The sequence below is a fragment of the Strix uralensis genome, chromosome Z (assembly GCF_047716275.1).
Source record: "Strix uralensis isolate ZFMK-TIS-50842 chromosome Z, bStrUra1, whole genome shotgun sequence".
NCBI classification, from domain to species: domain Eukaryota; kingdom Metazoa; phylum Chordata; class Aves; order Strigiformes; family Strigidae; genus Strix; species Strix uralensis.
Genome location: NC_134012.1, coordinates 89,714,267 through 89,785,207, shown reverse-complemented (window position 1 = coordinate 89,785,207; position 70,941 = coordinate 89,714,267). Strand labels below are relative to the sequence as shown.

Below are 70,941 nucleotides of genomic sequence, written 5' to 3'. Positions count from 1 at the left end.
CTGTCTGCCATTTCCCCTGAAAATTGTCTGATGGAGCACTTGCAGGAGAAGATAATGCAAGAATTTTTTGTCCTCTTGTATTTGGAGACCATTCCTAGTGCTGTGGAGTATGATGGAGATTGCTTGGAGTAAGAAATTGAATTCGGAAAATCGATGGTTATGGACTGTACCGAAGGAATGACTCAGAAATGCATTTCTTGCTTCTAATTGTGTTATGTAGGAAATTCCTCCATGTGCCACGTCATGCCACGGTGTGGAGGACTCCGCTCACAGAGAAGATGGAGGAACAGTTTGGTGACTGTAATGTGCAAATCACTACTTCTTCTGGTAAGAGAATCAGGAAGGATTTTTTTTTGGTGCTAATTATTTTTAAAATATCATAAATGATGAAATGTAACTTTTCATTGGATAGGTATTATGTAAATTTATCCGGAGTCTGCTGTTACAGGCACAGAAAAGACTATTATCAGGGAAAAAATATCAGTGATATCTATAGGGAAAAAATGCTCTTCAGAAATTGGAATTCCATTATTACAAAAATATCTGAAATAAACCACATTCTCAGACTTTAAATTCTGAAATGTGCACTAAAATGAACCATAATAGTTTTTTGTTAGGGGAAAGAAGTTACCACAAAAGTCTTTTGGATTCTGGAAAATTCCATATATGGGCAAAAAAGTTTTATGTAGTAGAATAGCTTGGTGATGTTCAGTTATATTAAAGCTGCTCTTAAGGACAGTTAAGGACATGTGATTTTAATTTTTTCAGTTTATCACCCCTCCTCCTCAGTGTATGAAATTGTTAACATTCTATTTGCCTTTTTAAGTTACTGCTGCTTCACTGTTTTACCTTAACCAAAGAAGGCAGGAGGTCTGAATCCCCATCTCACAGCTCAGTCGCAAGACTAAGAGTTGAGACCAGAGTGGGAGTCACAGATCCACGCTACCGCAAACAGCAAATCTTTTTCTGAGACCAGCATCCAAAAAAGATTTTAAATTAAAAACAAACAATGGTTTTATGTTTTTAAGTGCAAATCTTACTGAAAAATAGGAGTAATCTACTGCAACACTGTGAAAGGGGGACAGATTATCCTAAAGGCAATGGTTTGGAAAATATCTTAATCCTAGATATGTCACTTGGGTTAATAAATGACATTTATTAACCCCCAAAATGACATATATGAGCTCTGTGAAAAGAACACAGGAAAGATCCAAATTTAATCGAATGTATGCACACCTACCACTTTTCATGATGTGAGATAACAAAATATGGTTGACAGCTATAAGTATGCTAAAACTTTTCATCCAAGAGAAGTAGGGGTAAATCTGAGATGCAGATGAAATATGAGACATGAGTTATCATTGGTATGTTTGTTCCAAAGAAGCAGAAAGCCCAATCTAGTTTTATTAGAGAAAAAAGGGAGAAAAAAATCACCCAGCATCTCACTTCTTTAGAAGGCCCAAGGATTCCTAGTAGGAGTCTGATGGTCATCTGATGTCAAGGCGTGAACATTGGTTTTAAGTTTTACCTAGAATTTGTAACCTGGGATACCAGCATCTGTAACTATGAGCATTGAAACTGGATGTCTCCTACATTTGACCAAATACAACCTGACTGTGTTTTACTCAAAAAACCTGCCTGGTAGTAGAGAACAAACTGAACCTGATTAATTTGAATACATTATCTCCACAGTTGCGGGTATGAAGAAATGGTGGCAAGAGGGGCACTTGGAGAGGACCTGCACCCTGGGACATGGGTGGGACAAGGCTGTCACTGTGCAGTGTGCTTCCAATCTACAAAAGGCCAGTAGGATTTCTGCTGTGAGTAAAGATTTTCTCATAGCAAACATGCATCTCTTCTGGAAGAAGCAGAAAAATACCTCGTAGATATGGGAAGAGCTCTTGGCACCATGAAGACTACTGGACTACATACTGTAGCGGCTGTACATGGAGCCATCATGGATATAGAAACAAGCCAAAACTGGTCTCCTTCTTTACATGAAATATCAGCCATTTTTCTTACCCTTCTAAAAAGATAACTATTTAAATAATAAGGCCACAAAAGTAGAAAAAATATCAAAAGCCAAGGCTTAGATTCAGTTTTCCTGCCATGTTCCAATTTGAATCAGTACTTCAGTTTTTTCACAGGTATTCTAATTTAATGTCAACTTTATTTTTTTATTTAACTTCACACATTAAATTTCTGAATATACATTTCTAAGCTTGCTTTACTGGACTGCTAAGAAGTCTACTGCTTTGGTGTATCAGTCCAGATAAAATTAATACAGCAGAAAACTGCACAAAAAAATTTTAATTCTCAAAGCTGAGATTCCTATATTTGCATGATTTTGTAACGAGAGCTGATAGCTCTTCACTTAATGTGGTCCTATGGAAATCTATTAGGCCTTGAATTCAAATGATATATTTTGAACCCTGGATGTAAATGGGTGGCTTTCATACAATTTGATTTTCAAATTAGTTGGGAGTTTGCAAAGTTAGTAAATACTCTACAGTGACTAGAGTTGATTTAATGTACACTAAATATAAACAAACCCAGACATTTTACAGAAAGGCCAGTGCTGTATCACAAGTTAGATGGGTTTTCCTAGAGCAGCTGGTACAAGTAAATGGTGTAGATGTGTTACAGGTTGTGAAATATTTTTCTTAAAATATCATCTCTTTCTCCTTCCCCAGTTCTTGTATTTTCATTTACCTTTTGTTTCTCACTCTTTTTTACTCTCTTCTCCTTTTAAAAATTCTGATTAGCTTTTTCTTAGATTTTATTTTCTTAAATTTTGATTTTTTTTAATTTTGGTTTTCATTTTGATTTCATTTTGATTTCATTTTGATTTTTAGTTTTCCTAAGTGAAATATAAGCCAAATGACACTGCAATTCCAGTTGAACTTTCCGACCACATTTTTTTCCAACAAACTCCAAATGAAGCAGAAACATCCATGCATTCACCTGGTGATAATCATTAAAGCACACTGAAATCAATTTACACTGGCTTAGAGTCCGGTTGAGTTCAGTCACACATCTTTAATTACGCTGCATAAGAGTGAAGCCAGTAAAACAGTCATTTAGTTTTGTATTTTACGCCGTAAATCCTGTTATCTAAACCAAGAAGTGTGAGCAGGGTATCTGCAGAATCAGTTTCTCCTCAGCACAGCGTGTTTCGCTGCTGCCATCTTCTGGCAAAAGGGACAATTCTTCTATAGTTTTGACTGCTTTCGAAATAATTAATCTTTTCTCTTTAACGGTAGCAGTACAGGTTTTTGTTCATTTTGGCGTTAGATAATTTATCTGTAAGTTTTGCGATGTGCTGTCTCTTAGCCAGTTGTAATTCGTCCACAGAAAAAGATTTTAGAAGATATTGCAAATCTAAAATTTAGTATTTAAGAACAAATATCCTTTGTATTCCTGAACATTGTATTGCTACACAACATCATACATATACTATTAAATCTGGCTGTTCAAGAAATGTTTTTGCCAATATTGATGCTGCTCATATTTTACTTTTAGACAGCAAATAAATTACTCATGTCTAGGCCTGATTCTGTCTTTAAGTTCATATTTACTACACCTTCCCGTTTTAATATTTAAAAAAATATAAAAATATTTGCATCATTTTTTAAGCTCCTACATTTGTGGTCAAATAATGTGATGATGTTCTCTCAACCATCCTTCACCCCTACATAACCAGTATTTGAAAGCTATACAAAACTGCCTATTTTTCCTGAACTTTTTTTGTTATAGCACTTAAGCCCGTGGAGTTTGAGGTGCTCTGATGTCATATGAGTACATTTCAGCTGACTGAAACACTCTAAAATCCCATATAATTGCTGCAGATGAAGAGGAAGTGGCTATTACAGGAAGCAGAAGTGCTGGGTGCTCTGCAGGCAGCAGAGGTCCAAGCCAAGCCATAGCTCTGACCCCCTTTTTAGACTCTTCAGAGTAAGGATGCTATGCCAAGATTTCCTGAAAACATGAGATCTTGTAATAAGCACCCTTCTTAAACTAGGCTACAGAGTGACTTCACCAAACATACCTAAGGCCTTGGGGACTGACTGCTCTGAGAGTCCATGGCCACCATGAGAATGTGCTAAGAGAAAGTAACCTTCCTAAATGAAAATATCATTATTATATAAAAACAACAGCAGGGAGAGAAGGGGAGGAAGGTTAAAAATCAAAAAGCCATGTCTGAATATCAGCTGTTAATAGCCTCCAACCCCTGACGCTAAGCCTCCTGACAGGGCTAAGCAAAGCAGCCGGACTCCCTGAGGTCCAGATGTTACATCTTAATTAATAAAATGACCAAAAGAGTGTTGTGAAATAATGTCAGGAATTGTTAAAGGAAGTGGTGAAGCTGACAGAATGAATCTAAAGAAGAAACACTGCAATTAAAACATGGAAAAACCAAGGTAAGTGCAAGGGATGACACCACAGAACCATCAAGCAGGGAAATACCAAGATAAGCGCACAGGAACAAAAGCTGCTAATTGAACAAAGGAGAGAAATACTTGAACTGTGAGTGAGCTTTCCTCAGCAACATAGTAAAAACAGGCCCTTGAGCAGGAAAAAGCTCCCTACCAAGAAAAGCCCCTTCCTCACTTAACTAGTACAGTTAAAACAGGGGATAGAGGCATGTTGTTAACCCATGAGGAACAAAGTGGTAAGAAACTAACCAGTGGTCATTGCATTAGAAGATGTATTCGTGTAGTCTGAAGTGAGTAAGTATGTCATTTGCCTGTGTGGCGTGCTAGCTTTGTGGAATTACCGCCTAGCACCCGTCTCTGCGCAGATATGGATTAAACAGATCTCTCAACTCTGTGCTTTTCGGCTCATTCCACACCAGGTAAAAGAGCCCCGACTTTTGGGACAACACTGGTCTGACAGAACCTCCTTGGAATCTCTTCCAGTTTTTTTCTCCTGGGAAATCAGACACTGGTCAATCTGATTTTTGTTTTATTTTAGAATCCTTTGTGAACAGTGCTCCCGTGAGCTGATCCCTGACTGAATCTCTGCCTCAGGACAATGGTAGCTAGGTCTCCCTAAGTGCCACCCCGTCCCTCAGCCTCTCGTGGGGCCCTACGGCCCCGCCGGCGAGGACAGGCTGGTTATGTTTCTCCCCGCAAGAGCGAAGGAAGCAGAGGTGAGGGGACACGGCCCCCGCGGCCCCGGGTCCCGCCCCCACGGGCGCTGCCAGGGGCTCCGTCATCTTCAACTGCTGGGGCCCCTCGCAGACCGCCCCCAACCCCGCCGTGCCACCGCCCCGGCCACACACCCCAGGGCGGTGCGGCTCGGCCCAGCCCAGCCCGGGCCAGCGGGGCCGGCAGGGCGCATGCACAGACGCGGAAGGGGTGCGGCGTGACGCCGCGGCCGCCATGGGGAGTGTGGGCATTGCCAGTTCAGGGGCGGGGCCAGGAGAGCGCATGCGCAGGACGCGGAGGGGGGGGGGGGGGGTGTTGTGGAGCGACGCCGCGGCCGCCATGGCGGGTGAGGGCAGCCCGTTCGGGGGCGGGGCCGGCGCGGCGTGACGGTCTCAGGGCGGGAAGGCGCTTTCTTCCCCTCAGCCGCCGCCGCCGCCGCTGCTATTTTGGAGGCGGCGCCGGTCGGGCGGGCGCTGCTGCCTCCTCTTCCTCCTCCTCTTCCTCCTCCCCTCCCCACCCTCCTCCCCGCCGGCCCCTGAGGAAGGCAGGGGCTCCCCGCTGAGCGCCCCCTCCCCGCGGCACCCCCCGCGCTGGGGACGGGAGTCCCCGAGTTCTCCCTGGTACCCCCGGACCCTCACGCACCCCCGTTCCCCCTCCCCGGGGACCCCCCTGACAGGGTGGGGAGAGGAACCCCCCCGCCCACTGGGATCCCCCCCACCAGAGGGTTTTTGGGGGCAGGACCCCTCGGGGACCCCAGGTGAGGGGTGCGCCCCCATTAGTGCCACTGCTGCCCCGTTAACTCGTTATTTTCGCTGGGGAGTACTGGGAGGCACTGGAATGTACTGGGGGGCACTGGGAGGGCTCTGACTCTCCCCCTGCCCCCCCCCCCCCCCCAGAACCAGCACCCAAACCCCCAGTTCTTCACTGACATCCTAGGGGGGGGGGTGAGGTGAGCGGGGACTGGTGGGAACTGGGAGGGACTGGGGGAAGCACACAGCTATACTGAGAGGGACTGGGGGGAGCACATGACTATACTGGGAGGGACTGGGAGGAGGTTTGGCTGCACTGGGAGGGGTGGGCGGGGAACTGGGCTATACTGGGGGTCCCCAGGGATGTGCAGGGAGGGTGGAGTGGGGGTGTCACTGGTTCATGCTGGTGTGAACTGGGAGTGGCTCCTCTTCCTGCTCCCAGGGGCTGCTGGTGGCAGATTCCCTACCAAGAACGGATGGGGACGGCCCAGCAGGTACAGGACTGGGGGGCTCTATAGGGGCTGGGGGGGCTGTAGAGGGGCTCTATAGGGTCTGTGGGTGCTCTATGGGGCATCTATAGGGGGGCTCTAGGGGTGCTATGGGGGGGCTCTAGGGGCTGGAGGGGCTGTAGAGGGGCTGTAGGGCCTGGGGGGGGGCTCCTGGGGTCACATGTGGGTCTGTAGGGCCCCTATACAGCCCCTATAGATCCTGAGAGTGTCCCCCCGCCCCCTCCCTCCTCCAGGTGGAACCCCCCAGCCAGCCGCCGTGGGGGGACCCCAGGGTACAGCCCCCTCAACCCCCCCCAATCCCCTATGGGGAATTACGGGGATCTGTAGGGTCCCTCACCCTCTTTTTTTCCTCTCCAGCGCTATAGGGGGGGCCCCCCTGACTCTGGGGCTGCCCCCCAATGCCAGCAACAAGGTGGGGGGCTGTGCCTGCGCCTCCTGCACCTTCCTGAACCCCGGCCCCAGCGTCCTCTGCAGGGTCTGCGAGTGCCTCCACCTTGCCCGACGGCCCCCCCCAACCCCCCAGGTCAGTTTAGGGGGGTCCCTGCCCTTCCTGGGGGGGTCCCTGATTTTTGGGGGTGATCCCAAGCCCTGACCCCCCACACCTTTTTTTTATCTCAGAGCTGGCAGTGCCCCCATTGCACCTTCCTCAGCCAGGGCTCAGGGTGTGTCTGTGACATCTGTCATCACTCTGGCGGGGGTTCCCTGACCCTTGAAACCCCCATGTCCCCCCAACACCCCCCAGCCTTTGGGGGGGTGACCGATCCTCCCCTCTGTCCTCACCCCTTCCCAGGAGGCCGATGGGCGGCAGCAGGAGCGGCTGCAGGAGGAGGGGCAGCGCATGGTCACCCTGGTCAGGGTGAGCTTGGGGCAGGGCCTGGGGGCAGTCTAGAGGTGCCAGGGAGTTCGGGGGCGGGGAGGGTGTCTGGGGGTACCATGGGGGGTCTGGGGGGCTCTGGGGATCCTCAGGGGGTGCTGGGGGGGTCCTCGAGGGGTCTGGGGTTGATGGCGGGGGTCTGGGGGGGCTCTAGGGATACTGGGAGTGTTCTGGGGGTGCCAGGAGGGGTCCTAGGGGGGGTCTGGGAGTTCTGGGTGAGGTGTGGAGGGGTCTGGACGGTCTGGGGGTCCTGGGGGAGTCTGGGGGTGTGGGGGTGCCAGGACACATTTGAAATTTCTGAATTTTGAAATTTGAAAACCTCAGAACTTTAGATTTGAATTTTCCAAATTCCAAATTTGAAATGTCTGGGGTTATGGAATGTTGGAATTTTGAATTTGAAAATGACAAATTTTGAAATGTCCACATCTTGAACTGGACATTTCTGAAATTTGAAATTTCTGACTTTCAAAATTTGGAAATCTCTGAACTTTAGATTTGATTTTTCTGAATTCTAAATCTGAAATGTCCGGGTTTTGGAATGTCGGCAGTTTGAATTTGAAAGTGCTGTATTTTGAGATATCAGAATGTCGAATTAAAAATATCTGAAATTTGAAATTTCCAAATTTCAAAATTTGGAAACCTCCAAACTGTAAATTTGAATTTTCCAAATTTTAAATTTCATATGTGGCATCACTGGAGAACAACGAACATGTTGTGAGCGATCCAGACCAAGGGGCCTCACTGTAACAGCAAGCTGCAGCTGTGTTCAAGGACATAAACAAGGCCGAGACGGCCTGAGAAACTACATTCCTGCCCAAGAGATAAAGATGTTGGAATGTCGAAAACAGGGGGTCTACCTGGGGGGAGAGCAGCGCGTGGACACCACACCGGGACCAATCATAGAGGGCAGAAGGGCGCGTGAACAGGTAGCTTTAGCCTATTAGCAATAAGATAGCGGCGCGTGAAGCCTGTGATAGAGTGTAAATTGCTGTGTAGCCTTTAATAAAGTGGCATCAACTTGATCACACTGGTCGTCTAACTTGTGTCCGAGACTTCCGTGTCAGCATTCATATGCCCAGGTTTTGGAATGTTGGAATTTTGAATTGAAAATGCCAAATTTTGAACTGTCTGCATCTTGAATTTGAAATGTTTGAAACTTTTGAATTTTGAGATTTGGAAACCTCAGAACTGTAGATTTGAATTTTCCAAATTCCAGATTTCAAATGTCCAGGTTTTGGAATGTGGGAGTTTTGAATGTGAAATTGCTGGATTTTGAAATGTCCACATTTTGAATTTGAAATGTATGAAATTTCAGAAATTTGAAATTTCCAAATTTTGGAAACCTCCAAACTGTAAATTTGAATTTTCTGAATGTTAAACTTGAAATGTGTGGGGTTTGGAATGTTGGAATTCCAAAGTAACTCTAAAATTCCCTTGGTATTCCTGAAGCCCAGCCTGGGGCCCCTTGGGCTGGGTGTGCAGCAGTGGCTCTGTTGCTCTGGGCAGACGCAGGGGCTGACACCGGGCCAGCGCCCGCTGGGCCAGAGTGCTTCCGGCTGCACTTCCCCGTCCCACCCAGGAGCACACGGCCTGGGCCCTCGGCTGTGCCACCTGCGCCCGCCCCGACCCAGCCGACGAGGCCCAGCGCCTCTGCTGCTGCTGCACTCTCAGCACCCAGGGGGGTGCCCCCTCCCCTGCCCCAGGGGGGAGTGTGTAGGACTCAGTGCCCGCCTCCCCACAGGGAGCTGGAACGTGGGTGGCTGGGGATCCTCGAGAAGAGACCTCCAGAGACAGGCCTGACTCTTCTCTGGTTTCCTTGCCCAGGGACAGTCTCCAGCCTTCCTTGTCACCCACCCCTCGCCTCCCTGGGGAGACTTCAGCTGGGCATGTGCATCTTCGCCGTGTACATACTACATGTTTCTGCTGTGGACGGGGATGGGGAGGAAGGGGATGGCTGAGGGCCAGTGCGAGCCACAGGGAGATCAGGGGGTGTTCCCCAGCCAGCAGCCCGGGGCTCCCCCTTGGGCATTGAAGCCGGGTGCTGCTCATGCTGTGGCCGTTCTCAGGGAGAAGCTCGAGCCAAGCCCCTCAGCAGCTTCGCTCCCGCGCGTTTGCCAGAGGCCCAAACTTTGGCTGCGGTAGGACAAAGTGCCGTGTAGCCAGACGCTGGGGCGCAGAGCCGTGCCTCCGCAGGGGAAGGGGTTTCCCCAGCTCGGGCAAGAGACCGCGCAGCTCCTGGAGGGCTCTGGGAGGACCCACAGACAAGGCTCCTGCCCTTCCCAGCCGTGTGGAGAGACACCCCAACGAGGGAGCTGTGTGATCACAAGCGAGAACAGCCCTGCTTTCTCAGTAAGAGAGAGCAAGGTCCACGCCAGAAAGGCTGCTGAAAAGCAGTCTTCATTTACTCCACCTCTTTACTTCCGGGATTATTTTCGTTCCCTTCCAGGAGGTGCTCCTGGAGCCCTCCCTCTGGGGAAGAGCTGCTGGCAGTGTTGAACAGTGTGGATGGAAATTGTGTTTCTCCTGGGCACTGCTCTATCAGCTCTCTGTCAGCAGCAGGCTTCCAAAACAGAGGCTTTTCAGCCTGAAAACAGAAATCCACCGGTGAAGGGCTTTGCTCAAGATTTGGCTCGTGGACAGACACAGGACTCCCTCTTTTTCAGGCAAAAGATGGCCTTGCAGAAGAAGAGGGGGTGTCAGCTTTCTGCTGGCCAGCTTTCCTTCCAGGCCAGTATGTGTGGAAACTCCCATGGCCCAAATGCTTCCTGAGTATGTCCTTGACCGGGACTTGCTTTTGGACTACCAGTAAGACTGGAAGTCTCCAGCCATGCTGCTGCTCTGGCCACTGGTGCAAATGTCTTGCTCAGTCTGCAAGCCTGCAAGAGAAGGGTGTAGGTATTTCCAAGCCTGAACTGGGGGCTCCCAGAGGGGCCGTGCAGGGGACTGGTGGAGAGGTGCCTCTCCTAGTCCGTGCAGCCTGGTCTCGGTGCTCACCGAAGCAGCAAGGGGAAATGGGGAGCAGCTCTGGGGCACTGAGCACACCTGAAGAGCATGGCTGTGCAGTCCCCTCAAGCCTGGGGGATGGCTCCCGGTCGGAGGCCTGTCCTCTCTCTGCACCCCATGTTACCCCACCAGGTGCCCCAGCCCCAAGGCAACAGGGAGGAGACAAGGTGACTACAGACATCGCCAGCAGCCCCAGAAAATAACTGTCTCTTGGTGATGTGAATTGCAGCTGGTGCTTACTGCTGGACCTCACTGCCAGTGTGGAGCACATGCACAAAGGGACTGGTGGAGGTCAGTGACTCTGGTGGGACAGGGACCTCCTGCAAGGGAGTGTAGCTGACAGTGGCTGGATAAATTACAGCCTCTCCCACTTCCCTGCAGGGTGACCAACAGAAGCAACAGCTTTTGCCGGCTCTTCCTGGGGAAGCCTCTCCTGGGAAGCCCCGGCAGCTCTGGTAGCAGATACTCTAACGAAGTGTTATTCCCCTTCAGGAGCCGATACGTGTGTCTCTAGCACACCTGGAGACCCTGCGGTAAGAGACGTGTCCTGAGCTGGAATTGGGTCTGTGCGGAAGCATCGGCTGCCCTCGTGCTCCCTGCACACATTTTCCTAACAGCTGGGTGCCTGTACCTCCCTCCTGCCTTTACACGTGCAGAGGAGGGAAAGCACATGTGTCTCCTCTCTGTTGAGCTCAGACGCTCCCCACACGGGATGGGCCACTCTGACAAGAACGGCTCTTCTCTTCCTGCAGCAATCCGTCCACTTTGTGGATCAAGGAAACCCAAAACTTGCAGCTTCTGCTGGAGGAGGTGGCTCAGCTGAGGGCGGAGATCAGCAGCATGCAGAAGGTGACCCTGCACTAACCAACCCCAATATATTCCAACATGCTTAAGTACCTACACAGCCATATTTTATAAAATATGTTCAGCTTCCTGAACAGAGTCTGAACTGACAGTGCAAAAATCACCCCCCTTGCTTTTTTTACCCTTTCATCAGGGTCTGATGATGTTATAGTAGGTCTGTAAGTTGACTAAAAAGGCATGTCCTCAGCTTCTTGGTCTCATCCCACACCTCTCCTTCTCAACACTGACTGCGGATCCCTCCTCTCCCAAATCCTCCTGTGCATATGAGGGGTGAGTTGCATTTGCCACTAACCAGTCACAAGGGACAGCTGGCATGTGAATTGTGTATCTCTAAATAAAACTTGTGAGGACACAGGAGTGAGGAGATGGGCAAACTCCATGTGAGGTGGGTTCTTCTGCTCTGTTTTTTCACCCAGAGGAGACCAACACTGTAACAAACTCTGATTTTGTTCGTCTCTGAAGATTGGGCAGCATCCCCATACCACCCTCACGAATTAGAGAAAGAATGGATTAGTATTTAAGTAGCAGGTAGAACCACATCTCTGCCTAAGAAAAGACACTTTCCAGTGGCTTAGCCTTGCTTGCTAAGCTTATCTGCCAGGCTGCACTGTCTGCCAGAGCAGGCAACGTGACTTCTAACAATGAGCTCCAGTCATGCAGTGAAGAGATTAATTCACATCAGTTATCATACCTATTGAAGCAACTCATTAAATCAGCCAGGTTGTGCCATCCAGCATACCTGATGGTCTTAATCTAATGTCTCACCCTGGCCCTGGGGTCATCAGTGGGCAGCTGTAACTATAAGTGATGGAAAAGACATTTTCCCAGGAGAGTGTCTGTTTCCTGGAACTCAGGCATCACTGATTCTTTTCCCTGTGTTGCCCATTCCAATCTTTCCTTTCCAATCTTCTTATCCCCTAGAGGGCCTATGCAGCTTTTTAGTGACTTGAAATCAAGGTATGAAATCAGCAATATTCTGATTACAGGCAAGTTCTGGAGGTAACACCTGTGGGCTTATGATGACACCATGCTAGCACTGTATCGATCTATGGATCTGCTATTGTCTCTGCAAAGGTAGGAGCCGATTCATCTAAGAGGTCAGATTTTGTTTCCTTATTCCTGCAAAGCCTTGAAGTGTGTTACACTTGGAAGACATAAGGACTTTCAGGAATGCCAAAGCAATTGTACGTGTTTTTCAGAAATTATAGACTTCTTTAAACATGAGTCTTTTCAAAGAAAATTGACGCACCAGGTACACATCTCTCAGCTAACAGAAAGCACGTGGCGTACACCACATTTTAAGACTCCCATTTGGCTAGTTGGGCCATTCCTGCTGAGAAGCACCTTGGAGCATGAGTCACACGCTGACCTGCAAAGGACCGGTGAGTTTACTCACTGAGATGAGGAGTCTTTCCAGGCAGAGCACGCCACATGTGCATCTCCCATCTCTGTTCTTAGCACTCAGCCAAGGGTGCCCACAGGGTACCAACCTGCAGGACAAATTAGAGGGGCTTATTTTTTTTGGCTTTCCTCCGGTTTCCCTTCAGCTTCAAGGACTGGACTTGTACCACCATCTCATTTTGACGTGAGCTGCAGGCAGCTGTCAGATGGCAACACTGCTCACTAATACGTGAATGGGAATTGAGTCAGCAACTTGGGAAGCAAAGGTTTAGCTTCTGTAACTGTTCCTTTAAACCACCCAGTCCCTAGAACCCAGTGAGCTATTTTACCTTTAAAAATAATCATGTTCTGGGAAGGAAGAACACACACATCATCCCCTCCAGCAAGACAAACTTGTCTGATGCCAGCGCTTCACACCATTTCAAACACTGTGGTCAAGAGGCAGCACCCTGCTTCAAACAGCAGAAGTCACTTACTAACATACTCAGAGAGGAGCACAACAAAGAACAGACTGACCAGGTCATTGATTCCCTGCACACAGCCGCTGGCTGGGTGTCGAATGGCCCAGATAAACAGGATTCTTTCAAAGATCTAGGGAAGAATGAGGGAAAGCAGGTACCTGCCTTAGCCGTGCACAAAGGAAAGGCAGAAAAGCATAACTGCTAAGCTCAGGAAGCGGAGATCATGCACTGACAGGCTTTTCTGCAGCAATATGGGTGAGATAAGAAGCATGCAAGTCCTAGGAGAGACTCTGGTATGATCCACAGATCCCCCACACAGGCCAGCCCACACTTCACCGAACAAAGCAGCCCAGGCTCCTCAAAGCCTCTGTTTGAAGAAGTGCAGATCCAGCTTTTCAAGATCCAGGTGGCTTAAGACCCTTCCACCCCTCGGGCAGGGCTGCCCATTAGCAGAGCAGCACACCTTGCTGAGTGTCAGGTAAAAGCCAAGGCTGTTATCTGTTATCAGCACAGTTCTCCTGGCAAAACATCATGGGTCAGGATAGTTCCCAACAGAGCACCCTCCCCCCACAACCAGTGTGTTATTTCCAGACTGCCCCAGCCCCAGGACACCATGCTCTGACATATACACACACACACTGAGCTCGTTTCTAAAGAGGACAGATGCTCCTCACACCTCCTGGCCACCTCTCAAACCCCTCCCTGCCCATGTTTCTCACATCCTGCTTCACTGGAAAGAGGTTTCATAGCAAAACACAACTGATCTCCTCTGATTCAAACACCTTGAATTTGTCTCAAAACAAAAGTTTCAGGTCTTTTACCAGTTCTCAGCTACATCTCACCACAGAAGAGCTGATCTCATCACTCCTGAGTTCCAAGTCTGATTTCAGAAACGTGGGAAAAAGTTTCAGCAGGTATTCACATCAGGAGCTGTCAGCCAGGGAAGCTTCCCTGCAAGACCAACTCACTCATGGCAGTGCTGGTCTAACCCCACACACACCCCACGGCAAATGTGGGGCAGGAGCTTCGCTTCCCCTCTTACCTCCTGGATGAGCGGCTGCTGGAAGAGGGGGATGAGCAGGTTGGTCCTTGGAATGTCGATGTGGATCTGGAAGAGAGGGTGGGTTACACACACCAGCTGTGCTTTCTAGGGGCACAGTAACTTCTCACAGGCTAACAGAGGGGAATCCACCCCTCAGTGTCCCCCCAGGCAAGAGCTGCACTTGCTGACAAGCGCAGTGAGGGCTGCAGATGATGGCTGCACTGAGAAAATCATCTACAGTTTAATCTCCAGTCTCCTCTGCTCAGGCGTGGACAGGTGCCCTGAACTGGGAAAGAGGTGGGGTCTGAATTCTAGTTATTAGGTCAATTTAGGGAAGGCTTAAACTACTGCCTGTAAGAAGACAGACAGAAGCATGGTGTCCTGTCCCCAAGGAGAAGACTCCTGATAGCTACAGCTAGAGGAAGTCCTTGCATGACCTCAACTGCACGGACAAGCGGCAGCAAGAGAGAGGAAAGGGACGTAACCAAGGCAGAAAACCAGGCAACGGGCAGCGGGCTCGTACCTGTCGGTAAGTGTCTTGATGGTGCTTCTTGTTCTGGGAATCGTAATCCTGCTGGATGAAGCTGAAGCACTCCTCCCGCTTGCGCTGTAAGGTCAGCTTTCACTGCTCCATGTCTGTGAGGAGCTAACCCTGTGGGAGGAAAAGCTGTGTCAGGGCAGAGCCTCTTCCCTCACCACAAACCATCCCCTGAAATCCTGCCGGTCAGCTGTGCACCTGGAAGCATCAGGCACAGAGACTCAGGAGCTGGGGAAAGAGCTTTCATGGGATTTGGCTTTCCCAGCCCCTGATGCCTTCACTGATCTTGGAGCAACCCACCTTCATGAGATTCAGTTTCCCAAAACAAGAGGGAACCACACATTCCCAGTATCAGTCTGGGCTTTGTGCTCAAAGAGGATGTAGCAATTAGACTCCCCGACCAAAAAAACCCCTACAGCTCACCCGTACGCTGGGCACAGACACAAAGTGAGCAAACCTGGTTACAGGACACAACGAAGGTCTAGCAGCACATGTCCCTGGCTCGGCACAGTCCCCCCAGACTCCTGCATCACAGCTCCGAGTACTCACTGAGAGGAGACGCCATGTCACAGGCCAGACCTCTCTGGGCACACCGGGCCAGCTGCATTTCCTCAGCTCATCTGCAAACGGACAGTGGTGGTAGTGGGTTAGATCCTAGGCATGTCCAGGCACCACTACACCCAGAAGAAGAGGCAAGCCCAGTCTGCTCCTGCAGGCTCTGGAGACACTCAAGCCTCCAGGAAGGCTCCACATTAGCAATGACAGGGGATGTGTGTCTGCAGCAAGGGGAGTAGAGACGTTTCCAGCTCAGTCTGGGCACAGGACTGGTGGCTGCAGGGGCTCCAATCCTCCAAAGCCTCAGTTCTCATGCAGAGCCCAACAGCCCTTAGTGATCACAACCATCATTTGTGAGATGGAGAAAGACTGGAAATGGACAGGCAGCTGGTGGAGGACATAACCATCTGCCAACAGAGCAGTTTATGCAACTATCCCACTTGGAGCAACTGCAGGTAGTCATTTCATCCACGCCAGAGAAGACCTGACTGCAACCTGAAGCAGGCAGCAGGCCCCCTCTGCCTTCCCCTTCCCACCCACAGGCACCCCCGTTTTGCCACACTCACCCAGGTCTGTGTTGTGTCTGGAAAGGAGCTGCCAAAACTTCTCCGGGCGGGTTTTCTCCCTCAGCGTCATGGGGGCAGCACCCAAAGCGTTTTGGTCAGAGATTCGGGTGACGAGTGGAATGACGGGCCGAAGGGGAAGGGATTGCTGCTTCTGAAGGGGGGTCCGCACACAGGCCTCCTCTTCAAGGAGCAGATGCTGCGGTGAGGTGGGGATGGAGTCTGCACCTCTCCAACCCCACCTCACTCTTCTGGCCACTGTCAGAGACCTGCCGCTGCAGATTCCACCCCTCTCTTCCCCAGTCCCAGCAAACAGAGCACCACTGGCCCACTCTGATGGATCAGCTGGTTCACAGGCACCTGTTGTGGCTCTTCCATCATTTCCCCCCCATTTCTCCCTCCCTTCCTTCCTCCTGCATCAGACACCTGGCTGCCAGGGGATCAGAATTCCCTCTTCCCATGGGAAGCCATGGGCAGAAGGGCACAGGAGGTGAGGCAGAAGGAGCTGTGGGAATCCCACAAGAACCAACCTTCAGATCTGTTCTGTTCACTGCTGATCTAAAGAGTGATCAAGCTAATTGCTAGCGCAGAGAGGAGGCGATGGGCTGCCAATGCCACCTGCAGGCAGCAGGGACCTGCTGGGTGACTTCCACAGCACAGGCAGCCGGCTGCCTGCGATGAGCAGGGCAAAGGGGAGAGACATACGACTCCTCCAGCTCTGCCTCCCCCCACCCTAGAGAAAACTGGTAGATTAACACCCAAAAAAAGCCCTGCGACCTGGGGGGAGAGGCATGTCAGAAGTTAGAGCCAGTCTGCGCTCGCAGATGTTCCTGATACAGCTGCGATGGCTCCCAGCAGACAGGCCAGCCTGGTTCTTCTCTCAGGCACAGAAGGAGCCTTTGCATTTACCCTTCAGCTACAGGAGTCAAAGTTCACCACCTGAAGTGTCACAGAAAAGGGGGAACCTTCACCACTACACAGCACGAGATAGAGACAAGAAGGCAGTTCAGACCAGTTCTGCCTTTTCCTGCCTGGAGGGGTGCTGCGGTTCTCCAGCCTCGCAGCTGCTGGGCAGCTTTACCTCCCCTTCCCTTAATTCTTCAGTCTCCAAAGGGGAGCAGAGGGCTCAAACACCATTGCTAAAAAATACGCCTGTCTCCTTTGATGTGGCTGGTATGATACAGATTTCTGGCCACAAAGGACACCAGCAGATAAGCTTTCCCCGCAAGCTTTCGCAGAGCTCAAGGCAGCACCACATGCCACTGCTGCCCTTCTCTGCTGGAACATCACAGTGCCAGAGGATGCTGGAGACCTCCACCCACTGCAGGACTGAGCAAAAAACCTGCAAAGCCTCGTGGCCTGCATCTCCGGAAGATAAACACTTACTTTTTTGGTGAGCTGGGGATCCAGCGGAGGATGCTGTTCTCCACAGACAGGTTGAATGCTGCAGAAAAGGGAAAGAAAAAAAAAAACAGTGCAAAAAGCCACTGAGCACCCACGAATAATCTCCTCAGCCTAGTCTGGGGTTGCACCTCTTGTCTGTGGTTGGGAGCTGAATACAGACTAAAAGCAGCTTCAATAATGGTTGTCTTCAAAGCCTTAGATCCAAAGTACCACATTCAGCTGAAGATTTGTTCTTTGCAGCAGCAAAGAGAAGCCTTGTTTAAACTCTTAGGCTCTCTCCAGCCTGAGCTGGGATTTGAGATCTGCTCTTTTCTGCACCACCGATTCACTCTGAGTGACCACGTGTCTCTGTCCCCCTGCCTTACACACTGATGTTCATTCTTTTTTCCTTCAAGGGGATTTCCAATGTTGGGAATTCATGTTTCCAAGCCCTGCGGGACAGGGAAGGACTGCAGCCAGTGACACTGGGGCTCTTCTGCAACACACCTCAGGGACTGAACCCCACGCTGGCTCTCAGGTTTGCAGCCAATGCTACGGTACACGGTTTGACTCGGGTCTAAATCCCAGCTTAATCAACTACCTCCTATGTGGCCTGAAATAAGACATGTCTCCATCCCTCAGCTCCCCTCCTGGTGGAAAGTGACCCATGGGACAGGGAGCCTGAGGGCTGCAGGCATTACATGAGGAGCAACACCTCAGAGAAGAGCTCCTATACAAGTGCTCATCACTGGTTGTAGAGTGTCTGGATGCAAGACAGGAATCCTGAGCTATTACCTCCATTTGGGTAACTATTCACAGCCACCCCACCCTGAAAAACCATCTCTGGAAAACAATTCCTCCTCACCCCCTGGTACACAGCACAGTCCCACATCCCACAGCAGAGACAAGGGCCTGTTCAGAGCTGGCACACAAGGGACAGGCTCCTCTTGGGTCAACAGAGCTGGCCTGGTTTCCAGGAGCTGCAGATGGTGCTCAGCAGTAAAACGAGCAGATCCCAGCTGTGTAGAGGGGGATGGCAGCCTGGTGCAGCTGGAAAGCGTGCTGGGAACCAGTTGATGCAGGGGAGGCAGCAGCAACAGGCCCAGCTGGTAGGGAGAGATGCAGTTTCTGCCATAGTATCTGTAGTACCCTCGACGTCTGATCCCGCTCCTTTAGCTCACATCCTTGTACCCAACTTCCAGCACATCCTACAGCTCCACACAGAGGTGCATTATCACATCCTACCTTTACAGCTGAGAAAATTGAGTGATCCCACCAAATGATGCTCAGTAACTTTATTTACCCACTCTTGTCTGTTTTTCCCTGACACAGCTCGGCTAGATGAATCTGCTGTCTCCCAGCTTAACTCCCTCTCTGCAGCTGTCTTCGCTCGACTTCTGCATGGACAGAAAGCTCAGGGCAGGAACTACCTCTCAGCAAACACACCACTCCTTAGTCAGGAGCTGAAACCTAGGCTGACTCTGTGCTCCCAAACCGACTGGATGAGTCCCCAGTCCTGTCTCAGTTTAAGCTTTTCAGGACAGGCATTTTTTGTTACCCGTATGTTCAGTGTCTGGTACAACGGCTGCGGTATCTGCGTTACAACGCTCACAAGGAGATCGTCCCAGGGTGTAGGTTACTGACACTGCACATCCATGAAACCTCAGTGCCACTTTGGACACAGAACATATTTATTCCTAGCAGATTCTGTTTCTCCCCTTTTAAAACAGCATTTAAATACCTCCCACTGGAGCCTGGCTGCCCATCTCTTTAAAGAACAGGAAATAAAAAACCCATTGCACAGAGGATAAGACACTAGACCAACCTGTCAATGCATCCCCAGGAAATTACTGGGGTGAGAAATCCCAATGCAAAAACCACAGGCCAGTACTGGAAATGTGAAACAATATTACTAGTTCTGCCACCTTAAATCTGCAGGGAAAAAGCACCACCTAAAAGCTAATACAACTAAGTGACCAAACACACCAAGTGTCATGGAAAAGGAAGCTAAGACAGTCTCCAAATCTTTACAAAGCCTCCCTCTGTCATCTTGTCAGGGCAAAGAAAGGAGAGAGCCAAGAATCAAAGCTCAGACAAAAAAGAAGAAAGGGAGCTTCACATCCAGCGACCATGGATGCAGCACATCCCACCTCCACCTTCCGTGGTTGTGTTGTCCAAGACCTGTCGGTAGCCATCTCTGGGAAGGACGGGCACGCAGGGGATTTCAAGGTGGTAGCAAGACTCCTGGACAGCAGCCAGTTAGGAGCAGGGGAGAACTTTGCCAAAAACTTGACGTTGGAGTGTATTGTCTAGGCAGTACCAGCTGCCTCCCAGACCGGTTCACCCAATTTGAGCTTTCCAAGCCGAAGCCTGAAGTCGTCCACTGCAGAAGAGAGATGCTGTCTAAGACCACCAGCTGGGAGCAGGGCCATGACCTCCACGGGAGGGACAGGAGCAATCGGGAGACAAAACAACCCAGGGAGAGCACAACATTTGCTTCCCCCGTGAGCAGAAGAGGAGGAACACATAGCGCTCATTGCTTTCCCTTTGCTTGCCCCGGGTCTGGACTGTCCCACCAACCTGAGGGAGCCAGCGCAGTGACAAAGAACCGAGTGAAAGCACATTAGAAAGAGAGATTTGCTGGCCCAGCAGGATTTAGAGCCATCTAAGCATTTCAGACTGCGTCCGCACACCAGGAGGGGAAGGGCAGGGTTCAGATAAGGCAAATGAGAGCAACTGTGAGGAGCACCAGACAGGAACAGCACTTGTGAAAGCCTCCCCAGAGAGGTGGGTGCCCTGTCCCCATGGGAGCCTTGCTCCAGAGGCCTTGTGGGGAGCATCTCCTTCATCACCATCAGCCTCTTCTTCCTAAATACTACTTGAATCAGACATTTCACTTGTTTCTCCCATCCCCAGCTGGGTGCAGGTGCCTCGACAGGAACAGGGACATCACAGTCAGAGGAACCACAGCAGGGGAGGTGTACACAGAGAGGCCCCACAGTCCCTCGTATCGAGTAGAGGTGGACCAGGAGTGACACTCCGCAGAGAGGATAACAGAGGGGGCACACATGTTGGTAGGGGCACCTGTTTGGGACAGAGCTGCTGCCACCCAAGGCAACATCTCTAAGGGCTTCGGGAAGGGGCGAGATCTCTTCAGTATCTGTGGGAAGGAGGACAGTATAGCCCTGGCTCTGAGGCCACCCCAGGGGCACCTTCGAGGCCCTGACCCCCTCCACCCTGCTTCCCATGGGGCAGAGACTGCACACAGGGGTCCCCCCCAGGGCCTGCCCTGCCCTACAGATGAGGGGGCGATCCTGGCACTACCCTTGCCTTATACAAGGGCATTTCCTCCAGCAAAATTCCCCTGCCCCATAGCCTGGGGTGCCCGCGGCATCCCCCTTATTGCAGAGAAGAGCCCCAGGGCCCCCAGCCAGCTCCCCTGGTATCCACCCCTGGTACCCCCCACCCTTGCAGGGGGTACCCCAGGGGCCACAGCCCCACAGCCAGGCAGGGTACTCCTGACAGCCCCTTCCCGAGGCAGAGGGGCTGCTCCAGCTCCCCTACCCAACGCCCCCCAGCTGGGGAGGGGAGCTGTGGCCCTTGCACCCCTTCCCCGGAGGAGGTGGGGCGGGTAGGGCCGGGCCAGGCCGGACCCGCGCTCACCTGCCTGGCAGCTTGGCGCTCTGGTTCCAGAACTGCCTGCCGCTCTCGGCCGCCGTGGCAGAAGGGAGGGGGGGCCCGGCTGGCCAGCGAGCCCACCGGCCGGCTGGCCGGGCCCCGCAGGCCGCCTCACCGCCACCCTCCTGCAGCCCCCGGCGACGCCATCTTGGATCCGGGCGGAGAGAGCGCCGCCATTGGCCGCTGTCGAGCAAGGTGCTGTGGATCAGCCAATGGCGAGCGGGTGGGGGGAGTGACGTCAGAGAAGGGGCGGGGTCTTCGGGGCTGGAGGGGGCTGCGTGAGGCGGAAGAGACCATGGAGCGGGGCATGACAGCGGGGCTGAGGCGGCAGTGCCTGCGTGGGCTGGGGGGACCCTGAGGAGGGGAGGGCCGGTCGGGTTAAGGGGATGGGGAAGGGGAGACACCGCTCACGGTGTGAGTGGGGAGACGCCCAGCAAGCCCCTGGGCGAAACCATCGGGAGAGGGCGGGAGGAAGCGGGTTAAACCACCCGCAGGGCTACAGGAGGGAGCGGGCGGACAGAGCCGGGCGGGGGTGGGACAAGGCACTGAGGGGAGACAGCACCCCTCTGGGTCCCTGCGGCACCCCGGGGTGGCTCCGCTGGCACCCGCGGCTGTCATGATCCCCTCAACGGTTCAAAGCCCTTTGGGGCCATTTCCAGCCCCCAGCCAAGCCCCGGTGCCAAAATGTCCCCTCCTAACGACAACCAGGGGAAAGGAGGAGCCGCCATTATGGGGCAAGCCATGAGGCACAAGCAGTCACTTCCTGAATAAACGGGGATAAACTGTTTTAAGACTTTGTCCGGAAACACCCTGCTAGAGCAGCAGGAGAGTGACCCTCCACCCTGGCAAGGGAAGGTGGCTCATCGTCTCCATGCTGCCCTCATCCTGCTCCTCTCCCCAAAAGGAGAGAAAACCCCCCCAGAGGATGGGGGAAAAGGGCTGAAACCCAAGTCCTCGGCATCCTCAGCTGTGCTTTGATTGCCGTCAGGTCTCAGCTGGTGATGGCAGAAGCCAACCTGGGCCCAACTGAGCCAAATTTATGTGTTTGGGGGGATCTACACACACCCATGCACACACGTAGGGATCCTACAGTGAGTGATTACTACGAGTAGTAGCCTGGCACCGAGATCACGGCTGTCGTGGCACACCTGTGCCGCACGGGTGGCAGCACGGGGGCGGTTTCTGTTGGGGTCGGTGCTGATGGCTTGCGAGGCCACATGCGTGTGCTGGGGCCCCAGCCCTGCCTACCTGTTTCAGGGAGCTGGAGGAAGAGGAAGACTTTTGGCAGGGGCTGACCTGAAATGACATTTTGCCGCTTCTGTTTGTCTCACAGCTTTTGAAGCGGGGTGAGATCTCCGTCCCTGCAACCTTTCAAATGCACGTGCATGCCTGTGTGTCATTTCAGGTTCACTGAAGCGGCTGCTTCAATGTGAAACAGGAGCAGCTGTTCCATTTTTTTGGGTTGCTTAACCCCCTCCTAACTGTAATAAACACAGAGATTAAGGACACAGAAATATTACCCTGGAGAAAGGGGACCAAAAGCTTGGAAAAGGATGAAAGGATCACACCGATTATTCCTTTAAAAAATACGTTTCCTTAGCTGAAGCTGCTAAATTTGACTCAACTTTACACACTGGAAGGTTTTGCGGTTGTTGTTTGGTTGTTTGGTTTTTTTACAGTGACTAAAGTGGTTTTTTCCTCATAAAAACCCCCACCAACTCTCAGGCCGAGTGATTCAGTTTCGACGTGTCACGCAGGCAGGGTTAGCGCAGATCCCACTCTCAGGAAGGTCGGTATAAACCCCAAAACATGAGACTCTGGTCTGGAGCGGGGCTACAGGTGCCTGAAACCAGCACCTGGCCGCCCCCACTGTCACAGCACGGGGTCTATTTTTCAGAGGAGAGCTGGGAAGGGACAGGTTTCACCACGGGTTCATGCTGAGGGGGGTGCAGGGCTTTAGTGTCGACTCCTGGAGGACTAAATCCCCTGCCTGGGGGACGTGGGGCCATCAGGGGTTTAAAGCTGGGAGATCCTCTGCGGCTGGTCCCAGCCTAAGGGTGGGTAGGACAGGGAAAGGCAGATGAGCTCAAGCTCCACCACAAAAGATCTCCAGCAAGTTGGGGCACCGTGCCTCAGTTTCCCCACCTGCCCTGTGGAGGTGGTGCTGTTGCCACACAGGTCGTCGGCAAAAAGCCTTTGGAGACCGACTTCCACTGGGATTCATTACTGGGGAGCTGAGTTACGGGACACCTGGTTTGCTGATAATTCACCCCATCCTAAGGCAGGTGTTTAAAATAGCTCCTGTGCCTCACTGTGCTGAGAAGGGCCAAAGGGTTTCAGATGCCGCCTCGGGGCAGCTGGATGTTTTCCTTGCAGCAGGATGTGAGGTGAGATGCCACCTCCGAGACTCCAGCTCTTCGGGTCCCTGCGGCAAGCCCCCGCTCCCCAAGGGGTTTTTCTCCTCGGTGCTCATCTGCATTGTTCCAGCCGTGGTAGGGGTTTGGCTGTTGCTCATCTCTCAGTCCCAGACAGGGACATGCAAAACACAACCCTTGCTGTTGCTGTGGCTGCAGGCTGCCCTGGCCAGTCCCTTCTGCATCACCAAGCACCTTTGCTGGGGATGGATGGGTAGAGGAAGCCACAGGTGTGATGAGTTCTGGCCCTTTGCAAGTCCTCAGCCATCCATGGGACTCTGGTGCTCCCAGAACGGGAGGTCCAACAGTCTGAAATCTCATCCTGCTCCTGGTTCATCGTTTTTTTTCTGCTTTCCGAAATGTGGGTCCTTCCCCTGCTGACAGCAGGGAGCAATAAAAAGTTGTGAACTAGAGGTGGGAGTGTGATGCTGGCTCCAAATCGCTTCCTGCTGGAAATCTCCTGCATCTTCATCCTCTCCTATCACAGCTGACAGCCCCAAATGGAAGCGAACATTTCTCTGTCGAGAGAAATGAGGGATGAAAAGGCCTTTTCCTTTCCCCCAGCTCCTGTGCCACAATGCGATGATGTGGAGGGGAGCAACGGGCATCGGCTGCCCATCTTCAGGTCTCCCGTCACACCTACTGTGGTCCTGTCCCCGTGGCAGAGGTCTGGGACATGAATCTGGTGGCTCCCAGCCCCGTGAAGGCATTACTGCACAGGAAGGCGGGTGCACAGGGATCAAACACGCACCGATCCTTTCCCAACACCCAAACCTTGGATACACCCCGTCACCTTGGCAGGACAAAACAGTACCCAGGCAGCGGGATCTTCCCAGGGGACACGATGGCACCGTTCCCCTCCTGCAGCACCAGCCTGGCAGGGACAAAATCATCAGCAACAGGCGGAAACAAAGTGACTATCAGCACCCCAGCCCCACACTCGAGCTGCTCAGCCTTTCTGCGGCGAGTTTTCTAAGGAACACTGCAGCAGTCAGCGAGTGTTTATGGGCAGGGGAGGCCGAGCTCAGCCCGCAGCCAGGGCAGCTGCCAGAGTGTTTCGGTGGTGCTGAGGGGGGACGGCGGCCACCTGAGGGGCTCAGGCTCCTTGTGGTAGCAGGCAGCGTGGTGGGGAGGTTTGCTTTGTGTAAGAGCAGTTTCCTGGATGGTCCGGGGAAAAAGCGAGCGAGAGAGGAGGTTAAATACAAACCACATCTCAAAACAGAGCTAAACTTTGAAGGCATGTGAAGCTGCGCTTCCTGCTTGTAGCAGCCCTGAGGAGATGAAAGATGCAGCTGAGTTTAAAAAAAAAAAAAAAGGCAAACCAGACAGAGTTAACGCTTTCTGCTGAAGGCAGAGGCACACCAGTAACACAGCACACCAGGTCACCCCACGAGGCTGGGACGTGGCTCCAGGACCCCCCTTTCCCTCGCACAGCAGCCCCCCGGCTCAGACAGCGGTGCTGGCAAGCCCGGGGTGAGCCAGGGAGAGGGACCGTTGCCTGGGCACGGGGGGGGGGGGGGGGGGGGGGGGGGGGGGGTGGTGTTTAAGCAAGAGAGCCCTGGGGCAAGAAAAGGAAAGGATGGTCCTGTTGTCTGAGATGTGGGGGACTTGCAAAGTGACCTGCAGAAGGGGAAACGTGCCCCTTCCTTGGGGCAGACACAGCCCAGCATGCGCAGCGCAGCAGGTGGGCCATGAGGTCAAGCAGGAGCAGGGCTTCAAAATTCAGCACATTAATTTAAAAAAAAAAAATCCCAAGTGAAAACAAAAACCAAAACCAACACCCCCAAAAGCCAAAGCACTGTAGAGCTGGGAAGTGGGGTTTGACAGTTTGGAGGGTAAAAGCTCGAGCGAAGCGTTACCGCCGCTGACTGATAGCGACTGACTTCTCATAATCCCAAGATCAACTTCCTCTCACTCTGCGTTCGCTGCAGCCGAGCTGGAGGTGGGCACAGCCCGCCGGCAGCTTTCTTCACCCCCCAGCACCTGGCACCCAAGACCCGCTGTGCACCAACAGAGCCAGAGCAACAGGATCTGCCTAACAAAAATTTAATTTGGCTGGCAACACCCGGCCTTTCACAAGGTCGCTTTGATGGTTGTTTCCTTGCCGTCCCCAGCACACGCTTCACACCAGCCTGCGGGTGAACGGAAATGCAAAGGGCTCCACAGCCCTTCGATCCCTCCCAGACCTGCCAGGAGCTGTCGGCCCTGGAAACACCCAGCCGAGGGATGGGTCCAGTCTTCCCCGTGGTGCTGTCAGCTGGCTGGTCCTGGCTGACGTGGCTCAGTGAGCCTTTGGGCGAGGCCTTCGGAGTTAGTCTCAGCTGGAGACAAACGGGTGGTCCCCACAGTAGCCCTGCAGTAGCCATGCCACGGTGTGGCCACCGGTACCTGGCATGCTCGCAGCATCCTTCATCCCACCCCACAGTAACGGGATGTCTCCATCACATCAAGTGGTTTGTTTTTATTTAAAACCGCATTAAAAAAATACAAAATTTCTGAATTCCCCTGTACAATATGAACTATCAAGAAAAAACCCGCCAGCTAAAACATATAAAGACTTGACAGCGCAGACAGCCCGGAGCAGCTCCCCCCTCCCCAGCCCCAAACAAGACACCCGCAGGGAAAAACAAAACACCTGGCAAGGGAACAACAGCAACCAGAACTCTGTACAGAGAGAGCTGGGGAGCAGGCAGCCGCTCCGCACCCCGCCAGACAGAAACACTGCGGGTGGGGATGGACAGGGGGCAGACACAGAGGGAAGGCCTGAACAGAAAAGTGGGGGATCAGCAGCTGTGGGAGCAAGGCGTGGGTGGGAAACCCACGCAAATTATAAATAAATAAATAAGTTATCCTGCCGGCTAGAACTCTCTCTTTAAAAAATCCATGAAAATAAATCAAAAACAAAAACTGGAAAAAAGAAAAAAAGGTAAAACATTATCACTATTAACAACTATACATCAAAATTCACTCCTGTATAACTGAACACATTTACAGCTCTGTTGGTTTGCATCATTTGTGCGTTTGTGAGGGCACTGAGAAGCAAAGAAACCCAGAAAATCCAGGCGAGGTGGAGGCACAGGAGGTGAGGGATCACCTGCTTGGCTCCCAGGTGTCTTCTGACCTTTTTCTTTTTGAAAGGGGGAAAGGAAGTATATACCCAGGCGAGTCTTGGAAAAGCAGCAGTGTAGGAAAATCCAAGTATTTCCTCCAGCACAGCCCAGATCTCAGCTGAAGGCACTCGAGCATGGTGACAGCGGAGGAAGCAGCCATTCGGCCACAGTAACTGCCCTTCCCCCAAGTTTTTCCCCCATTGAAGCTTCTCTTGCAATAAGGTCTCCGATCCTCTCACCGTCCCGAATTCAGGTGGTCAGGAAGATGTTTGGGAGCCACCAAAACCAGATGGTTTGCAGTAAGGTCTCCTCTCTCCACCAATAACAGAACCAAAACCAACAAACAAACAAAAAATTACTGGCAAGACCAGCAAATGAGACAGGGTCATTCAGATGGAGCCCAGGACAGCTGGGTTGGATGGTGGCCACCAGCACTTGGAAGATCAGGTCTCCAGCCCAGCTTTGGGGCAGGATGTGCGTGTTCCCAATGATCCCTGCTCAGTGCTACGGTGGTGAGGAAGCCTGGTCTTTGCTTCTTATGGCCAGGACATGCCTGGAGCTGTTATGTGCCAGGGTCCCGGGCCAAACCATGCAGGTGGGGTGTCTGCCATCTCCTAGGGCAGGTGAATGCCTCGCAGCCAGGAGTGGTTGAAAATGTCCTCCAGAGATGGTCTGTCTGAAGGCTGCGAGGACAAACACCACCTGATGAGATACTGGCACTCTGGGGAGAGAAACCAGACACCGCCGGTCAGAGAAGGCTCCTGTCCACCTTCCGCCACTGTCCGCAGTGCGCAGGACATGCTGGGTGTGCTCAGAGCTATCCCTAAACCTCCTGATCCAGGAGCTGTTTTGGAGGAGAGCAGGATGGCAGGACATGTGCCACATCTCCCAGCTAACCACGGGAGATCACCCTCCTCACGTGCCACCTCCCCCAGCTAACCACGGGAGATCACCCTCCTCCACAGCCGTAAGAGCGGGGATGCTTGTGCGCCCGGTGCCATCTCCCAAACCCGTTGCCCACCACGAAGCCGGGTACCCACCGAGGGAGATCGGCTGGCGGAAGAAGAGCTGGCCCCTGATGATGTCCTCATCCTGCTCGAAGGGGACGTCCCCGCAGACCATGTCATAGAGCAGGATGCCCAGGGACCAGACTGTTGCTGAACGGCCGTGGTAGCGGTGGTAGAGGACCCACTCTGGTGGGCTGTACTCTCGTGTTCCTACGGGAGACAGGCGGAGCTCGTCAGGCGGATGCTGCCTGCTCCCGGATCCTCACCTGAGTGTCCTTGGGGACACGGGGGCTGCACCAGTGGTGGGGGGGGACGATGCACGGTGTGACCCGCCGCCCCCTCGCCAACACGGGACCCTTGTTTACAAACTTTGGGTTGTAAAAAAAAGCTGCTGGTGCCGGAAGAGGGCAGCACGGGCCCGGGGAAGGCCCGACCGTTACATGAAAAAAAAAAAAAAAAAAAAAAAAGAGGAAAAAAAAGAAAAAAAACCCCACAGGTGGGAAAAAACCACGCCTTTCCCCCCTGCCTTACCCAAAACCAAAAATTTAAAAAAAGCCAAGGCAAACAAGGGGAGTAGAGCAGCCCAAGGCCTTCCATGCCTGCAAACCAAACCGGCCAGCATACAGGTTTTGCAAACTCCCCCCGCCCCGCTACACCCACAGGTTTCCACCCTCTCGGGCCTCGCCTTATCCCCCACCCTGTGACGCCCCGGTTTCTCCTGGTAGCCCCGGTCACTCACCAGCTCACCCCACACTGCGACACGTTCCCGGGCCACATGTTTGATGGCCACCTGCAAGCCAAGGGGAGCGACAGGCTGAGCCTCCTCCTCCTTCTCCTCCTCCTCCTCCTCCTCCTCCCCTCCTCCCTTCCGCCCTGCCAGCCCCGCCACCGTCCCCGCCACTTACCGGGGTGCCATCAGAGAGGCGGATGCCCGAGTAAACCGATCCGTAGCCGCCGCTCCCCAGTAGCTGCCCCTCCTGGTACAGGTCCTCCAGCCGCACCTTCTCCTTCCCTGCGGGCCAGACCGGGCCGTCACCGCCCCGCCCCGGCCGCCCCCCTGCCCCCCGCCAAACGAAGCCCAGCCAAACCGGCCCGTCCCACTCTGACCTGGCGGTGGTTTGGCCGCGTGTAGCTCCCCGCCGCTCCCGGGACGTAGATGGGCCGGCGAGGGGATCTTCGGGAGCTACACCGCAGCCCCCTCGCCCGATTCTGGGGCCAGGTGAGGCACCTCCCAAACCGGACCGGGCACCGGTGGCTCGGCGCCGGCGATCGGGCTGCCGAGCGGCTGAAGGCGGGCGGGGGAGCCTGGGGAGAAGGAGGCGGAGACGGAGGCGGCGGCGGGGCGGGGCGGGGAGGGAGCGGCCTCGGCACAGCAGCCCCCGGCCGGCCCCGGGGGGAGCGGGGGCCAGAGCCGGGCTGGGCAGAGCCGGGGGGCGGTGCTGCCATGCCAGGCCCAGCCGCGCCGGCCCATCCAGTGGCGCCACCGCCAATAGGGCGAGAGCCGCGGGGCGGGGACGAGGCGGCGGGGCCCGGCACGGCGGGAAGGGGAAGGGGCCAGAGGCGCGCGTGGGGGGGGGGTCGGGGGCAAGAAACGCCGGGAGAGCCAAACTGCTGCTGTCAGCCATCGCTTGTCCTCTGCCCGACTGCCCGGCCGTGGCCCCGCTGCCCAGGGAGCCCTGACGCATTCTGCGGTTGCCACGGCTCGCAGGATGCAAACTTGGGGGGGGGGGGGGGGGGGGCAGGGGGCACGGACAGGCTCGGCCCGGCCCTGCCACCAGCCCGGGATTTGGCCCACAGGCACGCTGCCCGCTCGCCCCGACCGGCTGCTCTCTCTGCCGGGCCGGCAGAACTGGCTGGCTGGCAGCCACGGAGCTCCTCTTCCTCCCGCATCTGCGCCAAGATCCCCATGTTTTGGTGGCTTGTTCTTCACTTTAGTGTTTTTTTCCTGCAATCCCACAACTTCCCGGTGGACCCCATCCCGTCCTCCCGCCCCGCGCTGCCGTTACTTCACCACCAGCAAACCGCTGCCTGAACTTTTCCCTGCTCTAGTAAAAGTGGCAACTCCAGCTGACGACTCTTGACTAACAATCCTGTTTAAATTTTTTTTCTCCTCCTTTTTTTTTTTCCTCAGAAGTCACTGTCTGAGATGCTTCCCCGAGTTCCAGAAATAAGATAAATAATTTCCTGGGTGGGGGTCTCAGATGACTGGAGAGGAGGGTGCTCAGAGCCACCACAGCACAGAGAAGACTGGCACATCGGGGCCAGAAAGAGGACAGGAAGAATCGATGTGACACGCAGAGAGCTTTGGGGCATGTGCGCACACACACACTGCCTGCAGACACACGTGGGTACAAAGAGAAGGTGCGATGCACACCCGCAGCATGCGCACAACCGCACTGCGAGACACACATCTGGAACACAGAGCGCAACGTGCGGTGTTCACCCCCCCCCCCCCCCCGAGCGTGCGCACACACACACCCCCCACATGTGCACACGCTGCAGCATGCAGGATGTACCCACCCGCACGCCCCGCACACACGCACCTCGTGTGCACCCACCCCTGCGCCCACCCGTGAGCTCACAGCGTGCACCCAGCGATGCGCGTGCTCGCAGAACGCCCCTCCCACGGGGACACACGCAAACTGTGCACTCCTCTCTCTGCTGCAGGTTTTCCAGCAGTTTCTTGGGGTTTTCCCCCCCCTGCTTCTTAAATACCTTCTCCCAGAGGCACGACCACCATCACTGATGGGCTCAGCCTTGGCCAGCAGCGGGGCCAACTTGGGGCCAGGGAAGCTCCTAGCAGCTTCTCACAGGAGCCACCCCTGTAGCTCCTCACCTGCTACCAAAACGCCCCACACCAACCCAACCCAATACCCAAGCTGCATTTCCCCTATTGCCCCACTATTAAGGGATGCTAGTGCTAAAAGGAGAGGTTTCTTTGAATATATAATATTTAATATATCGTAGAAAAACATGTAAAAAAGCAAACGTGCTGAATTTATAAATCTTTTCTTCTTCTCTAAGCAGAACATAGGTCCTGTCCCTGGAAACTAACTAAATTTAAAATATATATATAATTCACATTCCTTCCTTTAAAAGTAAAAAAATAAATAGTGTATATTTCTTCATGGGGGAAACTCATGCACTAGAGACTGCTGATGTGTCCTTTAAAGATACAGCAAGCAGTTCTTGTGGCGGTGTTTTTTTCTCCCCCTGGTGTTTCTGTAAATCATCTGACAATGAAGCTGGTCAAAGCCATTGTAGATGTCTCTGTCTCTAGAAAATCTTGTCCCTTGGGAGTGCCAGCAGCATGGGGGGAGCATCCTCCTAAATTCTGTGTGGGCTTTGAAGGGTGTCTGGCCCTTAGACGAGAGATGCCAGACTGCTCCAGTCACTCCCATCCGCTGGCAAAGAGGCGTCGCTGAGGTCAAACAACTGCTCGATGTTGACAGAGTTGGAGAGGTCATCTTCTGTCTCTTCATCCCAGGGATGCGGCAGCAGGGAAGTGGCCATCAAAGTTTCAAACTCGAGGTTGTTCTGGTTGGATTTGGTGAGGACCTGCTCCTGCCTCTGGGCGCAGTCCATGTGCTGCCCATCTGCTGTCAAGCCCAGGTTGACTTTCGTGGGGTTGTTTGGAGGCATGAGCTCCAGATCCTCAAAAAGGGAGAATTCCCCATTCTGAATGGTATCAAAGATGGCTTCCAGTCCAAGTCCCCTTCCAGCCATCCCAGCTCAGGCTGCTCACCCTGACTCAGCAAGGCAGAGCTGGAAAGCCGCTGGAAAGCCGAGGTGCCTTCGCCACTTGCTGGAGCGAGGGCTGCTTGCGCTTGTGCCCTGCTGGATTGGAGTTCAGGTCGCCGGTCACTTCTTCAAACTCTTCCAGCAGCTGCTGCAACTCCACGCTGACACTGAGGATGTTCTTGGAGGCGGGAGCCGAAGCAGCTGGGCTGGCGACGCACTGTGCTTCTGGCTGGGCTCTTTCGGTGAAGGCCGGGTGGAGCTGCACAGGGGTCATTCTCCGCTTTTTGGAGGCACCATTCTTGAGCTGGTTGGTGTATTGGGGGCCCAGCTTCCAAAACCCACCTTTCCCTGGCTTGCCCTTCTCCCGAGGCACCCTGATGAAGCGCTTGTTCAAGGACAGGTTGTGCCGGATGGAATTCTAGACCCAAAAGAGAAAAAAACCAAGGCTGAATGCTTGTCTGCTACTGCAGCCACTATCTGTGTGCAGAGGCTGGTGGAAAAGGCCATTTTCAGCAAGGACATTTGGGAAAAAGAAAGCAGAAACAGCAACGTCAAGCCATCCCGGGCTACGTGCCCAGCAGAAAGTCCCCTGCCCCGAGTCACTGGCAGAATTTTCTTGCCTCTTGTCTAGTCCAGCCAGAGGTGACAGAGCCAAGGGGGTCCAGCGAGGACTTGTCAACCAAGAGGAACTTTGGGGCAACTGTCCTTGGCTGTAACTTGTGACCATGGGCCTTGGATCACGCAGAGCACTGGCAGGACCCAGCCAGACTTGCTCAGGCATGGAGCTAAGCTGGAGGAGGGCAGCTCCTCCTTCGTGGCTAAGGAAGGAGAGGAGGGTCTTTACCCTGCTGTGGCCAGGACCCCATTACAAGTGGCAACACATGGCAGCACCACGGCAGATGGCATCATCAGCAGGAACACAGATAACCCTGCAAACAATCCAGGCTGTGGTAACTCCAGATTTACAGTTTCACAAAGTTTTACAAGGGTCAGAGACTTGCAAACTGAATTCGCTGCTCCCCATCTGCCCTCCCCACGCCAAACTTCATTCAGCCTGAGCTGCCCTCCATTATCACCCGGTCGGAGAACATATTTATCATTCCTGCCTGCAAGAATCCTGTGAACCCTCTGCATCCCTGCAGAGAGGGATTGAAAACATTCTTTCTTTTTGGAAGGCACCCCTCTAAAACCATTGTGATCCTCCAGCCATGAGTTTGCAGGAGAAAGTCAACCCGCTGGCACGCAGCTCGTCCTCCTTTTTTTTTTCTAAAGTGCATCTTTAATCAGGGTCCTGTGTTGCCCTGGATGAGCAAAAGAAGTGGAAAGCAACAGTGTCGGACCAAAACAAGGGAGAGGGGCTATGTCAGCTGCTGAAAGACAGAGAGGGTTGATGCTTGTCTAGACCCTCTAGCAACTGCAGTGATGATTTTGGGTACAAAAAGCATGAAAGCTGCTTCTGAGAGTGACCTGGATCCTTAATGAAACCTGTTGTTGCTACTGCAGGAATCCTCCCTGGTGTGTTCTTGGTTTACAGAACAACAAACACAAGCCTTGAAACAGTGAAAATGTAAGCCAGCTCTGTTGTGGTTTAGGCCCAGCTGGCAACTAAACACCTCACGGCCGCTGGTGGGTCTAGACCAGGACAGAGAGGGCTCAGTCACCACTTCTAGTGCGAGGGAAAACAGACTTGACTCGGGGAAAAAACATCAAATCAGAGTAGGGATAGGAGAAATCAACCTGGATCTTAAGAACACCTTCACTCCACTCCTCCCTTCTTCCCGGGCTTAGCTCTACTCCCGATTTGCTGACCCTCCTTCCCACCCGTGACGCGGGGGGGCAGGGATGGGGGGTTGTGGTCAGTTCCTGGCCCCTTGTCTCTGCCGCTGGGGAGGACTCCTCACAGTCTGCCCGTGCTCCAGCCGTGGGTCCCCACGGGGTCACAGCCTCTTTTGGGCATCCCCCTGCTCGAGCGTGGGGTCCCCCCCAGGCTGCAGGTGGGCACCTGAAGTGCTAAGGCTTGGACAATAGGGCCAAGCCAGAGTTGACCTATAGATGAATCCTGTATATCTTATAACTGATAACCATTGTGCTAACAGGTATTACACTAAGTTATAACAAACCACCTACTCTGATGTAAAAGGTGGAACTGTTGAAGCCTGAGCAACAGGCCCTGAACTGAAACTGTTAATTCAGTATGTAATCCCTAATGAAATATGCATGGAGGGTGTAGCTATGATGAATGTATCTTTCCCTTCCTTTGTATATGAGTAGAGTAACAAAGTCATGGAGGCAGGTGTCTGTCTCCAAGACCTGATGAGATGAATGTATCTTTCCCTTCCTTTGTATATGAGTAGAGTAACAGAGTTGTGGAGGCAGGTGCCTGTCCTCGAGGCCTGATGTGAGACCCTGCGCATAATCCAATCCGATAAGCAGAGAAATTCCCTTAGTTTCTTCCTTGAGCCCTGGCCAGGCTCTGGGGGAACCTAATGTGAAATTTAAACCAGATATTTCTGCTTAAAACAAAGGTGCCAGCTATTCTGGCTTGCTGATTTTTGGGTATATAAGGCTGGACCCGCTCACAGCGACTTTGGAAGCCTCACCTACGGGTGGACGCACCGCGTAGGATTTCCCACTTGCCGGGACAGGCTCTGCAAATCCTCGCTGTAACCGGGGCTGCCCAGCGACTGCGGATCTGGATGATGGTAAAGTATGCAAGTGGTGATGGATCTTTCTTAATCACTATTCTCTCTCTCAGGTAATAATGATTTGATGCATTACCCTGTATTTTCCTATTTGTTTAAGTGCACTATTCTGTCTTTTCTTACTGTATGTTTTCCATATTATTCTGTTATATTATTTTGTTATTTCTAGTAAAATACGCCTGCTCTTTTCACTCTGGTGTCTGAGTTTAATTGATATCCCTGATCAGCAGAACAGCACCTGCCCCACTGTTACCCTCCCTGGGTGCGGGGCACAGCTGCCTCCCCATGGGCTGCCCCACGGGCTGCAGGGGAACCTCTGCTCTGGGCCTGGAGCACCTCCTGCCCCTCCTTCTGCCCCGACCTTGGGGTCTGCAGAGTTGTTGCTCCCACACATTCTCACTCCTCTCCCCAGCTGAACTTGCCATTGTGCAGCAGCTTTTTCCGCTTCTTAAACACGTTACCCCAGAGGCGCTACCACCGTCGCTGATGGGCTCAGCCTTAGCCAGTGGTGGGTCCCTCTTGGAGCCGCTGGCCTTGGCCTTGGCTCTGTCGGACATGGGGAAGCTTCCAGCAGCTTCTTGCAGAAGCCTCCTCTGTAGCCCCCCCGCTGCCAAAACCTTGCCACGCAAACCCTGTACAGCATGTCAGGAGACGGCAAACAGCAGAAGAAAATTAATGTATTCTTTCAGAGGGTCTCTGGAGATCTACTCCAAAGGACATGCACTAATGCTTTATCTTAAAGTAGTGCACCACTGAAACTTCCCTGCCGTGGTCCCAGAACTGAAGGAGAAGGCTACTAGTTTCTACAGACCTCCCTGGGTCTCATCTCTTCGTTATGCTGTGAACAATAGCCCAATGCCAGAATGTGGAGAAAAACGGACTCAAAATTAAATGCTCAAAGGGAAAATATAGCTTCTTGACAACTCCGTGCCAAATTAATTTCTGGTTTAAATCAATAGAATTCCCTTAAGAATAAATTAAATTCAAGTAACAAAGTTAGAATCATTAGAGCTACTGTGACTACAAGATTTACCTAAGAAACAAACACTTTTTTTACCTTGAGAAGTGCTGGGAGTTCATATTTACGTTGTGCTTGAAGAAGAAGCTGCAATACTTTTCTGGCTATTCACTAGACCATAGCAAGCATCTAAATATACAGTGAAAATACATTTTTGGCATAACTCCATGAAACAGATGGTCAGCAACTCCAGACAAACATCTTCCAGATACAAGTCCACACGGAGATAGCAAAAATATCCCCTCGCTTTCCATTTTTATCAGTTTTCTGTCAGAATTTGGTAACAAGTTGTGGCATTTAAAGCAATTTAAAAGACCCTTAAAATGTTCTGATTAAGAAAAATGTTGGTGTCTGATGTATCTTTGTTCACCTAAAAGTTCTTAACTCAGGAAAATTTAAATAGCTATTTCTCTAAAACATTCATTAGCAGTGTGACTTATTAGAATCTGCTAATCTTTCAGACACCCAAACATTTTATTTTGTGTGATTCTATTTTTAACTCTGACTTGAGGTAACTGAGGAAAAGCCAAGGAACCAAATACATTTGCAAATCTGTATTAAATCTGCAATTAACAAGGTTAAGAGGTTTATTATTTTAATTGCAGAGTTATCCAGAGAGACTCATCGTACCAGCTACTGTACAGGCATTGCTGAAAGACATTATCTTGACTCTGAAGAGTTGTCAAGTATGTTAAAAAAATCAAACAGGCCTTGTTGAATGTATATGGCTATTATTACTTATTTGGATGGCCAGGGAGTGATTGCAGAAACTACTGTCATTAAACTCACTGGGTCAGTTATGACAGTGGGTATCACTCAAGGGAAGTGCAGCAGGGCCAGGTTCTGTGGACAGGAGCCCACGCAAGAGCCTTCTGTCACATTTTATTATTGGCTTTTGCCTTATAATTCTTCTGCCACTTTCAATAAACTGCCTTTCCATAAGCTCACCCCTATCTGGCCAGCCCCGCTGGGGCAGTGTGGGAGGCTGAGGGCACACAGGAACGGCTCTCAGGCTTTTTTGCCCATGTTAGGGAGGTCAGAGCTATCAGCAAACTAGTCACCGGTCAGAGGTCACGACTGATCCCAACCCAGGTCTCTAAAGAGTCACAAATTTTTTTGAGGGCTGACTGCTCCTTAATGGAAAGCTGTTCAAGATGATCAGTATTTTTAAAAACTACAGAGATGCTGAGCTAACAATGAGCTTATTTATGTCACAGTCTCTTGAATCAAGGGCAGGAGGCCTCTGCAGGACAAAAAGCCACCTGCCTTTTAACAGTCATCCTCGGTATCCTAGCCAAGCCTGGAGCAGTCAGGCTTTTTACTATTTAGAAACAAATAAAATGCAAGTTAAGTAATAAACGGTTCTTGGAATTGTGTATCTAAGACTGGCTCATTTGAAGGACATTATCTAAACCAGTATTTCTACAAATGCTAACGATTCAGACTGTAGAAGGGCACCACTGACCTCTTTTCAAAGTGCACAATTAAGTAAGTTTATGTTGAGCATACACGCAGGTATGGAAACAGGCACTAAGACTACAACATTTAAAAGCACAATAAGCATTTGGCTAATTGGGTTTATCACTCCCACAGACACATGCTTTACTGGTCACAGTAATAAACACCATCTGCTCTTTGCTAACTGGTAGTGACCTACCAACCTTTTCTAACCTGGAGAGTTTGGAATGTAAAAGGAAGATCTAAAGGAGTTGTAATACACTGGGATTTCCAATATCTTACTCTTACTGAGCTGAAGATGATTTCAAAGTAGGTGAAAGATTTCTCTTTGCCAGATGCTTTATTTGCAAAGTTAAGTTCTAAGTCAACAAGAACCAGGATAAGTCAGGGTTGAATACCCAGCAATAAAATGAATGATCTTTCCCATGTATGTTAGTGATACTGGACTAGTAAAATTATAGCCTAAAACTCAAATTTCTTTTCAGTCAAGGAAATGATAAGAACAGCTAATTTGGACCCAGTATGTTATTGAACTGATTTAGCATGCGTGCATATAGTATCTAATTTTGTAGACAGCATTGTATTAAATCAAAAATGGTTTCTATTAATCTAACTAAACACTCTGTTAGTCAACTTGATTGTGTTATAAATGCTGAGGCAGAGGCGAAAATATCTTTAATAAATTTATTTGCAATAAGAACAAGCAAAAAAACCTAGGCACGCCGGGGGGCAGGGGGGGGCTTCCCACTCCGCACCGATGAGCACCGGGTGGTGCTACGTCACTCTCTTTTATAGTCCCTCCTTCACATGCGCAGCAGGGTCCCTCAAACTTTCCCGGGCTTTCTGATGTTGCTGGGGCTCCTGGCAGGGATTCCTCCAATCAGCAGAGCCCCCTAAACTTTCCCGGGCTTTCTGATGTTGCTGGGGCTCCTGGCCGGGATTCCTTCAATCATATTTTACTTGCGCAATCCGGTGTTGCTGGGGACTTCTGATGGGGGTCCCGCCAGTAATTTTCCACCTACTTAGCACCTGTCATGAGGAAAAAAACCTCCAAATTCCTTTTAACAATAAAACCATGACAAATCTCCTTTAACTTATGTACATGGTAAATTCTTAACAAAGTCATCATATTTTAACACGAATCACCACCACATTCTTCACAATCCCTCGCCTTTTGTTTTATTAAATTGATTCGTGTTTCGGTTTCAAAACGTGTTAGGGTTTGTTGTACAGGATTTGGGTGTTCTGTTTTCTTTATTTTAACTGTCATTAGTGGGTGTACCTCCCCTCCTTTGGCTAATTCAGGATCCATTGGTATTGCAGAGATTTGCATCCCTTGAACAACTGAATGAATCAATCTAATAAAACATGGAATCATACATGGTATAAACATTAGGGCAGCAAATGCACACAACAAGTGAAATAAAAGCTGTTTTACCCACGGGGCTCCAGGTAACCAGGACCATAGATCGCCATTCCAGCCACTCCATGTTTGGACAGGGACATGAGCCAGTTTTCTGATATCTGTGGTCAATTGAAGGACCACTTCTCCTACATCATCTATTTCTAGGCAACAATTAGAGACATTTAATTTTCCACATACCCCTCCCTCTTCAGCAAGCAGGTAGTCCAGGACCATGCGATGTTGGAGGATCGCAGTGCGCATCTGTTGAGCCTGTTGAGCTAAAAGATCTATGGCATTAGCAGTTTTATTCGTAATGATTTCTAAAACTGCTTGCAGTCTAATTATACGATTCAAATTATAAATTGGTTCTCTTGCCCCTGATATTGGTTCATTAGGGTTCCAGGTGGCAGGTCCATGGTGTTTAATTATTCTCTCAGGAGGCCACTCATTTTCCCCCCACTTCTGTGTTCCACCTATTTTGAAATCAATGGATCGCTTACGACGGGTAATACTCTTATTTCCTAATTTATCATATAATTTTATTCCTAATTGGGGGCCATCCGCCTCTGGAAGAAGGAAAAATAGAGGTCGGATAATCCCTATATAACAAATTCCTGACCAGTTTGTCGGTAATTGTTTGTAGGCAGTATGTCCGCATATCCAATAGTGGCCTTTTTTGGCCTTCGTACCTTTGGCAAATGGTCCCTCTGCAGTCCTTGGGGTTTGAAAATAAGTCGTATTTTTGTCACCCAAAGGGCTGAAAACTTCGTTTAAATTGTTATTTATCCATATAGTACAATACCAGGACCCAGTGTCATTTTTCCATTCGCAAGTTCGATTATAAAAACTGTTTCCTTGTAGTTTGGCATATTCGGTTTCATTTTTGTCTGACCAGAACCCCTTGAATCCTTTGCTGCGTCCTTGTTCGTTAAGCCACAACCATATATAGATACCTCTATCTTTGTTAATTAACTTATGTGTAAGTGTCCATTGACACTTACTCTCTCCCACATCAACTCCTCCTTTCTGAGTTCGGTTCAGACAAAATTTACCCTTGTTAGGAAATTGAACTGGCCATTTTTCACTATCTTCCCAGGTAGTATTATTAACATCACTATAGTTACTTACAATTTGTGATGGGGAAAGCGGTACAGAAACCCACGGCCAACTTGACAATCCTAAAGGTCCCCCACAAACCCAACAATGACTTAAATTGAAAGTTTTACTTATAGTTTTTGCTAACAGAACAAACTCATTCTCTTCAAAGGGGTCATATAAGTTGGTAGTGTTTTGACCCTTTTTAGCCATCACGAGGCCAACACACAAAATGAGGGGAAAAAGCCAGTTGCCATCGTGAGGTCCGGTATGGCACATTTTTCTGTTTATCCCTGGACCCATTGGGTTGCTGCCAACGGTCGGGTTTGTGTCTTCTTAACAGCAAAAATGGAGGCCAATCCGGTCTTGCCCTCACTTGGACTTACTCTCAGCTTTTCCCTCACTCTATTACTTCCCCTTTTTTCAGTTTCTTTGTCCAACTATATAAACTGACTTATGTTTTCATGCAAAACAGTCTAAAACCGAAAAAAAACCTGTGAATGTTACAACTTTTTAACATATATACATACACACAGGGTTCATGTGGACGATTCAGGATCTTTACTACTGTTGATGTCGCTCTGTCTGCCTTGGTAAGTCCAGTCCTATTTTAACTCCGTCGCATTCGGAGCTTCAAATCTCCAGGCGTTGACTCGATCTTCCAATTTGATTCACCTGTGACTGGTCCTTTCACCCTGGAAATATGAGTCCATCCTCTTTCAGCAGTTCTTACAGCTGTCTCTGTAGTCAACAATACCAGGAATGGTCCTTCCCATCTAGGAGATAAGCTTTCCTCCTTCCAGATTTTAATCATTACTTTATCTCCAGGTTGTATTTTATGCACTGCAAATCCTAAAGGAGTCGTCTGGGCCAATATTCCCTTCATTCTTAATTCTTTTAGATTTTTCTCAATAGTTTTAATGTACTGTTGAATCGTTACGTCTTCTATCAGTGGATGCCCCAGAGGCATACCTTGGGAATATGGCATTCCGTATAACATTTCAAAAGGTGAGAGGCCTGTCTCCGAGTTTGGCATAGTCCTAATATGAAGTAGGGCTAAGGGTAGGCATTTAATCCATGAGAGTTTGGTTTCTATCATTAATTTGGATAACTGTTGTTTCAAGGTCTGATTCATTCGCTCTACCCGTCCAGAACTTTGTGGATGCCATGGAGTGTGATATTCCCAAGTAATGCCTAGGGCTTCTGTAATTAATTTTATAATTTTAGATGTAAAATGAGTACCCTGATCCGGATCAAATACTTTTATAATTCCAAATCGTGGTATAATTTGTTCTAGCAATATTTTAGCTACTGATTGAGCAGTCGCTCTGGTGGTAGGAAATGCCTCTACCCAGTGAGTTAACTGATCCACCATTACTAGTAAGTATCTGTACCTCCCAACTTTTGGTAGTTCTGTAAAATCTACTTGGATCCTTTCAAAAGGTCGATAAGCTTCCACCAGCTGTGGCCTGTCTCATAGTTCTTTTGTTAATTTTTTGACATGTTAAACAACCATAAGTAGCTTGTTTTGCAATTTCATATATTCCAATACAACTAAAATGCCTTAGGAAATGATCACTTAAAGCCTTAGTGCCCCAATGAGTGCTTTGGTGTAATCTATTTATTATTCTTCTAGTATATCCTTTAGGTAGTATCTCCCTCTTGTCTGGAAGAATCCATTTCCCATCTATCATAGTAGCCCCTAACTTCTGAATCTCAGTTAGTTCTTGAGGGTTATATACCTTTTTCCCATAATCTACCCCCTGTTCAATTACATATAGCTTTATTGGTTCCCTTAAAGCTGCCTTTTTTGCCTCTTCATCTGCTAGATTATTACCTCTAGTTTGATATCCTGTTCCTTTTTGATGTCCTTTTATGTGCACTACAGCTATTTCTTCAGGACCTCTCAGTGCCTGCAATACTTGAACTATCAATTCTTGATGCACCAGATCTTTTCCCTGAGTATTAATCATTCCTCTTTCTTCCCAGATCTTTCCAAAGGTATGAACCACCCCAAAGGCATATTTAGAATCTGTATATATAGTGCCTTTTGCGTCTTTCAAAATTTCAAGTGCTCGATATAGAGCGTATAGTTCACATGCTTGAGCTGACCATGCAGGACTGAGAGGGCCTGATTCTTTAACCACTAACTTGGTTCCATCGACTATTGCATATCCTGATTTCCTTTTCCCATCTACAACTCTAGAGGACCCATCTATAAACAACCTTTAGCTCCTATTACTAGAGCAGTTTCTTTTTTTACTTTACATCCCCTCGGAATACTTTTTACAGTCGATTTCTCGGCACCCGTATCTACTAAAAACTCAAACTCTTCTCCCTGGGGACCTAATTTCAATTTTATCAAGGGCTCCTCTGATGTCTTTGTCCCCAGGAAATAGAGCCCCTGACACCCCTATTCTTCTTTAAACATCCTTTCATCCCGCTCTGCTTTCTACAATTCCGTTGTAAATGTCCCTTCTTTCCACAATAATAGCATGCTAATGTGTTTTCCCTAATTACTGTCCCTCTCTTTTCACCACCTAATGCTCCAGGTGATTCATTACAGCGAGATCTCTGAGGCTTCTCCTCTCTCTGCTGAGTTTCTCTGACGGCTGCAACAAATATCTTCGCCTTCACTTTCTGCTTTTCTTCGTCCCTTCTAACATACACCTTCTGTGCTTCTCTCAACAGCTCCTGCAGACCCCGATCTTGCCAGTCGTCTAACTTTTCTAATTTCTTTCTGATATCACCCCACGATTTGGCTACGAATTGAGTTTTTAGTAAAGCCTCTCCCACCAGGGAGGTCGGGTCTACCCCCGAATACATTTGTAAACTCTTTCTTAATCTTTCTAGCCAATCAGTGGGTGATTCATCTCTCCCTTGATGTTCGCTAAATGCTTTGTTAATATTCTGTCCTCGAGGAACCGCTTCTCTAATGCCGGCCACTATTAAATTTCGAAGGTCCCTCATATTCTGTCTGCCCTGCTCTTGCTGATTATCCCAATTAGGGCGGACATTGGGCCATTTCTGATCTGCCGGCGGCCCCGCTTGATTTTGTTGCTCCCACAAACGCATTCCGGCTTGTCTAATCATTTGCCTTTCCTCTGTTGTAAAGAGGATGCCCATAACTGACTGCATTTCATCCCAGGTATAGGTGTTAGGTCCCAGGAATTGATCAAGCCTTTCAGACACTCCTAATGGGTCATCTAGAAGTTTTCCCATCTCTTTCTTAAATGCTCTCACGTCTCCGGTGTTAAGGGGGACGCTTACAAATCCTATCCCTCCTGCGCCTCCCCCCATAGGCACTTCTCGTAAGGGGTATAAATTACCTCCCCAAACATCTGCTTCATTATCTTCTAGCTGTTTCTGTTTTTCCCGATTACGGGTTCTGCTAGCTGGTGGAGGGGAAGGAGCGCTAGGTTTTGGTTCCTCATCCTCTGAGTTTCTCCCATAAGGAGGAGGAAGATTTTCTAAAGGTTCCCATTCCTCATCTTTCAAGGGTTTTTTGTCTGTATTTTTATTCGCTAGTAAGAGGATTTTTGATGTTATTCGGGAACCTCTCCACGCCTGGGCGTAGTCACATTCTTCTTGATTATAAGGTTTTTTATTGCTTACATACGAATTTAATGCCTGACATGTCCAATCGTCAGTAGTTCCAAATTTTGGCCAAAATAAATGATCAAATTTAATAGGTTCTTTAGTCCACTCGATCATGCAATACTGAATCATTTTTTCTTTGCTTTTTCCTTTTGTTTCAGGCCAATTATTCCAATTTTTTAGCATATAACCCAGGGGACTGTCCTGAGAAATATCGGGCAAATCGCTCCCTTTCTGGGAACCTCTCCGTGGGTTCCCCGAGCCACGGGATTTACTCCCTTTCTGGCCCATAACCCTGAGATAAAACCTATCCCGAATCTCTTAACCCTGGGATAAAACCTATCCCGAATCTTTTGCCGGCAACCCTGGGATAAAACTAATCCCGTATCAACCCTAGGATAATGCCTATCCTGAAAACCCTTGCCTGAGTCCTTTCAAACCTTTTTTTTTTTTCTTTCGCTTCGCCCCTTTGCTGGCCAGGCCTCTCGCGAGACTCTGGAACCGCGGCTAGAAGGGCTCCGCACTCGCTTCGTGACACTGTCACGTCTCAGTCACACCGCACTCACTCCTTTCGCTTCGCCCCTTCGCCGGCCAGGCCTCTCACGAGACTCTGGAACCACGGCTAGAAGGGCTCCGCACTCGCTTCGTGACACAGTCACATCTCAGTCACACCGCACTCACTCAGGCAGAAAACCCTCCCGCACCAGGCGTCACTCACAGTCCGAGGTCTTCGCCTGGATCCTTCGCGGGGAATCTCCGGGGAACGTCGTCTGGGAATCCCGATTTTCTTTTGCTTGTTCTTATTGCCTTCTGTTTGTGATACTGTCGGTCCGAGGAAGTACCGGAGTCCAGGGGCCACCTAAAAGGTGGGGCGCCTCCCCTGAAAACCAGCACTCCACGGGTCCCGAAGTATCATGTCGGGGTCACCAAATTGTTATAAATGCCGAGGCAGAGGCGAAAATATCTTTAATAAATTTATTTGCAATAAGAACAAGCAAAAAAAAACTAGGCACGCCGGGGGGCAGGGGGGGGCTTCCCACTCCGCACCGATGAGCACCGGGTGGTGCTACGTCACTCTCTTTTATAGTCCCTCCTTCACATGCGCAGCAGGGTCCCTCAAACTTTCCCGGGCTTTCTGATGTTGCTGGGGCTCCTGGCAGGGATTCCTCCAATCAGCAGAGCCCCCTAAACTTTCCCGGGCTTTCTGATGTTGCTGGGGCTCCTGGCCGGGATTCCTTCAATCATATTTTACTTGCGCAATCCGGTGTTGCTGGGGACTTCTGATGGGGGTCCCGCCAGTAATTTTCCACCTACTTAGCACCTGTCATGAGGAAAAAAACCTCCAAATTCCTTTTAACAATAAAACCATGACAAATCTCCTTTAACTTATGTACATGGTAAATTCTTAACAAAGTCATCATATTTTAACACGAATCACCACCACATTCTTCACAATTGTCTTTTGCTATTGAAGTAATTATACTTACAGCAGCATTTATATATCAATTTACATATACTGAGCCCTACGCAACGTTAATTTTACTCTCAAGTCACGTTCATAATCAAAGCAAAGCATTACTTTAAATTGACTGACATATGCAAACTCAAGAGCTCTCTGGAAATTAAACCAGCAAGCAAAAGCACTCAAAAACACTTTACAAAATTCTGGTTCTTCCCCCTCCCACCATACATTTTCTATACTTTTTTTTTTTTCTTTATTACTAAGGACAAATGCAAGAAAATACAATCTTTCTTCCTTAGACCTCATTACCTCCTACTTTTTCTACACTTAAGAGAGGAAAACCAAATATCTTTCAAGATTTTTTAATGAGGACTTGGCTGATCTGAAGTGGTAATGCAACAAAATGTGTTAAGAGGAGCAAAGCGTTCCAGAACAACATTGTCAAGGTGAAAACAATACTGTGTTAATGCAAAGACCCCAACTGGTGCTCATTCTGTTCCCAAGGTGCACAGATAGGACATCTCTCTGATTCATACTGAAATTTCAACTGTGTTGCAAGTGAAAACTGTACAAATTTAAGACAACAGATACTGTCCTCCACTTGTCTGTTCAATCAAATGTGGCAGGACAGAACACAAACTCAGACAATGCAAAATAAATACTGTTGGATATATTGCCACTGCTCATCATCTTATTCTCAAAAGCCACACACTGCAGCACTCTGTTCCAAGAGCAGACTGCACACTAACTCAATAGACTCTTTTTCTTAGCTTTTTTGCTCACTGTGAGGAGCTTATGGAAGAAAAACTAACCAGCATTAACTCGGTATCTGGCACAGACTGGTTTCCATCACAAACCTATCAGCACAGAAAGATCCTCTCCGTTCACAGAACTGAACTGCCCTGGCTTGCTCTGCAGCATGAAACCAGAGGGACTGGGGAGCCTCCTCCTCCACAGGACACGGGGGTGACTGCAGCAGTAGTAACCAGCACAGCAGATTCCTGAATTTAAATTTAACACTGCTGATTGCATAAACAAGCTTAACGTATATATATAATCACTCTGTAATTGAATATAAACGTAACAGATTTGCTAACTGTGAAGAATCAATCACTGTGTTAAATATGCATACAAGGAATGTGATTTTTTCCCCATTATCAGTATGTGTCAGTGTTTATAATTTGCCAAGTTGATAGCCCATAGCACTCACTAATTGTCATTTAGAATACCTACTCAGTCTCATCACAAAACTAGAAATTGGAGAGTTTTATAACATTTGAGTGTCAAAAGCATCTAAAAACCTGAGACTGCTTCGCTGATGGCCTCCCTCTACAAGTGACATAACTGGGCTTCAGAGAGTTAATGTAAGACTGAAAAAAGTACTTTCAGGGCAACACCTCGAAAGAAGAATAAGACGCACTGTATGTGACAAATGAGCTGGCAAGCACGAGCTGGAAGGCCTAAGTGCCTTTGAGTAACACAGGCTACAAGATCTAACAGTAGCTAGGAAGTGCTGACATTGCAGTCCAGCAACTGTGAACAAACTGTGCTAGCATGCTCCCACCTGATAAAATAGTAAATGATCTGCTTTTTTCACTTGCACCCTTTTTTCTTATCCCCGCACTCCAGGCTAAGATCTGATTCTCACTTAAAAGAATATTATAGAAGTAATATTGAATTCTGCTCTAACACAAGATTAAGAAATGCCTCAGGTATATTTAACAACTATCTAGTTTTAATAACTATCTAGTTTATCTAATATTTATTCCATTGTAATTATCCTGCTACAGCACATCTACTGTCTTCAAGAAGGATGAATGTGTTTGCAAAATATGTGTTAAAGATATCAACCAATGCAAAAACAGGGCAGTGAATGTTTTCCAGTCACACTGTCAAGCCAGTACGTCCCCAGCTCCAGCTGTTCGAGGAAGCCAGGAGTTCTCTCCTGGAAGGGTTAAGGTGACACAGTCAGCCATACCAAAGTAACTCCCGTGCTATCTAAGCAGATAGTTCAGCCTTTGAAACTCACTTGCATGTCGGCATCTGACTCAGCTGGGCAGCTGGTGTCTATGGCTAAAGAATTTCAAGCACATCACTCCATGCAATGCTGCTGTCTGCCCTGAACCTCGGTCACTCAGGGGAGGCTGCTGGAAATCTCCAGCTTAGCTGCCTCATTCATTAACTGCATGAACTTTGGTATTTCACACAGATTTATGAAATTCATAAATTCCAGGTCTGGAGCTAGGTGTTCAATGGACAGAAGAGCAACATCTAGACCTCTTGGGAACCTGTGTCTCACAGCACTCTTCTATGTTCCTCTAGGAAATCACTGCGTCAAGTTCCTTCATGGAGTTATAAATGGTGAAGTGTTTTGATTTCCAGCTCTCAAGCATTTATACCATGATGGGTCCCTTACATTTGTCTCTCTGCAAATGCTGTAACCACTGAAATGAACTAAAGAAAAACCACAACTGCCATGACCAAAAAAAAAAAAAAAAAAAGTGAAACAATAAGCAAAATTAGCTTTCAACAGACACTGGGGAAAAATGTAAGTGTAACTCTATGTGGAACATTATATTCTGTGGAAATCTCAAAAGTCCTTTGAAGTTCTGAATTTAATCAACACCACATCTGTCTTAGATCATTTAGATCATGGCAAAGTAGAGCAAACAAGTGGATACATTCTTAAAGGTAAAAGCTGTGGATTTGTTCCTGGGAATGTTTTTCCACTGCAAATTTATTTACAAAACAATCCTATTCCCCTTAAAATGTAATATATCTGTAAATAACATTGCACCAAAATAAGCACAGAGCAGTGCACTTCAACCTGCAACAATGAAATCAGTGGGCAGCTACTGATTGATGTCATCTTCTTCATTTCCAGTGCTGCACAGTGACACGGACAGCCTAGGAAATGTACTCTCACACTGAAGCACCATCCACAAACTCATAATTAAAACTATGTTTTCATCATTAGATTCAGATTAAAAACTGCCTTATGAAAAGCTTATTTAAAAGCCAGCACATAACTTTCATTTTAAACATATAAATTTGTAGATATTTGCCTCAGATGACAACTTTCATCTTTGCCAGGTTTTTTCTTATGACATGTAACATCCTGTTTTATTTATAATCACACCAGCAAATGGGTATTTCTGAACATGTTTTAATAGTATAATTTCCAGACTAAGGTTTGTCAAGTGCTTGTAGATGTAGAGTATGGATATTACATGCTGTTTGGGTATTCTTAGGCTTGTCCATCCCACACTTAGAATAACAGAAAGTAGCTTTCTCATTAATCTTTAGCAAATGCAGAACAAATGAACTCCAAGTGTGCCAGCAAACACAGATGCCCAAATCCTAGAACAGCTTTCAGCTGCTCAGTTCCAGTTTCCCAGCTGTCAACCTCAAACTTTACTATTCTCTAAGAAATACCAGAGAATATTTATCACATGGAAGTTTCTGATTTAGTACATCCACACAGAAAAAGTACTATGAGAAAAAAAATGAAATGACAGGAAAAATGACTGTGAAAAATAACAGTGATAAATTAGGAAAAGGATTGTTCTATGGAAATCCTATTTCTGAATCATGGAAGTATGGGGGAAGAAAAAAAAAAAGAACTGAAATATGCTATCTTGGATGTCAGTTTGCAGACTACAGTGGGAAAGAGGACAATTTATTACTTATTATTATTTATAACCACAGAATGTTTTGGGTTGGAAGGGACCTTAAAGATCATCTAGTCCAACGCCCTGCCATGGGCACAGACATCTTTCACCAGACCAGGTTGCTCAAAGCCCCATCTGACCTGGCCTCGAACCCATCCAGGGATGGGGCATCCACAGCTTCTCTGGGAAACCTGTTCCAGTGTCTCACCAACCTCATGTAAAAAAAAATGTACGCTCCTTCTATCGAATCTGAACGTACTCCTTCAGTTTTAAACTGCTGCCCTCTGTTCTGGAACTACAGGCCCTGGTAAAACATCTCTCCACCTTTCTTAAAACCTCCCTTTATATACAGAAAGGCCGCTCTAAGGTCTCCCCGGAGCTTTCCCTTCTCCAGCTGAACCTCCCCAACTCTCTCAGTCTGTCCTCATAGGGGAGGTGCTCCAGTCCCTCCAAAGGGCGGGCAGCAGAGGCAGTTCCCGTCAGTGCCAGAGTGCTCCCGGCCGTCTGTCCGCGATTCCGGCCAGCACCCCGCGGGGATCCCCTGCCCGAATGAACCCGTGTCCCGGACCGAGCGGCCGCCCCCAGCCCCGCCCGGCCCCGCGCGGTCCCTCCAGCAGCGCCGCCCTGAGGCCCCGCGGCGGCACCGCGCAGCGCCGAGCGCTTCAGTGCGGACACCGTGACGCGGCGAGCGGAGCCAGCAGCCGGCAGCGGCCTCTGCGGGAACGGAGCCGCGGCACGGGCAGCGCTGCCCGCGGCCCCGACCGAGCGTGGCGGAGGCGGCGCGTCCCCAGCGCACAGCCGCGGGCGGGCGCTGCCCGGAGCGGCCCCGAGGGCGGGCGCGGACCCCGCTCAGACCGGCCCCCTCGGCGCGGAGCCCGGCGCCGGCCCCGCGCGTCGCTCCGCGCCCCCCCGCGCCCGCGCACGGACCAGCCGCCCCCCCGCCCGGCGCGCGCGAGCGCAGCCTGACCGTGGGGCAGGAGGCGCCGGGGGAGCCCCAGAGCGATCCGGGCTGTCCCTGTCTGCCGCCAGCTCGGGCAGGGCCGGCCGCTGCTCCGCCGCCTCGGGGCCGCGGCACGCCGGGACGGGCTGCGCGGGCGGGGCCGGCTCCCCCCGCGCAGGCGCCCGCCCCCCCCCCCCCCGCGCGCCGCAGCTACCCCGCCCCGCGCCCCCCCGCCCGTCCCGCGGGCGTGTGTGTCTGCGTGTCGGGGGGCGGGAGCACGCGCGGTCCGGGTGTGCGTGCGCGTGTGTGACTGTGTCAGGGGGTCGCTGGGTGTCTGCGCGGGACTGTGCCTGCGCGTGGGGGGGCTGTGGGAGCGCGGACGGGGGCTGCGGTGGGTGAGAAAGTGCGTGTGCGACAGCGCGAGAGGGGTGCGAGGCCGTGTGGGGTCTGTGGGGGTGTTGGCGTCGGGGTTTGGGTGCTGCCGCGCCCACGGGAGCGCGCACGGGGGTCGCGCCCCTGTGCCTGCGTGTGCGCGCGTGCCTCAGTGTGTGCCTGCGCGGGTGCGTGCACGTGCCCGGCCCCGGTGCCCGTGTGCCTCCGCCCCTGCGCGACTGTGCCGCTGCGCCTGCGGCAGGGGGGGGCGGCTGCGTCTCCCGGGGCCGATCGCGCGTGGCCGTGGCCGTGTCTCGGCTCCGGGCGGGGCCGGGACTCCGCGGGCGGGGGCGCGTCTGCGCATGGTCCCCGCGCCGCTGCCGCCGGGCGCTCTCCAGGGTGCTGAAGCGGCGCTGCCCGCGCTGCCCTAATTAAATGAATTTAATGAGAACTTAGCTCTAAGTACACATATCCTATAGGTGATATTTATCCGGGATTTCCCCCAACAGACAATTTCGCAGCCCGGTTTGATTGGGAGAGTAAACAAAACATGCTTCACTCACCTTCAGCCGTTAAAACTTCATTTGTGGGACCTCAAGAGCAAACGCTCTAACACAGAACACAGCGCGTTGTGCTCAGTCACGTTGTGAAATTCCTTCTTAGTACTCACCACTGAGACTACTAACTTAGTATTTATCTAATGACAGAGTTGCTGCAATAACACATCTGTAAATCGCCTGCTACAGTTCATCTCCAGTTCCCGAGCCATCCCTACCCTGCATCTCTGTCGTGCTGCCTGTCTCCATCCCTGCCCTCGCTGAGACAGCAGGGTGAGGGCTGTCGCTTGTGGGAGGCATCGGCCTGTCAGCCCTGCGCAGCCTCTGAGAAGCAGCAAGGCTTTGATGACAAACAGGCCTGGGGAGAAAGATCAGAAACTGCCGAGTTGTGCCGAGGTGGCAGGGAAAAACAACGGACAGCTGCAACACTGAGCTGTGGGAAAGCACTGAACTGTGAGAAGTTACCGCCGCGTGAACAGTGCGTGAACGAGAAGGTGATTGGTCTGCACAGCGCGTGTTAGAGTGGTCTGATGCTGATAGGAGAAAAGGTTGATAACTGTCTAATTGCTGATTTTCTAATTATGAAGTAAGAGCTTTGGCGAGAGCGTAAGTATGTACTATTGTAATAATAAAGGGTCTTTCCCTCTGCACTTCCATGGAGAGTCCATGCCTCAGTTGCCACACATGGTGCCCCGTGTAGCGGGCGATAAGTGTGACCAGCTTGGATCACTCTGGTGTCAAACCCCTCAGAACTTTGGAGCTGCTGAAAGGAAGCAGGAGCCGCATCAATCACCGCTGCAGGGTGAGCAAGGTGAGCTGTGGGGAAGTGATGGGGAGTTTAATATCCTCGGAAGAAAATTCAGTGTTTTCACTGATGGAAAGACTGTTAGTTCAAAATAAGGTCCATATTAACCCGCATGTCTTGAAGAGACTTTTACAGTGGGTAGTAGCAGAAGTACCGGGAGTTGATGCGGTTACTATATTCACTGTTCCGATATGGGATGGAGCAGCAGTAAGACTGTGGGACTATGCAGCACGAGGGAATCAGGTTGCGGCAGAACTCTTACCGACAAGAACTCTTTTTGAGATAACAAAAAGACAAAATAATGAACGCGGCCAGTCTGTTATCACAGAGGAGGAGGACACAGAGGGCGAGGACACATATTTTGAACCCTGGCAGCAAGATTTATATGCTGGGTCTCTAGGCTGTGATAATCTTTTAGACCCTGACACTGTAAATCTTAAAGAGAACCTGGCCTGTGTCCTCCCTTAGCTGGGGATGATCCGTGGGTAAAAGCGAGGCAAGAAGCCTTGGCGCAAGGGGATATGGACATGGCGAGAAAGGTTGTTGCTCCTGTAATCTATGAGCTGGGATGTCAGCCACGCTGGGAAGGACTGCAATTTTCTGTTACTAAAGAACGACAGAAAAGCGTTAATGAGGATGGGCTTCAAAACTCACTTCACAACAGGTAAACTGGAGGCAATCACTCATGGGTATCAATTGGTCCCATGGGATTGGCTGGCACTTTTAAAAACGGTACTAACGCTGGCACAGTATTCTATCTGGAAAACCGAGTGTGTGAGTCTCTGTACTCAGCATTCGCACCCCCCGACCTGCAAGTGCGGGGTTGGCGGTGGCGGCCTCGGGCCTCCCCGAGCACCCCCCGCTGCGGGGCGACCGCCTGCAGCCGAGCCCGGCACCACGCCCCCGGCATCCCTCTGCCCATCCTGCCTCCCCCGAACACCAAAAGCGGCAGTTTTTACAGAAGGTGTTGACACTTGTCTGTCAACACCAGATAATCAATAAGCATGGCTTTATATATTCTTAATGCTGGTTTGATGTCTGTAGTATTTGTCATTTTATGTTGTGTGAGTAATAAGTGTAAGGGGCCCCTTTGTGTGGGTGTGTGACTGTTCTGCAGGTGTGAGGCACAGCCCAGCTGCAGCTGCGGAGTGCGGAGTTCTCTGACCCGCAGTTCCGTTATCCTGCGAGGGAAGCGGCCGGAGAGGAACGAAGCGCAGGGCAGACTCTGTACCAGTGGGAGGGTAGTGCAGGACGAGTGAACATTCCTTGGTACAGAAGGTCCTAGTGCCCACCCGCTGGGTCATCGGTGCTGCCTGTTTGTTCGGGCTCAGTGTTTTAAGTGTCATAGGTGAAATATCTCCTCCAGCGGGAGGCAGTAATTCTGTTAATTGTTGTCTTGAATTTAGGTGCGTACTCTGTGGGGAGAGTGCACCCTTGTACCATCTGCCTGAGGGGGATATTGTCAGAAGATCATCTACCTCCTTACAGGGGTTGTTCATTTTACCAGGGGTCATAGATGCCGATTATGAAGGGGAAATCAGAACTATGGCCTGGACCCTTGTACCCCCATGTTCAGTAACAAAAGGGTCAAAAATTGCTCAGCTTGTTTATTTTACTGCAGCTCCCCCTAATAGTATGCCGAGAAGCATAGTATGAATAGTATGCTGAGTGACTCAGGATTTGGATCAGCAGGTACTCCTCAAATATTTTGGGCTCAGACAGTGACACAAGGTCGACCTCTGATAAAATGTACCCTCACCAAAGCAGAAGAATCTGTTGAACTGACAGGCATTTTAGATACTGGTGCGGATGTGACTGTAATATCTGCGAGCATATTGGCTGTTAGCTCGGGTAACTCAAGGGCTTTTCGGGGTTGGTGGTCATGCTGTAACATTTCAAAGCAAAGATCTCATTCATGTAAGGGGTCCAGAAAACTGGGTAGCAAATATTTGTCCATTTATATTGGAAACCCCTATTACATCATGGGGTCGTGACGGTATGGCTCGATGGGGAATTCAAATTGGATCAAATTTGTCTTAATCGCCACTGCAGCACAACCCACCCCTAAACCCACCCTGAAACTAACCTGGAAAACAGAATCACCTGTGTGGGTGGGTCGGTGGCCCTTGCCAATGGAAAAGTTGAGCCACCTTAATGATTTAGTTCAGGAACAATTAAGTGCAGGACATATTGTACCTACCACTAGTCCTTGGAACTCCCCAGTGTTTGTTATTTTAAAGAAAAGTGGTAAATGGTGACTTTTACATGATCTCCGACACATTAATGATGCCATGGAGGATACAGGTACGTTACAGCCAGGAATGCCCTCCCCAACAATGATTCCCTGAAACTGGCATCTTGTAATAATTGATCTAAAGGATTGATTTTTTTTTTACCATTCCCTTGCATCCAGATGATGCACCCAAATTTGCCTTCTCTGTTCCCAGTATTAATGTTAGTGAACCTGCAAGACGGTACCACTGGGTTGTTTTACCATAAGGCATAAAAAAGTCCCATGATGTGTCAGTGGTTTGTTGCAAAGGCTTTGAGCCCTGTTAGAACGCAGGTCCCCCAGGCTGTTATATATCATTATATGGATGACATCCTTAGAGCAGTAGAAACACAGGAGATCATGGAAAAGCCTCTTGCTTTAACCAAAGACTCAGTATCTCGAGTGGGGTTACAAATAGAAAAGGTACAGAGATCATCACCGTGGCAGTACCTGGAGTGGAGAATTTGTGAACAGGCCATTGTCCCACAACAGGTTAAACTTAAAACTGATGTTAAGACTTTAAATGATTTACAGAAACTATTGGGAGCCATAAATTGAATACAGCCATTGTTGGGCCTAACTAATGATGATCTGCATAGCTTGTTTGGTATTTTGTGAGGCGATCCTTCACTGACATCACCCAGAGTACTTACAGAGAAAGCGAAACAAGATCTCCACCGTGTGGCTAACACCATGTCCTGGTTTATCTAGGATAGGGTTAAGTTTCCCCAGCAGTGGGGGGAAGCTCTAGCCGCGTTATTCATATACCATGCTGACGTCACGTCCTGGCGCCAAAGCGCGGCAGCGCGAGAGAGTCGGTTAACACGTGTGTTATGCCATCGCTCTGTTCTCACTGCTGTATTGGTAGATATCTTGCTCTGTTCATTGTTATCACTGTTACTGTTATTGTTATTGTTGTGGTTTGTTGTGTTGCTGTTGCATTCTTGTATTAAACCTCTCCTTATCTCAGTCCCGGGGCTTTGTATTTCACTCCCTTTATGGGGGAGGGGCAGCGGCTGCGTGGTCTCAGACCCCGGCAGGGACTAAACCACCACAACTTTTGGCGCCCAACGTGGGGCAACAAGAGGGTTGAGATAAGGACAAAAGGAGAAGGTGTGTTAGAGCAATCTGTTAGGTGTAATTTTTCTGTTTCTGTTTGCATTGTTTGATAAGGAACATTTGCAGTGCTGGCCAACTTGCTTGCGTGGTGGGGCTGAATTAGTCCTTATATCCACTGTGCATTCCCCAGTGCTGGTGTTTGTTATCAGTGGAAAATGTGTCAAGGGTTTTGTTTTGCTGTACTGGCTGCAGACTGCTTATAATGTGCTTGTATCACTGCTTGTGGGGGTGAACCGGTACCTGTTTGCTGCCTGGGCTTCTGTTAGGGGTCTCACCCCCTCTATGAGTGAGCCAGGGGAAGAGATCCTCTCGGTTTTTGAGAGTTTTAGCTATCCTTGGAGCATCCAGGCCACTGTGTTCACAGCACAATGCTTTCTGAATGTCTGCCAGATCTTGTTTTGGGCCATGCGGTACTTCTCCAATAATGGCACCACCAGGAAACCTGCCCCGAGGGCAGGTAGTTATAAATGGCAAGGTGTGTGGGAAAAGATGGGCAAGTGCCTGAGTCAGTGATCACCCCCAATGCTTTGGGTTTTCACTCCTGAACAAATGCAGAGTCCTGATAAACTGGTGGAGTGTTTGGAAAAGGTGTGCTGCCAATCTGACAAACCCTGAGAGACACAACTCGCTGCGATGTGCTGGGGGCTTGCCCATGCCTACCGTGTCATCTTTAACACTGTTCACTGCCCTCAAGGGGGAGAAGGGGCTGCAGGATCTGAAAGTGAACCTGCTGGTACAGCAGCTGGGCCAGGGGGACAGGCAGTGCCAGTACCAGTCGCCTCCACCGGCACAGCAGCTGAGCCAGAAGGACAAGCAGTACCAATATCAGTCGCCCCGACACAGAAAACCAAATATTCCAAAAAATCCCCTCGCAGTGTACAGGGTGGTGATGAACCAGGCCCATCACGAGAGCAGGAGGAAGAGCCGGAGGTAACCATCCAATCTCTATCCCTGAGTGAGTTACGAGATATGCGGAAGGATTTCGGCCACCTTCCAAGCGAGCAAATTTGCACCTGGCTGCCCTGATGCTGGGATAGTGGAGGTGCTGGTTTGGAATTGGAGGGGAGAGAGGCCAAGCAGCTGGGACCTTTAGCCAAGGAGGCTGGTATTGACAAGGCAATAGGGAAACAGGCTCAAACCCTCAGCCTTTGGAAGCGACTCCTGCTCGGTGTGAGGGAGAGGTACCCCTACAAGGATGATGCTCTATGTCGGTTAGGCAAGTGGACCAACATGGAGAAAGGCATTCAAAACCTCAGGGAAATGGCTGCGTTTGACATGGTCTGTGGTGATCTGAATGATGAGCGGTCACCAATGGATCCAGATCAGGCCCCTTGCACACAGTTGATGTGGCGGAAGTTCCTGCAAAGTGGACCAGAGGGACATTCCAAAGTACATTCCAGACTCAGAGAGTGGACGAAGTGATTGGCCAGCTCTGGCAATATGAGGGAAGTCTCCCTTCCTCCCAACATGCTTTGGTTTCAGCTGTAGAGGAACTGTCTCAGAGCTCCAAAAAATGGAAGAGGACATGTCCTACATTCCACCTGCATGGGCAGATGTCTCAGCTATTAGAAGCAGGCGCTTCCCCACCCAAGAGAAGGGCAGTGGAAGATACACACCACAGGGCACCCTGTGTTCTTCCTCCGCGACCATGGGGAAAACGAGGAGGTGGCATGGACAGCCCACTTCTGCCCTAGCTGCACGAGTACAGCAGCTGAAAGGGAAGACCACCATGAAAGGGGAGTCTTCCAAGAGAGATGCAGCTCCAGTGTGCAGTTGGAAATCGCCCAGACAGAATAGAATGGCCAACATTATGCTTGACCCTCTTGAGGGGGCCAGTGAGTCATTCTTGCAGGAGTCACTCTTAGATCAAGTGAGTGATGGTGAGCAGGATTAGAGGGGCCCTGCCTCCAGCCAGGTGGAGGAAAGGGATAATCAGATTTACTGGAAGGTGTGGATCTGACAGCCTGGCACATCAGAACCACAAGAATATAAGGCCTTGGTAGACACTGGCGCACAGTGCACCCTGATGCCATCAAGCCACAGTGGGGTTGAACCCATCTGCATCTCTGGAGTGACAGGGGGGTCCCAACAGCTGACCCTATTAGAGGCTGAAGTAAGCTTAACTGGGAAGGACTGGCATAAGCACCCCATTGTGACTGGCCCAGATGCCCTGTGATCCTAGGTATAGATTACCTTAGGAGAGGGTACTTTAAAGACCCAAAAGGGTACCGGTGGGCCTTTGGTATAGCTGCCCTGGAGGAGGTTGAGCAATTGTCCACCTTACCCGGCCTCTCAGAGGACCCCTCGGTGGTGGGGTTGCTTAAGGTTGAAGAGCAGTGAGTGCCAATTGCTACCAAGACGGTGCACCGGCGGCAGTACCGCACTAACCGAGATTCCCTGGTCCCCATCCATCAGTTGATCCATCGACTAGAAAGCCAGAAGGTGATCAGCAAGACTCATTCACCTTTCAACAGCCCTATATGGCCAGTGAGAAAACCTAATGGCGAATGGAGACTGACCGTGGACTACCGTGGCCTGAATGAAGTTACGCCAGCGATGAGTGCTGCAGTGCTGGACATGCTAGAGCTCCAGTATGAGCTGGAGTCGAAGGCAGCCAAGTGGTACGCCACAACTGACATCGCTAACGCGTTCTTCTCCATCCCAATAGCACCAGAGTGCAGGCCACAGTTTGCGTTCACTTGGAGGGGTATCCAGTACACCTGGAATTGATTGCCCCAGGGGTGGAAACACAGCTCCACCATTTGCCATAGACTGGTCCATACTGCACTGGAGAAAGGTGGGGCTCCAGAACACCTGCAGTTCATTGATGATATCATTGTATGGGGGGACACAGCTGAGGAAGTCTTTGAGAAAGGAAAGAGCTGTGGAGACCCCCCTGGGGTGGTGTGGGGGCAGCTGTGGAGGCTGCCTGCGTGTGACAGTGGGGTCTGTGCAGGGGGAGCTCCGAGGGTCCCTGTGCGTGGCAGGGGAAGCTGTGGCAGTTGTTTGTGTGTGACAGGTCTGGGGGGAGGGTGCCGTGGGGCGTGGGGAGCTGGGGCTGTGTGTGGCAGAGGGGATGGCGTGGGGGGAAGCTGGGGGGTTTGGGGCAAGGGGAGGTGTGGGAGACCTGCCTGTGTGGCCCTGGGGTCAGCGCCTGCTGGGGTGTCAGTGTTAGGCCTCCCCTCATGCCTGTGCCTTAGCAGAAGAGGGCAGGGCATATGGGAGGACATAGTTCAGTCTGGAGGTGAAAACCCCACAGCCAGCCCTCCTCAGCGAGTAGAAAAGGATCCAATGTCCCTTTGATTTCAGTGCCCGGAGAGTGCAGCTTCTGCAGGAGGACGTGGTTCAGGGAGAGGTTGAGAGCGTGAGGATGGGGAGAGGATCTCAGCTTGGGGTCGCTACCTTTGTTGGTGTGGGAAGGGAAGTCTTGGGGCTGAAACTGTGTGAAAAACCTGTCAAGAAAACTACCAGGCAACGTGTTCTTGTAGAATTCTCCCAGTAATCCTGATGTTCACTATTTCACCGTTGAATCATTGTACCAGTGAGGAGGTAGTAATGTATACGTGAAGTATTTGTCCCAGAAAGCAAATTATTTATGTTCCCCTCTAGTGAAGAATTATGTGACAAGTTTTTAAGTGAGTGGCAGGAAGGAGCAGTAGCATATTTTGGTGACAGGACTAGAAGAAAAAGTCACCAGAGTTATTTCTTTCACATCTGGTATTAACTTTTAGATGTACCGAAACCCCAGGAGGTAGCTTTATAGATAAAAAACATTTCAGGTGGCTTTCTTGGAGGAGTCTAAGGCTGCTACCTGGGATTTCAGGTCCCTGAAGCAGGGCTCAAGACAGTGTGGGACATGTCTGTGAGGAATCTTGGGCAGATCCCAGAGAAGAGAGTGTCCTTTGAGGGAGAAAAAACCTCTTGGGTATCTTCCTTGGAGGAGTCTGGGGCTGCTACCCAGGATTAGGCCTCCCCAAAGGAGAGGTGGAAAGACTCCAGGACATGCCTGGGAGGAGTCTCGGGTGGATCGTGGAGCAAAAATCTTCCTTTAGAGGAGAAAACACAACTCGGGTATGTTCCTCTGTGCTAGTTTGTTCTTGAGTGGACAGGGAACAAAGTGATCTATACAACGGATGAATTTGATCAAATACGCGAGTACTAGTGTAGCCATTCTGCAAACATAATATCATTCCTTCTAACTGAGCTTATTCAGTAATCTTCTGGGATATGACAGTGCATGCAGTTCTTGCAGTGAACTTTTGAAACTCTGAAGTTGTTCCGTAGGCTGATGATTTAATATTTTGTCTTGAAAAGGTTCTGCTTTTTGATGGCTCTTGCAACTACATTGACCCACAGACATTCCAGTCTCATCAGCGCTGCCAGTTGCTTTTGAGCAACCTTAGCACAGTCTTGAATTTTTTTCCAACAGAAGCACAAGAGCTTACTGAAAAAGGTTTGTAATAGCATTGCTAAAGCTTTGGTATGTTTTATTAATATTTAGAATGATGCTTGGGTTGTAATTGTGGAAAAAAGAGCTTTTGTCGTTGTTGATGACTGGAAGACAGTCAAATTTAGCTGGGAGAAGGGGCTTAAATCTGAGAAGTTGGGAATACCACTTAATATGCATAAGTTCAGGAAAACCGTTGTGGAGTTCATGCAAGTGGGTAGGGGAGGCTGCATTCAGCAAGAAGCTGTGTAAGCAGCTGGGTTGAAATGACAGCAACTGAGTGCAGTAATGCTGAAAACCGTTCTTTTTCATTCTTGTGGTGCTAGGGCCTGAATAATAGGCCCTGAAACAAAGTTGACCTCTAGATGAACCTCACAACCAAACATTATCCATTATTAGTATCTGCTAATTAGTAAAATCTGCATTACCATTAGTGTTAATTATTAGTATCTGATCATTAATGAAATATGAATGCTCACTAGTGGCAGATGCAGCCTGGACAGAATATAATCAGTAGTGAGGATGAAATGTCATGAGAATGTACCCAACTTCCCTTGTTCAGCCTTGTTCAAGGCTGAGAACCCAAGTGTTTGGCCTTGTTAGAAACTCCCTTGGTTCTCCCTGCCGAGCCCTGGCCAGGCTCTGGGTGGAATCCAACAGGAGGATGAAACCAGATGTTTCTGCTCAAAGAAAAGTGCAAGTCTTTCTGACTTGCTGATTTTTGGGTATATAAGGCTGGACCCGCTCACAGCGACTCTGGATGCCTCAGCTATGACGCAGCGCGTAGGATTTCCCACTCGCCGGGAAAGGCTCAATAAATCCTCACTGCACCCGGGGCTGCCCAGCGCCTGCGGGTCTGGATGGTGGGAATGGGTGCAAGTGGGGATGGATCTTCCTTAATCACTATCCTCCCCATCGTGTAGTAATGATTAGGTGCTTTACCTTGCTTATTCTTATTTTTCTGTAATTAACTGTATGTAGTAATGATTAAGTGTACTATTCTGTATTTTTCTTATTGCTCATTTTCTGTATTATTTGGTTATATCTTTTAATTATTAACAGTAAAATAAATCTACTCTTTTTACTCTGGTGTCTGAATTTAATTGGCATCCTCAATCAGCAGAGCAATTCTTAGCTAGCAATTTATAATTGCATGCAAATATTGTATTGCAAATTGCTAAAAAATATAAAGGAAGCATAAATGAGTAACTGCTGAAGTAAGTAAATTGGGTTTCTATAGCTTTTTGTGTTGTTAGTTGCCCTTGCACTATTGAGGGGAAAAAAAAAGAATATCCCTTTGCTGTAGTAAAAGTCTCTGTTATGTGAAAAAGACATGTCTTATTCATGAGTGTATTTAAAAGTTCAGGCTTTATTTTTTTTTATTTTAGCCTTCAGTGAATGTGGCTCTTTGTAGGGATTGCTTTTTGTTTTGGTGGTGGTTGTGGGTTTTTTCTTCAAATAAGGAAGTGATACAGAGTGAAAAATGGAAAGACAAAGATTTCTACTATGTTATTTTTATACTTTCTGTTTAAGATGATGAAGGGAGTTTTGTCAAAATTAAAGGAATTGCATAACAAAAATCATCTTATGCCTTTTTTCAGGTTTTACAGACTTGACAAATCAGCAGGTGGTAACTGACCTCATTTCTTGGTATGCACAAGTGGTCACCTGGTTCTGTCGACCCAGTCTCCTTCCAGAGGGTGTAGGTAAGCCTAAACTGTAACCCATTTGTGACAAGGAGACTCTCCAGTAAGTGATTCCTATGAACACATGCTCAGCCCTGTTTCTGTAAATATTTCATCGATAACAAGTCGTGTTGGTTCAGTTGCAGCGTGTGTTGAAATTCTGTTCGTGAAACTGAGACTACTGTGTTTTTTCAAATAGCGTAGAGCAATGCAAGCAGCTTCTTTCCTGGATGCTTTTTAGAAAGAACGGTATGCCTCTGACTTCAAGGAGTTGCTTGTGTCCACAGCTTGAAATACTTGTAATTTCAAACACATTACTATTAAACAAGAAATACTGTAATGCTTGTTTCTACAGTAAAAGCATTACCTACATGTTTTGAACTTTTTATTTATTGCTTGAGGAAGAAACACACCTTGGAAAAACTTCTTTATTTGGATAGATTAGAAATTCAGTTGTCGGCCTTAATTGTCTTACAAATGCTCATGCGACATGTTTAAAAACCTTCCCTTTGAGAATTGTTGGGATTTTTTTATAGCAAACTTCAGTTTACACTACATATTCTGAATGCTACATCAACTTGAAATGGCACTTGAGACAAGAAGGAATTGAGTCTGGTGTCTTACATCCCTTTTAGCAAAGGCAGAAACAGGACTGGCTTCTTTCAAAGTTGGAGTCTTGCCTGTGCTTGAGGCTTAGCTTGTACAATCTTCTGTCTTTTTAGTCCAAAATTTTAGTTTAAAAATGTGATGTTACTTCTTTAACTTGCGTTTACTTTATTGCCTATAGATGATGACATGCATTTGTCTAGACCGTTCTACAATTATCCTCTGATTCAGAGCTGCTATACTGGTCATCGACAGAAGCTTGAGCATTTATCGAGGTAAGCTAGAACACTTCCACTGCAAATTCAGGAGTGGAAGGGAATGGCTTTTATATCAACAGTTGTGTTTGCTACGCTTAATGCGTGTGCTGGCAGTACTCTTGACTTCAGCAATGCCTGTGTTCTGTTGAACGCAGAGGTTACTTTCCTGTGTGCAATGTTTATATATACCTCTGCTTAGTGCTCTTGGTTGGTATCCTCATTTTTTTGTAGCATACTTAATTCATTGGCTTGTCTGTGTAATTTGTTACTATTGAAAAAGATCATGTGATTAGGATAGGATCAGTGATCTCCAGTTCAGCAAAGCACGGTGTTCACGGAACAGTTGCTCTGGACACAGAAGAAAGCGTATTTTTTTAAAAAGATAATCTCTGTTATTGACTAGTAATAGATGGTCATAATTGTATTGGCCTAAATCTCCTACTCACAAGTACATTTGTGTGATTTAATAAGATAGTGAGAGTTACATGTAGTTGGCACATCAAGCACTCTACTGGGTCTTGGCTAAAAGTCACTGCCTAATGTAAAAAAATCTTATCCAAAAAACCACAAGGTAGGGAAGAATGAATGCATAATAGCTAGGTAATGCCCTGCTTATTCACTGAAATACCATAAATCAGTTTAGTATGGAGGGATTGGAAAGTACTTAACTATTAACCAGAAAACCACCACCACCAAACCCCTCAAGATAATAAGGCAAATGCTTAGCTTGTCAGAGTTCAGTGTCATCAATATTTTCTTCCGTACCAAAGATTAAAAAGTACATTTTCACAAATATGCTGGGAAAAAACCTCTTGATGTTCAGAAAAATCTGGAAATAATGAATAAAGGTTAGAACAATATATTTAGAGATATACTTAAAACTCAATGTTTGGAAAAATCTGGAAGTGATGCACCCAGCAGACCCACGGCCTGGGGCTTGAGTGCCATGACATAGGAGATGTGGAAGAGACAGGTCTGCTCCTGCAGAGCTGCGGAGGGAGAAGTAGAAAACACTGGGGGGCTGAGAAGGAGCCCACATGTCCCCTGCCATGGACAGCCCACGCAGCCCATGCCGGCCGCTGGCATGAGCAGGTTGTGGATGGGGTGGAAGTGCTTGGTGAGCCAGAGAGCTAAGATGATGTTGGGGAGGAGGAAGAAAGAGCAGCATCCCATGCTGAAGTTGGCAGCGTTCTGCAAGAAGAGAGTGTGTGGATCCCTGCTGGGCTCTGCTGGGAGAAGCAGCCCCCAGGGTCTGGGGGGGCATGGGAAGCCTTGCAGTGGCTGTTCCCAGTGGTGTGGCGGAGTCAGGGCTGCTGTCAACCCCAGCTGCCCCTAATTTGTGCCAGTCTGCCCGAGCTAGTGCTTTTGGTCAAGAGATCAATCCAAGCTTTCACTGCAACCCAGCCCCCAGAAGGGGGGCTTTGCCGTCCATGGGGCTTTTCTTCAGAAGCCTCTGTTGTCTTCCCCATGCTGCTCGGTGCCCCACTGGCCGTGTTGGGCCATGTCCCTGCTACTGCCCCAACCTGACGCCCCAGGCAGCAGCAGCCCACTCCGTACCTCATGGTCTGGCAGCGGCTCAGCCTTGCTGCCTCCCCTGCCAGCTGTGCGTTGGCCTTGTTCCCCAAGGAGCCTTTTGAGGCCCCTTGGCGTCTTCTCTAGGGGGCTCTTTCTCCTCGCCACCTCTGGGCAAAGGCAGGCTCCTCGCTCAGCTCAGCTTTTCAGGGCCCAGTCAGGCATCTTGATGTAGACTTCCAAAGTCATCTCGGACACTGCCTGGTTCACTTCCTGAACTTCATGGGAAAGCCATGAACGACCACAGAAAAGAACCACGGCAGCGGGCAGTTCAGCGTGGCTAGTAAGCGCCTGCAGAGGCAAACGGTCAGTGTCAGAAATGCAAGGCCAGCCTTGTTTATGGTAGCTGGGTCCTTTCCACAGGGTGCGGTCCTTCAGAAACAGACTGCTCTAGTGTGGGTCCTCCTGCTCCCGTGTGGGCAGCTCTCCGTGGGGCTAGCACCGTCGCTGATGGGCTCAGCTTTGGCCAACGGTCTGTCTAGGAGCTGGCTGCAGCTTGCTCTGCTGGATGTGGGGGAAGCTTCTGGCATCTTCTCACAGAAGCACCCTGGGGAAAGGACCCAGGCTGGAGCAGTTTGTGAGGAAGGGCTCACGCTGGAGAAGTTCAGAGATGACTGTCTCTCATGGGTGGGACTTCACGCTGGAACAGGGGAAGAGTGTGAGGAGTCCTTCCCCTGAGGAGGAAGGAGGCAAACTGACCACAGCCCCCATTGCCCTGTAGCCTGCCCCTACCCCGGTACCAAAACCTGGTCACATAAACCCAATGCAGGGAAAAAGAAGTAGCTGATCCAGCTGAGCTGAGTGGGGACTATGAGCTGCCTGGGTCATGGCCTCAATGCCACCCACAGCCTCCCTGTGCCCCATGGCAAATGCATTTGTGACTATTGCCTATCCCCAAGGCCACCAACTCACACCTGTGTACCTGCTGCTCTTCCAGGAGCTTCTGCGACGCGCATGGTAATTTGGGGGCTGATCTGTTGGGCTGCAACTGCTCCATCCCTGACACGCAGCTAGTCTGGAGGATTGTGTCACAGGTGGAGTTCTGTCTCTCTGACAAGAACCTGGCCAAGGATGCTTTCCTCCAGAAGAACAAGATGGGCTTCATCAGCCTCAAACTGCTGATGTCCTTCAAGAAGGTAGGCAGCCCATGGCGCTGGCCAGCTGGGGTGGGAATTGGCCTTCATGTGGACGATGTCGGAGTGTCTAGGTGTGCTCTGGCTGTCTCTGGTGGAGTGTACTGGGAGGTCCAGGCTCTACTCAGGCTGTCTGTGTCCCGGTGAAGTGCTGATGGTGCAGAGCTGGGCTCTGCTCTTTGCCTTCAATGTGCTGCAGCAGTTCTCCAGCCAGGGAGGGTGGCTGGGGAAGTGGTGAACAGTCCTCAAACCAACCCCAGGGCTGGATTCACCTCTTCTGCCCATGGTATTCCCAGGCTCCTTTGGGAGAGATCATTCCTCAACCAAACTCTGCAGGAAGGTGCTGGTGGTGTGACGTACGGGAAAACTGCAGCTTATTGTCACGGTCCAGGGGGGACTGGGGACCTTCTGCGAACCCCAGAGATGCTCATGTGAAAGGGGGATATTGCCTTGCCGTGACTTCAGGTTGATGGGGTTGCAGCCTGCCTAAAGGACGGGTTTAGAGTGGTCCCTGCCTGGGGAGACTCACAGGGACATGGTGGCCCCCTCTCTTCCGTTGGTGATATACCTGATGCGCGACTACTGGCTCACGCTCTGTGCCCTGCAGTGCTCAGAGCTGCTGGAGGTGAAGGAGGAGCGCGCCAAGTGGAGGTGGTCAGGGTTGAAGAAGCACCTCTGAGGAGCTCGGGAGCAGGCAACTGCCCTGTGTCAGGTGTCAAGCGAGCGGGGCAGAAGGGGGCTTGGCTGAGCAGGGACCTGCTCGCTGAGCTGCAGAGGAAAAAGGAATTGCACCATCTCTGGGAGCAAGGTCAGGCTTGGCAGGAAGACGGCAGAGCTGTCACAGGGACACGGTGGCCCCCTCTCTCCCATTGGTGAAATACCTGATGCGCGACTGGTGGCTCACGCTCTGTGCCCTGCAGTTCTTGGAGCTGCTGGAGGTGAAGAAGGAGGGCACCAAATTGAGGTGGTGAGTCCCTGTCCTCACGTTCCTGCTGAGCATCCCCCTCAGCAAACTGCTGCTGGCCTGGGATCTGGTGCCGCAGGAGCAGGACATGCTGCTGCTGCTCCAGAAGAACTTCCCTGAGACCATCACGAGGATGTTCAGCCCCTTCAGCACCATCGCCTCCATCTGAACCCTGTGGCTGGGCCACAAGCTGCCTTCGAATGTGCAGAAATACACGTCGTGCTTCCCTGAGCTGCTGAGCAAGTGCTGTGCGCTGGAGGAGTACGAGAGCATGGAGGGCAGCCGCGGGGCCTTTGAGGACCTCGGCTGCCAAAGCCGCCCGGGTGGTGAGAGCTTCAGGGTGGTCCGGCTCTGCAGGAAGGGCTCCAAGAAAAAACGTGGGGCCAAGAGGGAGGCAGTGGAGGAGCTAGTGGACCAGCTGGGTTGGAAGGTGCAGGCAGCAGCTGTGACCTTCTTCTGCAGCATTGGAGACTCCCTGCTCTTCAGCTCTCCAAAGATGGACAGTGCCCCAACATCACTGTCCCCCCTCCTGAACAAGGACTCCTCAGTGGCCACCTGGCCCAGCAGTGACTTCAAGCCCAGCAACTCGGGCAGTGCCTTCACCAGATCGCTCCTCACCAGCAAAGTCTTCCCTGCGCTCGGGACAGGCTTGGGCACCGGCAGCTGCTATGGCCTCTGCTCCAGCACCGAAAGCCACCGCTGCTGTGGCTGGGGGAGTGGGGCGAGTGCCGGGGTACCCTGGAACAGCAGCCCCTCTCCTGATGCCAGACCTCCTCCTGGCAATCCCCCGGCAGCGAGGCAGGAGCCTGAGCCCCCTTGGCCTGTGAGGGAGGGGGCTTTGCCGGCCCAAAGGACTGATGGCACCAAGAGCTTCTGCAGCAGCACTGGGAGAGGAGTTCAGCCTCTGGCACTGAGGTCCCTTTACGTTGGGTTCTAGGCTTTGCTTTTCTTTTGTCCCTCTGTTGAGCACCGTAACTCTCTGTGGCCCCTGAGAGATGCAGGCAATGGCTGCGGGGGTCAAAGAAACATCTGCACGGAGCCATCAGCAGCCCTGAGTGAGGGAGAAGGAGTCATGCTGGGGTGGTGGGACCCTACAGGGGCACCCACTGAGCCAGTCCCCATTGCCAACATCCCCTGGCTCTGTGCCAGGCACGTGGGGAGCTCGTAGACGGGGCGATGCCTGTGGGGTGAGCTGCTATGCCAAAGGGACGGGGTCGCAAATCGGGAGGAGACTGGCTTGTGGGAGTGCAAACAGGAGAGATGGCCCCAAGTATTTGGTAAATACTCTGGCTGTGGGCTGTACTGGGCACACATCAGCCAGGCGAGGGCAGGGACACTCGCCCGGGCTTGCTGAACCCCCGTTATGATGTTTCCCCACAGGTGTGGTCGTGCCAGTGGTGTTGATGTCAGCAGATGGCTCCTCGCTGTGCCCATAACCAGGGATGGAGGTTGGCAGAACCGACGGGGCTGAGGTACCGATCTCCTTGATGGTTCTAAGGCTGGAGGTGTTGCTCCGCAGGCAGGGCAGGCAAGGGAAGGGCTGGCAGGCGATGTGAGGGAGAGGTGTGATGTTGCAGGCCTGACAGTCAGTGAGGACGTAGTTGGGAGCATCGGGGTGAGGATGAGGGGGATGGAAAACAAAGCAGATGTCCTAGTGGGTGTCTCCTGCCGCTCGCCCAGCTTGGAGTCTGGTGCAGAGCTGGGGGATGTTGGGGATGGGAGCTGGCATGGTGGGTGCTCCCAGAGGGTGCCCCCAGCTCAGCGCCTGCCCGGGGTGCAGAGCGGATCCCCCACCTCAGCGGCATCACTGGGACTGCCCTAAGGAAGGGGCTCAGCCCCTGACCCACCTGCGGTGCTGGGGAACTGCCCCGACAGGGACCTCATCCTGTACCATGGGCCAGCCAGCCCTGGGGAGCTGAGGCTGCTTCCCGCAGGCACTGTGTCCTGTGCTGGCCCCAGGGTGTTGAGCTCGAGCGGGAAATGGGCAGTGAAGAGAGATGAAGTTTCCAGGCGCTTTCTGGCTGGTGCAGTGATCAGCGTCTCCATCCGCAACTGCACGTTCACCTGCAATGCCGTCTGCAGGCGTGTCTGCGCCTGGAGTGGGATCTGCCAAAGCACCTCCACCTGCAGTGGTACCTGCGCAGGAATGCAAAGCGCAACAGCATCTACGGTGTGGTGCAGGCAGTAGTGTCTGAGGGAAAAAAGTGTCTGCAACAGTGTCTGCCCCTGCAGTGGCATTGGCAGGGGTGTCTGCGTCCGCAGTGACATCTGCAAGGGTTCCTGCAATGGCCGTGGCAGCTGTGGGGGCATCTGCCGTGGTGTCCCCATCTTCAGTCGGGTGTTCACCTGCAGTGCTCACTGTTGGTGTTTGCTCCTGGAATGACATCTGCAGTGGGGTCTGCGGTGGTACCTGTCTGCAGCTGAATTGGCTTCCGAGGGACCTGCAGCTGGTTTGGCGTCTGTAACGGCGTGTGCGTCTGCCGGGGTGTGTCAGTCTGCGATGGCGTCTGCGTCTGCCATGCTGTTAGCATTGGTTTCTGCATCTGCAGGGTTAGGAGGGATGGACCGTGCGTCTGCAAAGGTGTCTGCAAGGGTATTTCATTCTGCAGGGCCATCTGCAGTGGTATGTGCATCTGCAGTGGTGGCATCTGTCGTGACCCGGACTGGAAGCCCAGAGAGTCACAACGGTTCAGTGATCCCCTCGGGTTAAATTAAGGTGAAACAACACCAGACAACCAGTTAAAATGTTTTATTGGCAGTAGAAAACAATTTAGACTTGGAAAAGGATAATAAGCAACATGGTCTCTTATAAATCTCTGAGAAGGAAGGGAGGGGAAGGGGAAGGGGAGGGGAAGGGGAAGGGGAAGGGGAAGAAAGAGAGTCAAAGCAATCCAGATCAGCACCCCTGGATCCAGCACTGTCTCAGGTCCAGTGATCTTGGGTGGTGGGTGCACACCCAGCAAAGTTTCTGTCCCCTTGTAAGTTCATTTTATCAGCTGATTAACATACTAGACGAGGAGGGGCAGGGATTCCACAAACTCATTTCCATGAGAGACGAGGATAAAGGTGGAGCGGGGGTTCCAGTTGAGTTGGTGGGTGGTCGTACTCGCCCTGCCCAGCTTTGGCTTTTCCTCTGTTCCCAGAGATTTTTGCTGACTTCACGCTTCTTATCGGTCACCCCAGAGGTGATCCCCTCTTACCAGTTCTTGTTACCACTTCAGCGGCGAAGGTGCGAAGTCATTAGCAGGGCAAGCACGGTGTCTGGCTTGCACAGCAGAGCCTCAGAGTGTCGGGCTTAGGGGTACTTGTGCCTGAGGGGAGACACCTGGTTTCACTCAGTCCAGTTTCCCCCCTTCGAGGCTCATCTGAGGAGTTTGTCAGTGCAGCTGCAAGGGAGTGGGGGGTGCAGCCTTTGATATGCTCCCGCTTCCCTGGGGGACATTCCTTCGACTAATCCAAAGGCCACAGCTTGTCCTGGAGGCTTTCTGTGTCGATGAATGTTTGAGGCATCAATTCCTTCAGTTCCTTACAGCACCCGGGACGTGTTTATTGGTACGTGTGGTGGAACTGGTACCTGTATGTGTAATTGTATCTGTACCTCCGACTGTATCTGTGTCAGCAATTGCATCTGAGTGTGTTCCAGTGCCCATATCTATAGCTCTTTCTCTGCCTGTGTAGAGGAAGAACAATGTGTAATTGTGCCCATCTCTGGAGTTGTACCAACGTCTGTCACTGTATTTGTATCCATCTCTATATCCTCATCCCTATCTCTGTCGGGGGCTGTTCGTGCAGCTATGTGCAGCTACCTGTTAGTTACCTCTGCCTGTGGCAGCACAGCTCTGTGCTGGTGCTGTATATGTGTAACGGCTCCTCTGTCTCACGGTACCTCAGTCAGTCATGGTGTCACTTGCTGTATCTGCCGCTGCTTGTCTCGTTGAATGCGTCCTTTTATCTGTGACTGTACTTGTACCCTAAACTGCATCTGGAACTGTCTGTGTATCTGGAATTGTAGCTATTTTGTGCCTCATCTGCAACTGTATCTGCAATTCAGTGTGAGTCTGTGTCTGTAATTATATTGACACGGGTGATGGAGCCAGTGCCTGTATTTCTGATAGTGCCAGTACCTGTCTCTCTAATGGTGCCTGGACCTGTAACTGTACCTGTAACTGTATCTGCATTGATAATGCATCTGCAGTGGTGTCCGCAGTGCAAATCCTTTCTGTAGTTCCATCTGGAATAGTATTTGCATCTGCAGTGGTATCTGCAGCCGGAATGGCATCTGCATCTGCATTTGTGTCTGAAATTGCACATGCATGGGCATGAATAAAAGAATTCCCTTTGTAATCCTGTATGTTGTGTCCCAGCCTCTCTCCTTGGTCAGCACGAGCCAGTTGCCAAATTTTGGTGACAACTCCCCATCATGGCCACACGGTAGCGGTACCAGCACCAGTTCTACCACAGTTGGGAGTGGAGAGGGAGAGGACAACACCAACCAAAAGCACCCCAAGCCCCTGCTCATCCCCACGGATGGGGCAGGATGGGGCAGCACACACATGTCGGTATCGCAGGGCCACCGGTGCCGGTCCCATCCCTTCCCCTTGGACACAAAATTCATGTCCCCAAAAAAATCATGCTTGCGATGGGAGATTGCAGATCTGGGGAGACTGTTGGGATCGGAAACCATCACGGGGTTGAGAAATTGTCATTGACATGGGAAACCATTGTGGGGATGGGAAATACTCATTGGAGACAGGAACCCAGCAGGATGGAGAACCGCTGAGATGGGATTTGTGGTGTGAAGAAGCAAAACCCTGTAAGGCTGGCTGAAGCAGGTGCTGGTGGAATGATCACCATGGGGCCAGACCCCCAAAACCCTGTTTGCCCCAAACAGACCCCGCACTGCCCAACCACCATGGCAGATGCAGCAGCAGGCTCCTGCTCCTCCTCAGGCTCCTGCTCTCCAGGGAACTCCCCCGCCAGCTCTGCCCGCCAGGCTCTCACCCCATCACCCCTCTTCGCTTCCCCCTGCAGAGAGGTTCCCTTCCAGCTTCTGACAGCATCAGAGGTGCCCAGCGGGAGCTTCACCACCCCAGTCATGTCACCGCTGGTCCCTGCCTGAGTGCTGCCCTCTGTCACGGCGCTGCCAGTGTCCCGTGAGCCTGCCCAGGTCCACACTGTCACCTGCCAGCTGGCCCAGGCCACCACCTGGTAGGGGGTCCTCAGGGCCCCTGGGCCCCCGGGCAGGTGTGTTGTGGGTGGGTGTTTTAGATCACTTGAAGAGACACCGTGGAAGGTATTAGCAAAAAGTGATTTTTAATGTGATGTTATAGAAGTGTGACTTCGCAAAGTTCGATGGCAACGTTGACTCTATAACTTACTACATGGAAGAAACATACAAAGGAAAATCAAGTTAGAATTTATTTAAAATTATTTACACAGAGACCAGAGACATGAAAAGGTAAGGGAGACCCTCCTGTTGAGTCACAAAGTTCAGAATGGACCCCCTTGCTTTCTAAACTCCTGATGGAGTTTAGATGCAGCTAGATTCAATCTTAATGCCAGACTTGGTCAATGGTTTATGCCTAATGGGAGAGGTACAAAGGGTAAGGAAGATCTCCCGTTGAGTCTTGAGGTTCAGAACAGACCCCCTTGCTTTCTAAACTCCTTCTCAGAGAGACATCTAGGTGAGGCTGGATCCAGGCTTAGTCGCAGACTTGGTCAACAGTTTATGTCTAATGGAAAAAATATAAAGGGTAATTCTTATTAATATAAATGGTAACTCTTGTTGAGTTATTACACCAATTTGTGGGGGAACGAGTGATTATGGATCCTACACAATTTGAGGTAGCAGCAATTAAAGATTTATTAACACTGTTACGGTAAACCACAAGATTAGATTGAATGATTTTTAACAATATTTAATCATCAACCAATTATCAGAGTGATTTAAAAAAGTTGTTATAGTCAACACTACAAACTTCCCTAAATCGAATGCGTAAACACAAACACACACACACACACATACAGAATTTAACCTATGATAGTAAATTATTGGTACCAAACGATCTTTGAAACTTTGAAGAAATCTGATTGTAGTGAATTACTCACTATTCTGCATCATCAGCATTTGTCAGCAGATGATCTTCGAACCCTTTATCTTCACTGGCATCTATCAGCAGATGATCTTGGAAATCTTCCTTTGAAATCCTCAAAAAATCTATTATTTGAAATCCTCGTGATATCTACCCTGAGAGGCATCCCAACTCAGAGATACTGGGTCACAGCCTGCTGTGATCCCGGAGAGCTCAAAGGGTCTTACTCAGGATTGCTATTTACAGGATCACAAGATGATTGACTTTGGTCAGTATTTTTTTTTCATTTTGGCCATATCGTTGTTTAAACCCGACCGACAGCCAAACACCACACAGCCGCTCACTCACCTTCTCTGCACAGGGGTTGGTGGAGGCAACTGGATGGGTAAAGGTAAGGAAACTTGTAGGTTGAGATAAAAACAATCTAAAAATTTAAATGAGATTAAAATACTTATAATAATTATAGCAATAATAGAATATACAAACAAGTGATGCACAGCGTGATTGCTCACCACCCACCGACCGATGCTCAGCCCTTCCTGGTTAGCGATCTCAGAGGAGAGAAAATCCGGGAGCTGCAACCGTGGAAGAGAGGGAGAGCAAAACTCCTGGCCAACCCTCCTCTATACACTGAGCATGACGTCGTACGATACAGAATATTTCAGTGGCC

General features: G+C 50.3%; 2 protein-coding genes and 1 pseudogene across 2 annotated transcripts; all 3 read right to left on the bottom strand.

Annotated features, from left to right (window-relative positions):
* Nucleotides 1-26,856: 26,856 nt before the first annotated feature.
* LOC141938298 (serine/threonine-protein kinase pim-1-like) lies at nucleotides 26,857-29,191 on the bottom strand (annotated as a pseudogene).
* A 1,130-nt stretch (nucleotides 29,192-30,321) lies between these two features.
* On the bottom strand, nucleotides 30,322-31,769 carry LOC141938296 (forkhead box protein J1-A-like). Its single transcript, XM_074856940.1, is given in 4 exon segments — nucleotides 30,322-30,999; nucleotides 31,002-31,089; nucleotides 31,092-31,460; nucleotides 31,617-31,769. Coding segments are annotated over 4 exon segments (945 nt in total). The 3' UTR covers nucleotides 30,322-30,664.
* Nucleotides 31,770-37,506: 5,737 nt separating this feature from the next.
* On the bottom strand, nucleotides 37,507-39,954 carry ERV3-1 (endogenous retrovirus group 3 member 1, envelope). The gene is made up of 2 exons (XM_074855843.1): nucleotides 37,659-39,954; nucleotides 37,507-37,578 (listed from the first exon to the last, which is right to left on the bottom strand). The coding sequence occupies exons 1-2, from the start codon at nucleotides 39,021-39,023 to the stop codon at nucleotides 37,522-37,524; spliced, it is 1,422 nt and encodes a 473-aa protein (XP_074711944.1). The 5' UTR covers nucleotides 39,024-39,954; the 3' UTR covers nucleotides 37,507-37,521.
* Nucleotides 39,955-70,941: the final 30,987 nt, after the last annotated feature.

What these genes read in the sequence shown, in the direction of transcription:
- ERV3-1 (XM_074855843.1), bottom strand. Translation starts at nt 39,023, where the DNA reads ATGGGTCCAGGGATAAACAGAAAAATGTGCCATACCGGACCTCACGAT. An exon ending in GGTTACCTGGAGCCCCGTGG is followed by an intron (nt 37,579 to 37,658) that starts GTAAAACAGCTT and finishes ATGTTTTATTAG; the next exon opens with ATTGATTCATTCAGTTGTTC.